Genomic DNA, 62,126 nt, shown 5'->3' on the forward strand with positions numbered 1-62,126 from the left:
CTGCCTCCGTTTCCCCTCTGCGATTCATCTTACAAAGTTCCAGCTGACTTGTCCTCCTGGAACTCTTCACTGTGCATATCCCTCGAGGTGTTCAAACAACCAGTGTACCTGCGTTGTTCACACGATATACCCCAAATCCCTTTACGTTGTTTTCCCAAGTCCTTGCCGATCTGACTATGGCACGGAGTTAGGCTGAAAGACCGGAGTTGTCGTCTTGACTCTGAATCCAGGCAAGTCCTTTGCCCCTCCCCCTCTCCCCCCCCCCCCCCCGGCGAGTCTCAGCTTTCTCTGCTCTAATATTCGTGTAACGATCCCTGCACCCAACAAAAGCATCGCGGGCTCAACACTGACGTGCAAACCATTTCACACAAAACACGCGTTAGGGGCTCAGTGATTTCTCTCCAATTATTTCCCTCTGCTCTATTTCCCCACGTCTAACTGTCCTGGTTATTTCAAAAGTACATTATAAGCCCTCTTTCCTCTGCATATTTGCTTACTGTCAATCCCTTATGTTTCTTTCTTTTTTTTTTTTCCTGTTTCAGCTGGACTTTTCCTTTAAAATCCAAATAAATTTCATCGAGCTGTGAACCTTTTGAATCCCTAACTCTGCACATCACGGAAGCACTGGTCTCTTTATGTAACCTTTGGACCCCTAATAAAAACATAAACTCTTTCAGAGCAGGGAGCTCTCTGCTAGCCCAGTGTCCCGCATGGGCAGACACGCCAGAAATACTCAGTGCTTCAGATGACAATGATAACAGGGTAAATTGGAGACTCTCGATGTTGATACGTCGACGCTCTTGATGAGTTCTTAATTAACATATTGGCAATTACATTTGGCAGCCCGTATTCACAGGGCACTTCGCAATGGTTCTCAGTTTTTATCAAGGTGGTCTCAGGAGGTGAGCGATAAAGATCATTCCCTGACTTTCTTCTTCTTCTTTTTTTTTTTTTTTTGTCTAAATCGAGAAAAGCAAAGTGCTTTGGTGAGCTATAGGGGGAATATGTAGCATAGAAATGACAGGGCACAAGAAATTATTTTTCTTGCCCCCTGCCCCGTGCCAATGACAATGCTTCTCTAGCAATTTTGGTTTCTAGGATGGCAAACAGTGATTTATCTGGTTTCCCCTACAACGTATAAACAGCTTTATGCCAATAAATTCAATAGCTTAGATAAAAGTGAAAAAAAAAACTTGAAAAAAGCAAACTAGCTAACTCAAGAACAAAAAAGGTAATGCGAATGGCTTTTTACCTGTGAGGGAAATCGAATTAGTACGATCTTCCTCGAAAGAGGCCCAGACGATTTCATGGTTTAGTTCTACCAAACATTTATTGAAGAAATAATGTCAATTTTACGTGAACTGTTATAGAAATTAGAAGAGACAGAATGTCGAGAGGCCAATATCACCCCAAAACCAAAATCAGAAAAATATACTAAGAAAAATACGCATCATCAATATCCTTCATAACATAGAAAAGTCCTTAAGAACTTTTTGGCAACTGAAATTTAAAAACATACTTTAAAAGGTAATACAGCATGAAAAACGGAATTTAGTTCAGGAGTGCACGGGCTTTATTTACTTTAATATTTAAAAAATAATCAATGTAACTTACTGTGTTAAGAGGCAAAAAAGAAAAGTCAAATAAAAGATCATCTCGATAGTTGCAGAAAACACTTGTGATAAAATTCAATACCCATACATGATTTAAAAAAAAAAGTCTCAGGAGCGCCCGGGTGGCTCAGTCAGTTAAGCGTCCAACTTCAGCTCAGGTCATGATCTCATGGCTTATGAGTTCGAGCCCCGCATCAAACTGTACTGACAGCTCAGAGCCTGGAGCCTGTTTCGGATTCTGTGTCTCCCTCTCTCTCTCTCTGCGCCTCCCCTGCTCACTCTCTGTCTCCATTAAAACCACATTGAGTTTCCACTGTGAATCCACTGGAATGGCTAAAATAAAAGCAACTAACAATTCCAAGTGTTGCCAAAGGTGTGGAACAATTGGAACGCTCATTGTGCAAGATCCAGCCGCTTTGGGAAAGGTCTTCACAGTTCCTTGTAAAGTTAACACCCAAATAATCTACTCCTTCCGTATCTATAGATTCCCCCCGGGAGAGATGAACACTACGTCCTCTACGCACATGTTCGCTGCGGCTTTATTCACGATCGGAAGAAAGTCGAAACAACCCAAATGCCTGGTGGCTGAAATCCAAATTGTATGTCTATACGGTGGAACACCACTCAACAATGCAAAGGAATAAAGGGTTGACGCATCCGACGGCACAGGAGAATCACAAAAGCATTACGTTAGTCACAGAAGCCTACGTAGCATAAGATTCTGTTGATGTGAAATGCTAAAAAAGGCAAAACAGAGAGGCAGACGGAGATAATACAAAGAGATCTGAGAGGGGAAGGGGGTGGGGGATGGGGGAAATGGGTGGTGGGGAGTAAGGAGGCACCTGTCGTGAGGAGCACCGGGGGTCGGATGGAAGTATTGAATCACTCTATTCTACAGCTGAAACTAATAGAACACCGTACGTTCACCAACTGGAATTCAAATAGAAACTTAAAATAAGAGAGAGAGATCTGGGCGCTCTCCTTTCTGTGGCTAGGCTAGGTCAGATTTCAGCCCAGCTCCCTCAGGTCCTTCCCTGCAGGAGCTCCCATGTTCCCTCTCTCCTGCCGCCAGGTTAATCCTGTCCAGATCCTGAGTCAGTACTGACCCCCGCTGCCTCGGCTCCGTCAGGAGGCAAGTGGCTCTGAAGTTGGTTTGGGGCAGGACAAGTGTTTAATTCTCATTCAACCCGTGAGACTCAGCTTGAGCGTCAGGCCTGGATCAGCGTCCCCGGGGACGGCCGCCGCCCTTCCTTCCTGAGTGTTGTCCCTATTATTGTACATACTCCTCTAGTCGGCAGGGTCCCTGTCACAAGGCAGTCCGCCCCACTGGAGACACGAACTCCAGGAGATAGGGAAGCAGCTCTGTCACCTGTCTACCTCTGGCACTTGCACAGTCCCTGGATCTCGGTGCAAGTCTCCCTGTTTCCACTCTTGTCTTCCTACGACATCCCCTTCACGCAGCAGCCATGAAAAACATAATCCCTCTTTCTCTTGAATCGACTAAATTTCCAGAGGGAGGGGTTGGTGTCCTACTTTCTTGCAGCGGCTACCAGGGTATTTGTTTTTCTTTTAGCTGGTGGTTCTCAACCTCTTCTTATTTTTTGTCTGCGCCGTTACGAACTCACACGCTTTTGGAAACAGACCCAATATGAGCCAATCAATGGCAGTTGTTGTTTTGCTTCTCAAATTGCCCACTGAGATCTTTAGGACGCGGTCCCAGTTTGGGCATTTTTGTTCGTTTGTTTTTGATAGATTCTCTGTTTACTGGCACAAGAAGGTTTATTATCATCTCATTCCCAGCCTCAGACTTGGGATCAGCCTTTTCTTGACAAAGCCCTGGTTTGTCAAGTTGATGTTGAGTGGTGTAGAGGTCCGTCTGGGTTATACACACACACAGACACACACACACCCCACATCTTCTTTATCCATTCATCAGTCGATGGACGTTTGGGCTCCGTAGTTTGACTGTTGTTGATAACATATACACTGAAATGTATATGTTTCAGTGTATAATGTTACTTAGAGACCACAATCCGGGCATTATAGATACTCCTTGCCACTGGTTGTCATTGCTTCTAGCACAAGTTTGCGGAATATGCCTTTATCTGACCTGTTCTCTATGGCTACATTTCAGAGTAATCAAAAAGCCCTAGTCGATGAGGATTTTTTTGTTGTTGTTAGAGAATAATTAGTGGCATTAAATGTAGATGGATTAATAAATTTTGAACATCACCATTTACAACCACTAATGAAATAATAACTCAGGCAATGCTAAAGGCATTAGGAGAAGGGACGATAGAGATCTTCGCAACGGAAGGCTCAGGCTTCCCCATGTGAACCCGTTGATCAATTTTAGCATGTCTCAAAATGAGACAACCAGACATTATGTACCGCATGATGTAATGTAATAAGAAATGCACAGCACCACTTACGAACTATTCTTGCCAAGAGATGTTAAACCTGAATTTAATCAAAATTTAAGTCTAACCTTTGGTTTGCAGGGCAGCAGGAGAACCAACAGACAAATCCAGAATTTGGCACAATTTATAGGACAACTAAGCCCGCGTAGTCAACAAGTCGAGGACTGAAAAAAAGGTGGGGGGCAGCGACAGATCTGTTGCAAATGAAAAGGGACTTGAAGGCATTGCAATTGAATGCAGTGATTGGACCTCATTTAGGTCCCGATTCGAATAAATTGACTGTAAAAGTCTTCTTTGGGATAATTGTGAAAATCAGATGTTATTAATGAATTTTTGTTAATTTTGTTAAAGATGCAAATAGAATTGTGGTTATAGAAGATGTCCCGTTTGAAAGACATACGTATGGAATTATTTAGGGTTAAGATGACGATATGAATTTGCTTTAAAATAATGCAGAGAAGAACTACTAGTTATTTACCCAAAGGATATAAAAGCAGCATTATCAACAACAGTCAAACTATGGAGCCCAAACATCCATCGACTGATGAATGGACAAAGAAGATGTGGGGGGGGGGGGTGTGTCTGTGCGTGTGTGTTTATACACCCAGACGGACCTCTACACCACTCAACACCTCTCCAGCAAACCTCGGTTTTTTCTCTGTAGTTAAGAGTCTTTTGTGGTTTGTTAGCACAAGAGACTCTTGACGAGAGACAACAAACTGAGGGTTGATGGAGGGAGGGAGGTAGGGGATGGGCTAGATGGGTGATGGGTATTAAGGAGGGTACTTGTTGGGATGAACACTGGGTGTTGTAGGTAAGTGATGAAGCACTTGGTTCTATTCCTGAAACCAATATTGCACTGCATGTTGGCTAGCTAAAATTTAAATTAAAAAAATAACGCAGAGAAGAAAGAAAAAAGAAAGAAAGAAAAGACAAAGGAAAGGAAAGGAAAGGAAAGGAAAGGAAAGGAAAGGAAAGGAAAGGAAAAGAAAGGAAAGGAAAGAAGGAGGGAAGGAGGGAGGGAGGAAGGAAGAAAGAAAATAGGAAGGCAGAAGGAAATAAGGAAAGGAAGAATGGAGGGAGGCAGGAAAAAACACTGATTAACTATTGAATCTAGAGATGGGTTCTCAGAAGGGATAACCGCACTGTTCTCTCTACTTCTGTATAAATTTAACATTTTTCATTTATAAGTTTTAAACACAGATTATTTTAGACCATCCCCCTTTTATTTTCCCAATTTGACTGTTAGGTGAGTGTCTCTACTGGAAGGGGTGGGGCCAGATAGGACCCAGATAAAAAAGGGACACGGATTCGGGACAGGGATTCGGACACGGATAAAAAAGAAAAAGGCAATCATCTGTGATCACATTGCCCAGTAATAACCAGCACTGCTGTCTAGGACAGTCCTCTCCTAGCTTCCCCCACCTTCGCACTGATGATGGTCATTGTTTTATATTCTCAGTGTCAAACCAGTCCCGATGGCTTGTCTTGCTGTTGTAAGTGGCATTACTTTCATTACCAGAGAGGCAGAGCATTCTTTCATGGGTTCATTGGCCCTTTGTATTTCTTTTGTGAATTCCTTGTTTCTAGGGTCTTCTCCTGTGCATCGCCAATGTATTTTTCTGCAGGAGCGACATAGCTGCATAGAAATTTACACACACACACCATGTGCTTTACCATTAGCAAGAAAAGGCAAAGGGGCCCTGGGGTCTGGCAGCTCTGAGGATCTCTGTGTCCTGGGTCCCTGGAGAGACCAGCCAAGCGTCCCCGATGCTCAGGGCAACCATGTTGCACAACTCCAGAGAACATCATTCGCCTAAAGACAATGTGCTACTCTATTCTGAAAGTGTAAACAGAATCGGTTGGAGAGTCGTGGTTTTTCTTGGCTGCAGACCTCCATAAGAGACAAAATATAAAACACGTCTGGCAAGTAGGAGAAATTTAAAATACGGGTTATACTTTGATGAAAAATATTTTTAAAAAAAAACGTGACAAACCGTCTGAGAGATTTCGTTTTTAGCTGATTTTCCTCCTATCCGGGGAACATTCCGTTTCAGAAAGGCAGTAAGGACACAAAGACGTTGTAACAAGATAACACCTTCAGCAAGGGAAGGCAGCAGGCTTTTCGGCTGGAAGTTTTATTGTTGAGGTGTCTCCTCTGCGACCTGATATTTGTTCTCTGGTCTCTGTTCTGTGATCGCTTTCTGCCCCGGTCTCCAGGATTCCATTCTTAAAACCATCCAGTTCACCTGCCCCCTCCCCCCACTTTTTTTTTTTTCTCTTGGATCTGTCTGAGCCAGGTCTGAGTCAGACTGCTAGAAGTCAAGATTCTAGGAAGGAAAATGCTTTCAGGCAACTGTGAGGTATGTGTGTGAGTTGTGGGAGTTGGGCGGAAGGCAAGTTTAGAGAAATCCGTGGATGAAGGGAAAGACACTGGATTGAAGGTCAGCGGCCAGGTGCTTGGAAGAAACTGGCACCGAAAACCAGAGCTGGGAAGAGAGAGGACCATTCAGAGAGAGCCAGAAGATACTTAATCTGTGTCATATCCTTTATTGACAAAAATGGGAAGTAGGAGATATCATTATGAGCTACATCCCCTGACAGATACCATGCTGGAAGAGAACTTAAAAATCAATAAGAGAATTTATTGATTTCGTCTGAACTGCTCTCCCTCACTTTCCTCATCCTGCCTGGAGAACTCCTATTGACCCGCAAGGAGCCCAGCTCAGACATCACCTCCTCCTTCAGTTCCTGTTTGTGTCATTTCTGTATCTTGTCCTCGCTTTGAGGCCCGTGCAAATGCCGCTCTGTCATTTTCCTCCCTTGTCGTCTACAGTCTTCTGATTTCCTGGCGGGATAATGACCTCACAGTCACTGATACCGCCGAAGTCCTGCGTGTCCCCGGGTATGCTTCCTGCCCACGAGGAAAACCCATCTAACCTGCACAGCCCCTCTTCCCGACCACGACCTCTGAGCCTTTACGCCCTCTCGCTTTAATACCCATTCTGCCACTTCCGTGAGCCCTCTAGTCCCCGCTCAGACCCTGCCCCGAAACTCTCATCACTCCTTGGCCAAGAGTCTAGACTTCTTTGCCAGTTAGCGAACCCGCTGCACCTGCCCAGAAAAATCATGACCCTGGAGTAGTCCACTCTCTCATTTTCTCACTGCCACACCTGGAGTTGCCGAGTACTAGCGACAACAACAACAACAAAAAAGTCCACACCCCTGTGTAGATTAGCTACACAGATTCTTGGGGCCCCTGGGTGGTTCGGTCGGTTGGGCGTCCGACTTCGGCTCGGGTCATGATCTCACAGCCGGCGGGTTTGAGCCCCGCGTCCGTCGGGCTCTGCGCTGGCGGCTCGGAGCCTGGAGCCCGCTTCGGATTCTGTGTCTCCCTCTCTCTCTGCCCCTCCCCCACTCACACTCTGTCTCCCTGTCTCTTAAAACTAAATAAATATTTTTAAAAAAATTTTTAGAAACCCATTCTTTTACATCTTTGCTCAGTTCGAGCCACGAGGCCATCCTTCTCTGTGCCCTGAGCCAGCACTAGCCTATTACCCTACGGTAGCTTTTTCAAACCCTACCATTCTTTTAGAAGCCCCCTGTCCACCGCCTTCTCCAGCCTTCTTGGAGGGCCACTCTGTCCTTACTTCACGGAGGGCTCCTGTCCGCCCCCTGCTTCGCCCCTCAGGCCTCCGCAGACGCGTGCCTCCTTGGCTAATTTCCCACCGACATCAGTGGGGAAGAGCATCCCCCCATCGAATGCCTGCTCCTGCTCCTGTATCCTCTGCCCCTGCCCTGTTCTTCCATCCACTTATTCAGTCTCTTCAGCTCTCATGTATTTTCTTTGCTGTTTATAAACACTCTCAGGCCACTATGCTCTTTAAAAACACATGACCATATACACAAATACGGAACCTTTATGTTACGCACCTGGAACGAATACAGCATTGTGTCAATGATATCTCAGTAAAAAATACAAACAAAATCCTACTTTCTTAGATTAGTCTACCTTCAGTAACTCCACGTCCTCGCCTCTCGTGCTGCCCCGAATCCACTAGACCTTCTCCTTTGCCCTCATAAATCGACGTAAGCCGATCTATCCAAGGTCTTCAATGTCTTCCTCGTCCAATGTTTCCTCTTCGCGGCATCTTATGCCATCATCCCACCTGGTGCCTCTCGTATCCTTGGCTTCTTATCTCATTTCCTCATACCACTCTGGTTACTCTTTTTTTTCCTTTTAATTTTTTCAAATGTTTATTTATTCTTGAGGGGGAGAGAGACACAGGCTGTGAGCGGAGTAGGGGCAGAGAGAGAGAGGAGACACAGCATCCGAAGCAGGCTCCGGGCTCCGAGCTGTCAGCACAGAGCCCGACGCGGGGCTCGCACCCATGAACCGCGAGATCATGACCCGAGCCGAAGTCGGACGCCCAAGCGACTGAGCCACCCAGGCACCTTGGTTACTCCTTCTCGATCCCCATTACAGGCTTCTCCTAACTTGCCCTTGGACACGGTCCTTCCCTGAAGTCCCACGCATAATCTCTGTTAGCACAGTGCCCATTGCCCTTCTCTCCTTTGCACCCATGGCTTCTGGCCCTTTCTACATATTCATGACCTCCAAATCCAGATCTTCAGCTCAGGGTCCCCCCCAACCTCTGGAGCTCCCCACCCACCTCTCTACTGCACACCTTCCCATCAATGCCTCACGTACGCTCTCAGTCCAATACATTCCCTCTTTGTCATCATTCCTCTGTCACAGCTCAGTGAATGACATCACCATCTCTTCGTCTGCCCGAGTTAGAAATCTGGACCTCATTTTGGATTCCTCCCTCTCCCTTGTCTTACAAATTCAGCACTCAGGCTCCACCTGTTTAACATATCCTTCTTTCCGATCTCACTCCCACTGCCATGCCTAAATTACTGGCAGAGACTCCTAAATAGTCTCCCTGCATACATAATCTTGCCTTCTCCACTATGCCCCCCATCTATTTCTGATGCCATCATTCTGGATTATAAAGTGCCTGTCCTCAAAATCCTTCAATACAGACATTAGAACCATTCGATTTAATTATTGAAGGATAATGACATAAGAAAGAAGCGGGTCAGCATGGCTAGACTTTGACGTTGGAAGAATAAAATAAAAATAAACACATAAATGAAATCCAAACTCCTTCGCCCGTACGCTGGACCTTTTTTGAGCCTTCTGGTAGTCTTTCCAACCACATCTTTGGCCACGTAGCCCTCACATCTATGCTCCAGGCTTACTGAAGTACTTGTAGTTCCAGGAAGATCCCACATGCTATCTTCTCCCTGTGCTAATGCTCAGGGGACCTTCCCCCAGCTGATACGCCTGTGATCTCTTCTTCAGTCTTCAAGTCTCACTCTGTTCACCACCTTCCAAAAACAGATTTGTTTTCCCAAGGCTGTGTGATCCCACAGGATCTACACCCATTCTTGTAATACCACCCCTTGTCCCGTGTAATATTCTTCTGTTCATTAGCCTGTCTCGCCAACGAGGGGTTGCTTCAGCAAACGTATTGGGCTTTGTATCTTCTATCTCATTCATCTTTGAATTCCCAGCGCCCAGCGTAGGACCTGGTTCCAAAAGACTGTGCCAAGTGTTGCAAAGAAAGAACAAATTAATTATTCATAATATTCTTACTTCTGTTCTTGTTATGTAGTTCTTTATTACAAACCATCCAAAAATTCCATGGCTTAAAGCAACACTTTACTATTATCTCTCATGGCTCTGTACATTGACTAGGCTCAACTGGATGGTTCTTGCTCGAGGTCTCCCTTGTATATTTTATCAGATGGTAGACGAGGCTGGAGTCATCAGGAGGCTCCAGTGGACTCAACAGCCAAGATTGCCAAATCACATGGCCAACTGTGGGTTGGAACTTTAGCGGAAGCGGTCTCCTAGAGCCGTGTGTGTGGCCTTTTAGTGTGGCTTAGCCTTCTCACGGCATGGCCGATGGGTTCCAAGAGCATCTCAAGAAGAATGTTCCATGAGACTCAAGTGCAAGCTGCAAGACTTTCTATGACCTCGGACGTGCTGTGTTTTCATTTCTACCTCATTCTGTTGGCCAAACAAGAACTTAAGGCCAGCCCAAATTCAAGGGGAGGGAAATCTGACTTTATCTCATGACATGGAAATGGCAGATAGGTGCAGAGGAGGAAGGGACTTACGATGGTCATCTTTAGAAACAACCTACCATTGCTTAGAATTACAAACAACTTCCAATAACACACTAAAATGTGTTCCCAAGACCTTTAGTTTTCTTCAACTTGGCCATTTTACTCTTGAGAAACATGTCCCCTTATGGAATAAATCGAATTATGCGAAGAGACAACTTTCAAGGGAGTACCTAGCACTCCGCCAGTTCTACGAAGTTTCAACCTGAAGGCTAAAATAAGATTAAGAAATGATCTGTATGCTTCCATTATTATTTCATTCTTAAATGGCCAACTCTTCAAGTCTTGATTTTTCTCCCTCGTTGCTTTGACTTTGTAATTCTGTCATTTTGATCTATAAGAAGATTAACTTCAGAAAACAAGTTTCTTTTGGTATGTTAATTTCTATAGAAATTAAAGACTATTAAAAAAAGACTCCTTCATCTTTTTTTTTTAACTTAAAGTTACCCTCACCATTGTTAAGAGGTGAATGAGTATCTCTTGACTACGTCTCAACAAAATAACAGAGTGTTTTAACAGTGACCGAATTAGGTATTCAATATTTTTTTGTTGTTATTTAGGAGTGAGTTTTTCAGGAGCCATTGAAGATGGCCCTTGGTATGCAACATGGTTATTTATTTACTTTTAGAGTCACGGCTTAAGATGGGAAGTAAAGAATCCATTATTTATCTTAAGAGACTGTAAGAGCACCCGGATGAAGGGTGGGGATAGGCTGAACTGTGTTGCCATTAGAGAGGGGAAACTATAACATTTAAACTGGTGCAGTCGCTCTGGAAAACAGTGGGGAGTTTCCTCAGAAAATTAAGAATAGATCTACCCTATGACCCAGCAACAGCACTGCTAGGAATTTACCCAAGGGATACGGGAGTGCTGATGCATAGGGGCACTTGTACCCCAATGTTTATAGCAGCACTTTCAACAATAGCCAAATTATGGAAAGAGCCTAAATGTCCATTAACTGATAAATGGATAAAGAAGATGTGGTTTACGTATGCAATGGAAAACTACTTGGCAATGAGAAAGAATGAAATATGGCCATTTGTAGCAACGTGGATGGAACTGGAGGGTATTATGCTAAGTGAAATAAGTCAGGCAGAGGAAGACAGATACCATATGTTTTCACTCATATGTGGATCCTGAGAAACTTAACAGAAGACTGGGGGGGAGGGGAAGGGGGGAAAAAAGTTACAGAGAGGGAGGGAGGCAAACCATAAGAGACTCTTAAATACTGAGAACGAACTGAGGGTTGATGGGGGGTGGGGGAGAGGGGAAAGTGGGTGATGGGCATTGAGGAGGGCACCTGTTGGGATGAGCACTGAGTGTTTTATGGAAACCAATTGGACAATAAATCATATGCAATATAAAAAAATAAAGAAAGTGACATAATTCAATATCAGTGAATCTTTATAGTGCTCCCTTCCCTGTTCAGGGACTGGGTTGGGGCTGGGGGAGAACGAGAAAATGTCAGCCTCTACTGTTCTTTGGTACCACTGAAGCGTGAGGCGTGAGTAGGTGGCCCGGGTTGAGCAGACACAATGCAGAGTCCATGGCTAGGAGATCGTGGAGCAGAGAGCTACAGGAGATGGAGGGCTTTGCCTGATTACAGGAAAAGAAAGCCCCCTCACCGCTGTCAAGCACCCCCCCAACCTGGCCACTGCCTATTCATCCTTCACACTTCATTTCATCCTTCACCGTCTACAATTCTGTCAAGCTTCTCTGTTCTGCGTTAAAGTGGAAAGACCAAACCAGTGAGGAAATCGGGTGTATACAGAGGTGGAGGCAAGCAATGGACAGTGTGAAATCCCTCCAGTCATCTCAAACGTTCAATAAAGTCCCCCACGCAAACAACTGTCTTGTAGGTGCGAAGTTTCGGGCGGCTGAAGTTAGGGTCCACACTTCAGGCAATGTGATGCAGGAACGTGACATATGGAACAGCAAGATGCAGCCAGAGGTGAAAAGGGAGAATGTCAGTATTGTCCTAACCCCCCTCCTACTCCTTCTACCTCCCGTCCTCCATAAAAAATTATTTTGAGGGGCGCCTGGGTGGCTTGGTCAGTCAAGCATCCGACTTCGGCTCAGGTCATGATCTCGTGGTCCGTGAGTTCGAGCCCTGCGTCAGGCTCTGTACTGATGGCTCAGAGCCTGGAGCCTGTTTCGGATTCTGTGTCTCCCTCTCTCTCTGCCCCTCCCCCGTTCATGCTCTGTCTCTCTCTGTCTCAAAAATCAATAAACGTTAAAAAAAACTAAAAAAAATTATTTTGAAAGGCCCAGAAGGGAATCAAGGCTACCATTACTTCTAGGTTAGGATTTGAATCGCTCTTACTTGACTCTTGATGGACAGGGTAACTCAGCGGACATGCGGCCCACAGAGTTATTTCTTGAGATCTAACTCTCTTAGGCTCTGCATTCCTTGAAGGCAGAGATTTGGAGATAACCTGTCTCAGATTCCCCAGCTCTTGCTTGCTAAAATATATATGCATGCTCAATGTTGTTGCAGTTGAAGGGAGGGAGGGAGGAAGCAATAGAGGATTATTCCCTTAACTACGTGTTTTGATTCCCAAGAGCAATTCTCAAGCTCTAAAAATACTACTTTAGGATCTTATGTGACAAGAATGGGTATGAGAAAAGTGCTCCGTAAGGTACTGATGACTGATGTCAGAAGTTCTCCTCAGCTAGGCAGATTTGCACAGACATAGATTATTCCTGAAATTAACTGGTCTCGAGTTAGAAAATGTTGGCTATGACAAAAAATAAGAACGTTAATGTTAACGAAGTCCTCGAACTAAAGCCCGAAGAGGCCTTGTCATAACTTACTTGGGTGTTGATAGCCTTTACCGTGACAAATCATCCTTGTGACATTAGAGAGATTCAGAAAATAGTATCTTACGTGCAGACTATTTTACGGCTGGGATGCACAAGTGACCTTGGGAGAGGTTGAAATTGTGCTAGGACCTACCTGCAGAGCAGCTCACAGAGCTACAGTGGACCTTTGTCATTGCCTGTGGGTGAATGATATGACCCCAGTGGAGTGCCCTATACCCAATGGGAAGTATTCATTGCAAAACACTTCTAGACGTGAAAATTGCATCAAACAGCTCACTCGGTAGTATGGCCCGTACTCTGAGATCATTGAGCTCAAGGAGGAGAGTATGGATTCGTTGCGACGAATCGATGGAGGCAGCTGATGTCAAAAGAAATCCAAGACAAACTGCCACCACACCTTCAATGGCATTATGTTGTATGGAGACCTTCACATTAGCCAACTAGGCTAAGGCAAGCACATGCCTATGACGATACCAAGGTCACCCTTGCCAGAGTCGTCCCTGCGCAATGACTATTCTTTTTTTTTTTTTTTAATTTTTTTTTTCAACGTTTTTTATTTATTTTTGGGACAGAGAGAGACAGAGCATGAACGGGGGAGGGGCAGAGAGAGAGGGAGACACAGAATCCGAAACAGGCTCCAGGCTCCGAGCCATCGGCCCAGAGCCCGACGCGGGGCTCGAACTCACGGACCGCGAGATCGTGACCTGGCTGAAGTCGGACGCTTAACCGACTGCGCCACCCAGGCGCCCCCGCAATGACTATTCTTAAAAAGCAGGTTGATAACCAATTGGTTATTACCTTCTTTGTCAGTGACCAAATTTCACTCGACGAAAGAAAAACTGGGTGGCCCTGACATTTTTCATCTGGTTCCCTCGTCACAACTCCGCGTGTCTTTAGCGCCTACAAACCCTGGACCTGATCCAGACGGCCTCCGTCTCTCCGCTGCCTGTGGTAACCTGGATTGTTCTTCTTTCTCCAGCTGCAGTATGTCCCCCTCTCTCCTTCTGTCCCCCTAGCCACCAACGCCTCTTCGTTTACTTGGGTCCGACTCAGTCTTCAAAGAAGGTCCAGTCTTCCCGTCACCTCTCTCCGGAATGCCCTCTATCCTTCTACAGCATCTTCACCGTGGCTTGATTATTCCCTCCTCTGCCTGCGAGCACCATAACTATTCATGCCGCTTACTGGTTACTTGGTAGGAGGTCCCTCAGCTTGAAGCCAGGTGACGACCCCTGCTTTGTGATTCCCAGCTCAACTCTAAGGCTATGGGGCTGGAATCAGACTCAGGGCAGGGGCCTCGGTTCCAGTCTAGCATCGCGCCCTATGCCTGTCTGCAACTGGAGAATTCCTCTGGCCAGTGTACCCTCCTCTTCCCCTTTCAGGGAAGATTGTCTCAGTTGGCAGGGTCTTGAAATTGCTGACAAGCCAAACGCCTGTTTTCCTCCACCACAGGTCCCGACAAAGAGCCTCAGGGAATCCCAGAGGCCGGAAGGTGGAGGAGAGAACACAGACTCTAGAGTCAGCCAGCACTGTGAGGCTCTTCACGCTTCGCTGCAGGGTCAGACGGATTCAATGGGATAACGCAAAGAGCCTTCCACACACAATAGGGCAAGAAATACCAGAAACTAACGGGGATCATCAGCAGGGCACCAACCTTCTGGAACTGAAAAATAAATAACGGTGGTTAAGATAAATGTTTTTTTTTTTTAAATAAATGTACAATGAATAGTAATAAAAAATGGAAAAGTCTAGCTTAGAGGCTTGTTTATTCTCTCTGGACACTAGCCTTTTGCTTATTCCCCCGGAAATTGAGAATGGGTAAATGTTTCACCATGGACACAGCTGCATATGCTGAATATAGATTTTCCAATGCTTGATTTTCCATTAGAGTTTACTTTTCTGAGCATAATGCCTGAGGGGGCAGCCTGACTAATACATTATATCATTTGTGAGTTCGCTTTTTAAAGCTGAGGGGTTTTTTTATTTATTTTTTTTAACATTTATTTATTTATTTTTGAGAGACAGAGAGAGACAGAGCATGAGCAGGGGAGGCGGAGGGGGAGAGAGAGAGAGAGGGAGACACAGAATCCAAAGCAGGCTTCAGGCCCTGAGCTGTTCATTAGCACAGAGCCCGACGCGGGGCTCGAACTCACGAACCTCGAGGCCATGACCTGAGCCGAAGTCAGACGCTCAACCGACTGAGCCACCCACGCGCCCCTTAAAGGTGAGTTTAAAAGATGGGAAGTGAGATTTAGGAGCCAAAAGAATGAAGAGACTTAAATAGCAAGAAAACTGTAACCCTGTGGCCCCAGATTACTCTCATGCATTAAATGGACAATTTTTCAAATTCCTAATTTATGTTCATCTTTGCCCTGCACTGACAAAAAAAAAAATTATTTCCATAGGAAAACTAACTGGTTCCTTATTTGCATAACAATGCCATAGGCTTCAGTGACTGCACTGTCAACTTCTTGGAAGCAAAAGAAGATACGAAGTTTTCAAACATGGAGAAATGTAAATAATAGTGACTTTTGAGTATCTGCTTTGCACCAGGTCCGCTACTAAGTGATTTTGAATGTATGTATTTGAATTGAACATATTTCTAAGCCATTACCATTGCATGGTGAGTATCATTAACCCATTTCACAGATGAGACACGTAGGGTCTGGTTGACTCACCCAAGACCACAGGGATGCTAAGGGTTGGTGTCGTGAATCGAACAGCCACTCCCCAGCCCTGCTGGCTACACGATGCTGCCGCGGTCCTTACAAGACTCAACGGAAATATATCTAGATTCAGAGTCAAAAGATTCAGAGTCACCCTCTTAGTGATCAGTCTGCTTATTCCCATTTTATCCAGTTTGAAGCAATCATAACGTGAGGGGCTAAGACTAGGTTTGGGAAGAGGAGAGGAAGTGAAGTGCTCATTCTGAGCGTTGGAGCCTGAGTCCCCATATCTTCCTCTACAAATGGGGATGTTAATACCCATTCTTCTCTACCTTGAAATACTCAAAGCTGTCCGTTTCGATAGAAAGGTGTGTTATAAACCATTCACTGCGATACAAATTTAAAGCAAAGAGAAGAAATGATAGTGTTTCATCACAGGAAGTGTGGTTAATAAGCCACGGTCCCTTGCTTGAGTGGCTTTTTACTTCCTGCCTTGCCCTCAGCACCTGGGGGATTTGGTTTCAGAAATAATGAGTTAGCATTCTATTAATTACGTCTGATCTAATGGCCATGAACCCAAGCGTTTGCTCACCTCTAGCAAGAAAACCGTAGTCCTTTCCTAAGAACATGAGATCCTTTCTAAATAAATTACGAAAGCCTTTTCAACACGCTGCTTGTGCTTTTGACATAGTTGCTTCGATTCAGGATTATCTTAAAGCCCTGCTGGCCAGCTACCTGCTTTGTGTACTGTCCCAGTAATTTACCCTCTGATTTCATGTTTCTTTCAAAAGCGTCAAAGCACTAGGCAAATATTACTCATCAAACGAAAGGGTTTGATGATGTCCTGCTAAATTTAGCCTTTTTTTTTCTTTTGTGGCTCAGTCACATCTGTTCTCAGGGATCTGACCTACATGAGCTGTGGGGACTCTGGGCAGAAGGGACACAGTAGAGCTCCCAGGGGGGCGAGTCGAGGGCTCCGGAGCTCTGTTTCTGGCCGCCTACACCATTCAGTATTTCCTTTGCCCCTGCTCCTTCCATTACCATCACTTCCTCAGAGTTGTCCTGGACCAGGCATCTGTCTGCACCTGCCGGGAGCTGTAATGCTTAAGGACCCTAAGTGCAGGGCCCAGGAGTCTGCATTAGCTAAGTGTGCTGGGGTCTAACTAAATACAGTTTCTTTAGGTTCAACCTGAGGAACCTGTGGTCAGCGTTGGCCTCAGCCTCCCCCCCACGCCCACACTTTCCTCCCACCCACGGTCCGTGACTCTGTGCTGGCTGATGTGGGACCATGAGTTAAAAGTAGCTACCCGTAAAGTACTCTCACTGTCACCGTCCCAACCGTGGATGGCTACCCTCTCTTTCCTCCCTCCCCCCACGGGGCCCCCTACTTCACAAACCCACAAATCCCAATCCCAGGAGCTTGTTCCTCCAGAAACAGCTGGCCAGGTGGAGGGAGAAAGGAGGTAGCAGAGAGGATCCAGCATGGTCTCCTTTCTGATGGTTTCAAACCCAATGGGGTAAAAAAAAAAAAAAAAAAAAAAACCAACAGTTGGAGACTGACCAGCTTTTTATCACTCCGCATGCCCCGTGAATGATCTCTGCCGATACTTCCTGCTTCCAATTAATGAAGTGAGAATCGGAGGGCCCAGGAGCTAAAGTGACGATTGTGTGGCTCCAATGGCAGAGTCACTTTCACAAGAACCAGAAGTAGACGGGCCCCACAGCACTGATCAATGTGCTAATATTTAAATCTGTTAAAAATAAACATTTGCCAGCCCTCGGGTGAAATACACCTTGCCTAATCTTTTTCTCTTTCCTGTTTGTCAATATTTCATTAACACTAACTTTTTTTTAATTTTTTTTTTTTTTCTTAATTTTTGAGACAGAGAGAAACAGAACATGAGCAGGGGAGGGGGCAGAGAGAGAGGGAGACCCAGAATCCGAAGCAGGCTTCTTCAGGCTCTGAGCTGTCAGCACCGAGCCCGACGCAGGGCTCAAACCCACGAACCACACGATCATGACCTGAGCCGAAGTTGGATACTTAACCGAGTGAGCCACCCAGGCTAAAGGTGACTTTTGAGTGGGGACAAGTTTTGTTGATTAATGCGTCTAGGTAACTACCCTGCCTTTAGCAGAGCCTGATGGAATAAGTGCATATGACAACAGACAACCGTGTCCCCTATCCCACACCCTTTTAAAACAAGCAATATCGGGGCGCCTGGGGGGGCTCAGTCGGTCGAGGGGCCGACTGCGGCTCAGGTCACGATCTCGCGGTCCGTGAGTTCGAGCCCCGCGTCGGGCTGTGTGCTGACAGCTCGGAGCCTGGAGCCTGTTTCGGATTCTGTGTCTCCCTCTCGCTGACCCTCCCCTGTTCATGCTCTGTCTCTCCCTGTCTCAAAAATAAATAAAATATTAAAAAATAAAAATAAATAAATAAGATAAAACAAGCAATATCGATAACAAATAGAGGGGCACCTGGGTGGCCCAGTCGGTTAAGCTTCTGAATCCTGATCTTGTCTCAGGTCATGATCTCACAGTTCATGGGTTCAAACCCCACGTCAGGATCTGGGCTGACGGTGCAGACCCTGCCTGGGATTCTCTCCCCCTCTCCCTGCCCCTCTCCCACTTGTGTGCATGCTTTCATATGAGTGCTCTCTTGCTCTCTCTCTCAAACTCAATAAATAAACTTTTTTTTTTTTTAAGGGCAGTTGAAAGCACAGGCTTCCAATGGAAGACTAAGAGGTTCCAAAGGGACTCTGTCATTTCCCATCTGTAGAACTTGGGACAGGTTATTTAACATCTCTCTTTCTTCATCTGTAAACGTGAGTATTAGTGGTCTCTCAGGCCTGTTTTGAGGATATGATTTTACACACACACACACACACACACACACACACTACCGCATGTAAATAACATATCTATATAACATACAATGGATCCATATATATTATATATGTTATATCCATGACCATGTGTATACCAAAACGCCTAAGATATTTAGTTGTGTCTGCCTCTCCTTATTCAGTCATTCATTCAAAATTATTCTCCACCCAGAGCCCGCTCTATGCTGGCCTCTGTGCAAGTCCCGTAGGATCTGGAAGTTACCCAGATAGACAAGTCCCCCCCCCCTCGGAAACGCTCTAATTTGAGACAAGAGAACGGGAGCGCTAACAACAATGAAGGGGCGCCTGGGTGGCTCAGTCAGTTAAGTGTCCGACTCTTGATTTCAGCTCAGGTCCTGATCTCAGGGCTCATGGGGTCAGGGTCTACGCTGACGGTGCAGAGCCTGCTTGGGATTTTAACCCTCTCTCTCCGCCCCTTCCCTGCTCTAGAAATAAATAAATAAAAATGTAAAACACACACACACACACACACACACACACACAATGACAAATGGTTGCTTGCTACCCAGGGCTGTATCCTCAGCTCACACATGGAAAGTAACTCCCACCAATTAGCTATCTCAGTGCTAGGACTCCAACTCCCTTCATTTAGCCAGAGCTATTCCCAAAGGCAAATCTTCCTCCTGCCCGTGGGAATGGACAATTTAATTGGGAAAGCCTAGCTGTTTTCTCTCATTGAAGAAGGGCTTAGGGATCCCAGGCCCTTGCATGCTATAAAAGGATCGCATGCCATCGCATAAAAATGTCCATAAGAGATTAAAATATTAAAACTCAAAGCAGCGTTAGAAAGAAGAGTAGTGGCATAGCCTCATTTACTTTTTCATTCTGCAATGGTTATTGGACACGTAAAATGAGCCAGGCACTTAGAGCGAAAGGAACGCAATGGGGAAGTGTGGAATGGTGAAATGGTCCTACTCTCCAGACTCACCAGGCCGGTGAAGGAGACAGACCAACAGACAGATGGCTAAATTATAGGTGCTGTGATAGGCGCAATCACTATAGGGTAGGCTATAGTCCTATGAAACCATAGGGGGATGGAAGAAAGAGAAAGAGACTGTGCAAGACCCAGAGATAACACGTACAAAGGCCCTGAGGTGGGGGCACGCAAAGAACATTCCCAAGACGGAAAGGAAAATGATGGCGTATACCTAAAACAGAAACTAAAACCTGGGATATGGCAAGAAATCAGTCTGGATACGTAGGTGGGAGGTTTAATATGCTTCAGGCCTCATTCTTCTCATTCCAAGACAGGCAAGTTCTCATGGTAGATGTAAAATCCTTACTGACTTGAGGGACACTGAACTTCACCCCCAACCCCAAACGGGTGCCCTGAGGCCCCTCACCCCACTGCAGCTGTGAAGAGGGGCAGCTGCTTTTCATTAACGAATCTGAAGGAATAACGCAGTCTGAGTCAGTGTTTTCTCTGACAGGCTTTCTTTGCAGATCGATTTTTTTCTTCCCCCAACAAGGCACGTAAATTCCTCGTCAAGAAATGGATCCCAAGTTCTTTTTATTTTTTTTAAATAGTTTACATTTATTTATTTTGGAGAGACAGGGAGAGACAGACCGTGAGCAGGGGAAGGGCAGAGAGAGAGGGAGGCACAGAATCCAAAGCAGGCTCCGGGCTCTGAGCCGTCAGCTCAGAGCCCGACGCGGGGCTCGAACCCACGAGCTGTGAGATCATGACCTGAGCTGAAGTCGGACGCTTAACCGACCGAGCCATCCAGGCACCACCCCCCGCCCCGCCACCGTTTTTAAAAAATATTTTACATTTATTTATTTTTGAGAGACAAGGAGTGGATTCCAACTTCTTGAGGAGAAAGACTCCTTCCCTGAAAAAAGGCCAAGATATCCAAAGAGGGGAATTGGTCTCTCCTTGGCGTTTGAATAGTTTATGTCACTTGTGGCCAACAAGAACAGGGGGTACAATAGTAGGAATACCATCAGTCAGATTCCAGGACAGGCCCCCTGCCAGCAGGTGACTGATAATATGGATCTGGACAATGGAAAGCTGGGTCCGCGTTAGACTTCAACATTCACTCCTAGAATTGTTCTCAAGGGATTGTGTAACATTTTTGTCCTTTAACACTTCAGCCACCTAAAATCATTTTCATCACCACTGTCATCAAAATAATCATACTTACTTGTGAAAGCCTTTTGTGGGTTGGGAAATGTTTTATATGCATAATCGTACTCAAGCCCTCCCGAGAACCCAGCGAACTAAGATTTTCTTATTCCTTTTTTGCAATGGGAAAGCTTTGGTGCAAAGCACGTGACTCACCGTGAGCCTCCGGTTGGTCAATGATCCATCATACGCCAAGGAGTCTTTGGATTTGTTCTGTTGCCAGACAAAACTCTGAAGGCCGTATTGGGCGTGGGGGTTCTTGCCGACAAGGCTCAAATAAGGCCGAGAATGCAACAATGCTGGCTCTTCTTTTCCACTTGGTCCTCGTATATTAAATGTGTTATTTAACCAATAATCTCAGCAGAAAGTCAAGCTTTATACAGAACGTAATATTTCATCAGCCCAAACGTAGCACCAGAAGATCATTTTATAAATTGTTTCATCTTCCACATCCTCATTTTCCCTTCCAAAGATGGAAACTAACGCATGAAAACTAAAAACACCGTGCTGAGTGCTTTTGCATGAATTATCTTGTTTTGTCCTATTAAAAACAAGACAGCAGGCCCCAAATGGAATTGCTTATGCTAAGCCCCACGTCATCAGAGACTTGACTTAATACGGTTCCAGCTCTTCCAGAAATGAAATCTTAAACTAGTCGAGGATCGCCTGATCAGCACTAGTCAGATAATGTGCCTCATAGACTCCTACTATCCCCTAAAGGAAGACAATTTAGCAATAACCAACCAATCTGGCTTCTTCCTGCTCCCTTCTGCCTGAAAAGTCATTCACTTCAGAGCTTCTTTCTATCTGCTCGATTGGATACCGTGCAATTCAAATCATTTTTTGCTCAAATAAACTCAACGTTTTTAATACATCTCAGTTTACCTTTTAAAAGTTCTTAAGACAGGAGCGCCTGGATGGCTCCGTCGGTTAAGCGTCCGACTTCGGCTCAGGTCATGATCTCACAGTCCGTGAGTTCAAGCCCCGCATCGGGCTCTGTGCTGACAGCTCAGAGCCTGGAGCCTGCTTCGGATTCTGTGTCTCCCTCTCTCTCTGCCCCTCCCCTGCTCATGCTCTGTCTCTCTCTGTCTCAAAACTAAATAAAAACATTTTAAAAAATTTTAAAGTTCTTAAAAGAGCCTTATGAGGCAGGTACTGACTACTGATCCCAATTTCTAGGTACTGAAAAAGTTGAGACTTGCCCATGTTTTCCTAGCCGTGAAGAGGTGTAGCCAGAATTCAACCAAGGCACGTCAGTGGCCAAACAGTGCCTGTGTTCAAGTCCAAAGTCCCCTCCCACACACACTGCCCCAAGTGGCAGGGTTCCATGAAAACTAAGGGCAGCCGGGGTAATCAATGCAACCTCAAGGTTATGTGTGCAATTTCCAACTCAAGGTTGTGGGCATAGAACATCGTGCACTTTACATTTTAACAGGGATGACAATTTCATTATAGGCCACAGAGATTTAGAGTAGCAATGAAATTGCTCCTGAAGAAATGCCCTCTTCATATTCAAAGAGATGCCCACCATTGGGTAGATGAGTTGAGCTACTTTACCCGTGACAAAGACGGAATGGCCAAGTATTCTCCGAGAGCCTTTCAACTGGCCAGACTGGTGATCAAGGCCTTATATTTGCAAGATTTGGGAGTGCAGAAAAAAAGAACGCTAAGTGGCCCATACAGGGATCAAATACACAAATCTGTGATTGTTAATAAGGACCATTAATTAGCTAAGCAAGCTTGCCAAAATTACACTGACATCAAGTTTATGTGCACAAGAGAAAACAGTTGCCCAGCAACTCTTACAATGGAAAAGAAAGGGCTGTTCATTTGCACATTCTATTGTATTGTTTGCCAAATAGCATATCGAATTGCCCCTGTATTCAAAGCTGGTCTCCCCTTAGTGCTGGCGGCACAGGGGTGAGCCCTGGAGGGAGCCTGCCTTGACTCTCCTGCTCTTGGCCCCTCTCTGGGCCCCTCTCGGGGCACCGGGGCGGCTGCCAGCAGCACTTTGGATCCTACGGGACTCTGAAAAGGAGAGAGAAAGGACAAGAGTTTTGACATGATCTTAAAGAAACGATCGCCCCGGTGGATAGAGTTTCATTTCAATTAAATATTGGCCCCAATTGTAGATGATCTTCCTGTGCTCTTTCAAAAACTAGAAGTTAAAAATAAAACCTTAAAAAGAATCCTACCGTCATTTACAAAATAGGTATTTCCACTTGACTATTGTTTTCCTCCACCAAAGGGTGCAAAGCAATTACTCAGAGGGATAATTACGGCCACCGGAAGGACTAAGGACCTGAGCCACCTCCAAATTCGCTTTCCATGCAATCTGCTCATAATTACCAAACTCAGATAATGAGCATGACAGGCCCAATGTCACGTTGGAGATACATGCCAATAACATCAACAACATAATAAGGTAAAACCTGATTTGTATTCATGTAATTGTGTTTTAAAGATACTACGAGCCATTCGCCAGCTTGTTTAGAGAGAAGCAGAACAGAACAACTCCTTTGTTAGGTCCAACTTGAATGTCCCATCATTATAAGCAACGCAAGGCACTTATTTGTGTAAATGGGAGACATAAGAAATGTACTGCAATTGTTATGAGATACGGCTAAATGTTCTGGGAAGACCAAACGATAGAATGTACGAGACAAACCTACCAGGATGCCAGAATGGCTTCACCGAGCTATCGCAGAAAACTACAACATCTCGTAGAAGGGTAGCAACACTTCCGAGAAGGGCTTCAGCCCACGAATATGACCATGAAACTGTGTCTCAGTCCGATACTCTAGTTATGCTTTGTTTTAGGCGCTTGAAAAAAAACCACGAATCTCTGTACAACAATTGGCATTTTGTCTTACTGGAGAGCTTCCTCCCTAAAGTAACACTGTGTGAAATCTTTTTGTCCAAATGATCATCCTTATTTCATTGGGGCCTGCGGCCTCCAGAGGCAGCAACGTAACAGTATTTACTGAGAGGAAAAGGGAGGGGAAAAAACACCTGCGTGCCTTTTTCTTCCCATCTTTATGATTCCTGAAAGGGTCTGCAAGAGGGTAATCAGAGAATAAAAACACACATCGATTGATACGTTCTTTCCTCTGTCCCCAAATCTCACTGGGACTTAATCACAAGCTATTATTGGACGCTAATAATGTATAATGGCATTTCCATTTCACAAATGTGACTTCTTACATGAAGAAGTCTGGCTTGGCCAAGCCTGTGGATACGAATGACATTCAGTCAAAACGGTTATGAAAAAATAGTGACAGAACGCCCTATAAAATACGAAACCAACACGGAGAAGCTCTAAAGGAGCTAAAATAAATCCCTGGTTCCGGACAGAGCCGACACAAGAGGTTCTCTCTGGTCTTCTTGGCCTCTCCCCAAACTGCTGTGGCCTTGCAGACCCCGCTGAAGGCACGGTGACAAAAGGAATATCTGAAGGGCTCTCACACGTTGGGAGAGTTAGTTTGCTAACTCTGTCGACGGTGGGGACGGGGGTGCCTTTCGGCATGAGCCAAGGGCCGGAGGCACGGAGAACCCGAAGGCGGCTAGGGCTGAGGAACGAAGTGGGACATCTACAGTTGGGAAGCGCTGGAGGATGTCTGCCGGGCCGGGAACCGAACCCCCGGGGGAGCTGAGTACGCTTTTTCAAATGTCTGTGCTCTGGACAGCATTTCTCCCCAAGCACGGGCAGCGTGCATTCAGCCACAACATCCCATGGGCCAGGGAACACGAGAATGTGCACGGGCAGAGGGGGGCGGAGAGCCAGCAATTACAACGTCGCGAAAGTGACATTTATCCTCGGCCGCAAAGAGAATCCGTGGCGTGTGTTCTCCGCCTGGGACTAGTTGATTTGGGCTGTAAGTCTTCGTTGGGACTGACATGAATACTGTACCCTCTAATTTTCTAAAAATTGCAAGGTAAGTGTTGAAGAAAGACAGATGAAAACAGGGATTTGGTCCTTTTTGGGGTTTTTTGTTTTTTTTTTTTCTGAGCTCAACCTGCAGGGCGAGAAAATAAAAACTTCCTGCACGTCTCCACGCTCACGCAAAACCCTGGGCTCGTGCGTGACCGGGGGCCGTGCTAACTGTGTTCTTCCCTGTGGGACGCAGCACTGTGTGGTCACCTGTGGGTCACGTCACATGAGGTGTTACGTTTCGGACTCGGTTCTTGGAGATCCAGGCCAAAAGCGGTTCACGGTTCCAAGCAGGATCTCCAGTTACTGGGAATGAGCAAACCTTGTTGGGGTGGGGGGTGGGGGGTGGGGGGTGGGAGGGGGCGTTGGGGGCAGAGGAAGGAGATGTGGCGGGTGCCAGTCTGCCATCCAGCTCCAAGGTCATGGGATATTATCCCATTTCTTCCTTTTCCTTTTCCCCCTTCAACTCTTCCCGCTCCGGCTTCTCTTCTATGATCTCAAGCCCCGGCCCCATCTCATGGTTAAAGGAGCAGCTACAAAATAAGGACGAATTCCCATGGAATCCGTTTGGGGAGAAAATTTATAGTCTATCAGTTCTAGTGACATTTTTCTCAAGGACTCAAAAAGATCTGACACGTGCTCTCTCTTCTCAAGGCTCATATGTGTCAGCGAGCCTCGCAGTTCTATGTCTAGCACCTGCTACTGGGCTCTAAGCACTTTTTCGGTGAAATGTCTTCATTGAGCCATCTCTACAGCCCTAAACTACTAGGTGACCGTTTTCTGGATGAGAAACCCGAGGCAGGGAAAAGCAAGAGGTATTCCCAAGTCTCAAAGCTAGTAAGTGGGAGAGCCAAGATTTAAGTCTCAGCAGCCTGTCATTAGAGCCCCCCCCCCACCCCGCCGAAATGCGTCCATGAAACCCCAGATGTAGAAAATAAACCAAATTTTACCAAGGCCCTTTCATACTAAGTTTTTACATCTTAATTCCAGTATAGTGAACACACATTATATCAGGTTCAGGTGTACAATATAACGATTCAACAGTTCCATATACTACTCAGTTCTCATCAAGATAAGGGTGCCCTGAACCCCTTCACTCGTTCACCCATCTCCCCACCCCCTCCCCCTCTGGCAACTCTCTCTGTTCTCCATCCTTAAGAGCCTGGGTTTGGGTTTGTCTCTCCCTTTTTTTTTTTTTTTTTTTGCCTTTTTTCATTTTGTTTGTTTGTTTGTTGCTTAGATTCCACCTATGAGTGAAATCGCATGGTATTTGACCTTCTCTGACTGGTTACTTTGCTTAGCATTGTACTCTCTAGCTCCATCAATGTGGTTGAAGGTGGCAAGATTTCATTCCCTTCTACGGCCGAATAATATTCCATATATAATACATATTATATATTTTATATAATTATTATACATAATAATTATATAATATAATATATAAATATAATTCCATATATAATATTATATATTATATTCTCTATATAATAATAAAATATATTTTATAAATATTTTATAAATTTTATAAATTTTATAAATATAAATTTTATATAAATATTTATATAATATTTATATATAAATGTATATAATTTATATAATATTTATATAAATTTATAAATGATTTATATAAATTTATGTAATATTTATATATAAATATATTTATATAAAAATTTATATAAATGTAAATTTTATAAATTTTATAAATATAAAAATATAATAATATAATATAATACAATAATATTATATAATAATATAATTATATTAATTATATATAATATATAATATATAATATAATAATATATAATATATATTATATAATTATATATTATATAACTATAATTATTATAATATAATATATAATAATTATAATAATAATATTATAATATATAATTTTTCTTTATTCTTTATCCCTTCATCTACTGAGGGACACTTGGGCTGCTTTACCAAAGCCTTTTGAAGGCAAATTATTTAAATCCGTGAGAGGTAAAAACACCGCTCTTACACACCGGTTCTCCAGCCCACGGTGTCTGAACTACTGGACCATTGTCCACTTGGACCTTGACTTCCCATCCACTGTGGTTCCCGAATCACCAGACGCCTCACCGCGACCCTGCCAAGCGCAACGTGCCCTGCTGACACGCGTGTCCTGATGTACAGTCACAGCACCGACTATTCTTCTGTCCCGCTTCCCTTAGCAAACGGGATGAATACCCTGCTACCGCAGAATGCCCACGAGGTCGTAAGAAATTCAGTGAGGGAAGATACTAGAGTAAATGCTGCAGGATTCTATCATCCGGCACTGTTTCCAGACCGCTCAGCGTGTCACGTTGCCCTGCAGAGTTGGGAATGCAGAAACAAAGGCCTCCAGTGTCGTTTCCATTTGTAAGGAGACTGAATTAACGTTGCCAGGGAAACAAAACCTAAGTTTCCTATTAAATTTACTTTCAGCTTCTGCGTCACACCTCCGCTAGCTTGGCTGAAATCCGATAAAGGAAGAAAACTACAGCTCTTTTATTAATACCTCTGCAAGCACGTGTTTCCCAGGTAAAGATAATCCACGGGAGAAAAGATTTGTTTTTTTTGTTTTTTTGTTTTTTTTTTCAACGTTTTTAATTTATTTTTGGGACAGAGAGAGACAGAGCATGAACGGGGGAGGGGCAGAGAGAGAGGGAGACACAGAATCGGAAACAGGCTCCAGGCTCCGAGCTGTCAGCACAGAGCCCGACGCGGGGCTCGAACTCACGGACCGCGAGATCGTGACCTGGCTGAAGTTGGCCGCTTAACCGACTGCGCCACCCAGGCGCCCCATGATTTGGACAAATCTCACCATAAAAGTGATTTGACTCTACTCAGTAGTATAGGGTGGAAAAAACCATGTAGAATCACATACCAATTGCATTTCTCTCTGTAACCACAGGAGCACCCAACCCAGGAATGGCTCGTCTCTATTCCTGTGGCCAGTCGCAGCCTAACGTCCGTGAAGATGGGTGTAAGCCAGCAACACGAGAGAGGGGGAAGACGGGAGCCAATGCGGGGAAGGAGGAGGCTAGCTGGTGAGGTAGAGAGTGGGAAAGTGGGGACAAAGAAAACAAGTCAGGGAGTCAACCCAGTCATTAGGGATGAAGCATGCTTTGAAGAGGGGGTTGACCAGTTGACTGACGTTGTAAAATAAATAAAGGAAAAAAGTTCACTGGCTGCATCGAACCGAAACAGGTGTCAAGAGATGATTGGAAGGAAGAACGTAGATGCCACGTGGATGAGGTTGTATCTACCCAAGTATGGGCTCCTTCTCCCTTTGCTAAGTCTGCTGCCGTCTTAAGAGCAAAACCTAAGCAAGCTCTCTGCTGATTGCTGAGATGTTAATGTATACACCCTTCCAGTGGCTTGTCAAATTCACCCTCAATCCCGAGTAGTACATATTTCCCAAATCTCAGCTCTGTTTGAGTAGTACTCTCAATCCCAGTACTCAGCTCTGTTGAGTAGTACCCTCAATCCCAAGGCTTAATTCACCCTCAATCCCGAGTAGTACATATTTCCCAAATCTCAGCTCAGACGTCATTTTCCAGGGACATCTACCCCCATTCTGCAGACTAGATTCAATCCATATTCTACACTCCCAATGCTTGGCTGTCATCTCCTCTAAATAACTCACAGTTAGAGATGACATAGGTCAATGATTCTTTTTTTTTTTTTTCCTTTCTGTTTTTCCTTTGCTAAATTGTAAACTTCTTGAGCGGAGGAAGTGGATTTGTTACCGCTAAGCACTGTGTCTCACGTTCCTGTGCAGGGTCCAGCATTTAGTGGGTGCCCACCTTACGTTGTTCGGTGAATGAATAAATGTATCCTGAACAGATACGTCCAGAAGGTAAAGAAACTACTCCCTGAGGAATAAAGAGAGCAACCCTGCAAGGCCATCAGGGACCCACAGACGCTCAAGTCAACTTCTGGCGGAACTCCCTTCCCAGAGGACACCCTTCCACCCGACCCAGCGCAGAAGGTGGGTCAGACAAAATCTGTGTCTGGGATGAGTTTTTTCTCATAGCCTTATCTGGCATACGATGTCAGTGCCCGGCTTTTCTTGTATGGCCATGGGAGGCTTTCAAAATGAGATCCTGAATAACTTCTTAGGGATTTTGGCGTACTACCTTCAGCCAAGGATCACTTGTATTTCCCGTGACCGGAAAGATTTGGGCCTCATGAGTAAACAGCCTCTTGGGGTCCGTCATGGGAATCATCTCAATAGCCCTTGGAGATTCCCCAGCGGCTTGCAACTAACGACTGACCCTGCCAACATGGGGAGTTAGGATCCCCTTGCAGATTCTATAAATCTCCTTCCTGTTGAAAACAAGTAGCCAGAGGCACAAGAGAATAGTGACTACACACGTTCTCTTTCTGCAACTGCAGGAGAATTCTGAACTACATCTAGCGCCCGTGAGGAAGCAGAAGACCATGTACTCAAGACTCATTACGTAAGCTCTTTGAGGCACACTGCTTTTAATCAAAAACTGTTGTATTCATTCGTGCTATTTCATTCATAATACCAGAGTAGGTAAGGGGGAAAGTGTCAAGAAATATCAGAGGATACCAGAGAATGGCCAAGGGTAAATTTATAAGACCGTACTTAAGCTGTGCCTTCATCAGGATCAAGGAGAAGGGCACCAAGGAAGGACTGGTTCCGACAGATTCCGAGGTGTTGGGTCTTTTTTTTTTTTTTTTTTTTTTTTTAACGTTTATTTTTGAGTCAGAGAGAGACACAGCATGAACGGGGGAGGGGCAGAGAGAGAGGGAGACACAGAATCGGAAGCGGGCTCCAGGCTCTGAGCCATCAGCCCAGAGCCCGACGCGGGGCTCGAACTCGCGGACCGCGAGATCGTGACCTGAGCTGAAGTCGGATACCCAACCGACTGAGCCACCCAGGCGCCCCTGTTGGGTCTTTTTAAAGTAGAGAATTTCCTTAGAAGAAGCAGAATGAAGGCTGAGTCAGAGGAACTCAGACCTGAATACTGGTTTGGCCGCTGAACTGTATCATCTTGGGCAAATTAGCCACAGTTGGGAGTCTCAGTGTCCTTATTTTAGAAACGGAGATAATAATTTGCTTTCCGTTGTCATTTCGGAGTTGGAGCTAATATTCAGAGAGATGCCACATTGGTGCCTGGCCCATAGTAAGTTCTGTCGTTCATGCCCTTCTTTCCGTTGGCTGACCTCTCCCAATCACCCCCCACCCCTCCGCCGCTTCTCCATTTTTTCTTATATCTGTTATTGTCCTGGACCGAGCCTGTATCCTGTATTCATGCTACTGTTTTTCATGCAGCATGCTGAACCCCGTGGTATCCTCGTCCTGGCTTTCACTATGACAGTAAGGACTTGGATTGCATATTACTTGCATTTTTGTGGTCTCATAGAATGAGAGAGAGAGCCAGAGGGGGAGAGAGAGAGAAAGAGAGAGAGAGAGCAGACGAGGACAACCAGAGACCAAGACAGAAACAGAAACCATATCTCATTATGTGCATTTGTCAGAGGCTGTGCCTGGTGCCCCTGAGGCTTGGGGACAGACCCATGCAATGACCAGGAATAAACATTGCTGGAACGGCACTCAGAAATGTGCTGTCCGCTGGGGCCCTCTTCATGTGTATTCTTACTCCTCTTTCACTCCCTGGTCTGTTGCCCCAGATTCAGTCCTCTCTGTTTATGACCCAGCCTTTGGGCCTGCCCTAAACCTGCCTTCCTTCATGACCAGCTTGGTGAACTTTGGTCCCTGGCTTCCATGCTTGTCCCCATCCTCGATCTAGTCCACAGTGGCTGCCCTGTGTCCTCCGGCTCCATCCGACCCCAGGAGAGCCTCTGCAGTCTCCTCTCTATTGGGCCCATTTTGGCTCCCGGTTTCTTCCCCTTCCACCCCGCCTCAAAAGATTTCCTAAATCCAAGACTGTCCCCATGGAGTTCTTGGCCTCTTTGCTTTCTGGCTCCAGTTCTGTCTCCTGACTTGCTCGTTTTCCCTTCCCATCTTCTAGAACGAGGAAGGCCAGGAAAATCTCTTGGTAGTGATGTTTGCACATCCCAGGGCTAACCCCATCCCATCACCAGCCTGACTAAATGGTGGCCTTGAACTAGACACCGTGTGGGCCATCCAGATATTAAGAACTGGGATCTTGCCATCAAGAAGTTTACACACGATTTTTTTTTCAATCTTTTAAAATTTCGTTTATTTATTTTTTCCGATTTTTAAAATTTAATTTAATTTTTTAAGCATAATTTATTATCAAGTTGGCTAACATACAGTGTATACGGTGTGCCCTTGGTTTTGGGAGGAGAGTCCCATGATTCATCACTTACATACAACACCCAGTGCTCATCCCAGCTCATGCCCTCCTCAATGCCCATCATTCACTTTCCTCTCTCCCCACTGCATCAACCCTCAGTTTGTTTTCTGTATTTAAGAGTCTCATGGTTTGTCTCCCTCTCTGTTTGAAACTATTTTTTCCCCTTCCCTCCCCACCATGGTCTTCTGTTAAGTTTCTAAAGTTCCACATATGAGTGAAAACATACGATATCTGTCTTTCTCTGTATGGCTTATTTCACTTAGCATAATACCCTCCAGTTCCATCCACGTTGTTGCAAATGGCAGGATTTCATTCTTTCTCATCGCCAAGTAATATTTCATTATATGTATAAACCACAGCTTCTTTATCCATTCACATCAGTTGATGGACATTTGGGCTCTTTCCATAATTTGACCATTGTTGAAAGTGCTGCCATAAACATCGGGGTGCATGTGCCCCTCTGAATCAGCACTCCTGTATCCTTTAGATAAATTCCTAGTAGTGCTATTGCTGGGTTGTAGGGTAGACAGAGATCTCATAAAAAAGGAGAATTACAAGCCAATATCCCTGGTGAACATGGATGCAGAAATTCTCAATAAGATACTAGCAAATCAAATTCAACAGTATATTCACATGATCAAGTGGGATTCATTCTATTTTTAATTTTTTCAGGAACCTCCACACTGTTTTCCAGAGCGGCTGCACCAGTTTGCATTCCCACCAACAGTGCAAGAGGGTCCCCCTTTCTCCACATCCTCGCCAGCATCTGTTGTTTCTTGAGATGTTAATTTTAGCCACTCTGACAGGTGTGAGGTGGTATCTCATTGTGGTTTTGATTTGTATTTCCCTGATGAGGAGTGATGTTGGACATCTTTTCATGTGTCTGGGAATGAAAACACCTGAAGTATTCAAGAGCAAAATAATTCTAAGTGGATTTCTTTATGATCTCCCACTTGACATAAAGTTATGTCAATTTAATGAGTAAAATATGATTTGCTAAAATATGGTACCTGGGGGAAATAGAATCTGCTAAGGTAAGAATGACCAGTCACTGATTCCATAGAGAGCAACTTACTGGATACCGACTACATGATGCCCAGTGTAAGGTACACCTCCAAGAACATCCTAAAAATCTCATCAGCCATCGATAAATTGATAGTTCTTTATTGTCTCTAAGGATATCAACTAATGGAATGTTCTAATGCATCGAATTTCAAATAAAACACACAACCACACACATACACACACCGTGCTCACGCATCTCTTTTCAATCATTGTGCTTTTTTACAGTTAAATACTTTAAATGTTACAACTATTAGAAGCAAATCAAGTTGCTAACATTGGATGATGCCATTCGTTATCCAAACAAATGCAAACGAACAAGGGCTATTGGTTAACGAAAGAAAGCCTTATTATTCAAATAACTGAACTGGTGAATTAAGGAAACACGTCAATCGAGCATGTTAGCGATCTACAGGAAAAGAGTGTTCAGAGAGTATCTGGCCTCTGGTGAGAAGCATTTCAAAGGGGAGTATTTAATCAGGACTGCAATAGTCCCAACTTGAATGGTTCAGAATTCTTCCTTCGGTGTCTTAACTAAAGGCCATCATGATGGATAAGCTTCAGGGATATTTATTCCAGAGTTGAGCTTGATACAATGGAAGCAGTGATCATGAGATTGATGAAATCTATTCCCATTCTCTGATCCAGAGAGTGTGTTTTCTGCTATCCTACCAGAGACCCCAAAGCCAACTGGAATAGTCACAGTGAGACAGAATATGAGATGTTCCCTGAGGCTTCTCCCTTCTCAGCCCCATCAGTCTAGACCCACAGAGGCCTGGGATACTTCTCATTTAACTATGGAACAAACGTGGAAGGAAGATCTATCACATGTCGGGCACTATTTTAGGCACATGGCCTGCATCGTTAGACACAACAGACAAGGTCCATAGACTCATGGAAACGAATGAGGGAGACAGAAAAGCAGGAACTGAACAAATAAAAACTTCAAAAGGATCTGTGCTTTGAAAAAGATTAAACTGGGTAGCAGGATCGCAAGAGAGCAAGGATTACATCATCTGGGCATGTTGTTTTGAGCCTGTTCTCTGCACTCCTGTTCATAGAGTAACATTCTTCTCTGAATTGTTTTTCTCTTTCTGTACTAAGTGCGAGATGGGCCTGGGATCACCTCCCTTTCAGAAGAGAATCATATTCCTTGAGAAGGTCTAGGGGGGATGGTGTTAAGGCAGTTACCCTTTCTCCTGAATTTTCTTTCTGTCTTTCTTCTCTGCAACAAAGTGGTGACATATCCAGGGTCCAGGAACTGGGTCCAGGACTGTCTTTAACACATCCTTTTGGAAAAGGACAAAGAGATTCTAACGTACCTCTCTAGAGTAAGAGAGGTATTTTGCCATTTTTCGCTGACTTTCTGTGTACCTCCCACGTGCGTCTTATGAAAACTACAGGCTCCTAATGGAGACCTTGAGAGTTCAGGATGGCCAAGGTCTTTCTCTTTCGGTGGTGAAGATATAATTAGTATTACCACTGTTTTTGTTAAAGGATTACCAGTAGCGGAAGGAAACAAGTTTCAGATGTCACCTCTGTACAGACCCTTCCAAAGCCTCGAGAAAGGCGCTGGCCATGTGTTTACATGGTCACATATTATTGTAAGATTTACAAAAGATGGTGTATTTTTGTATCATTTTCTCACATTTCGTTTCAGGCTCCAAAACCCACGTCTGCCACCGAGGATGACTAGACATAGAGAGAGCTTACCCAACTACAAAGCCAAGTAGCCTCCAAGTGCCCAGTAGCTCTGTGTTATATTAAAAATGGTTTAATTTTTCCTTTATTAAACTTAAAGATAAACTTTCTTCAAAGGGATGGTATGGGTACAACTAACCGTTCTGACTATTGAATTGTCACTTAGATAATAATGCCCAGTTACAATGGTCCTCACCTCCCCAAATCAACAGAAATGGAAACTCATCCACTCACCTTTGTCTCCCAAAGTAAGTGAATAAACCACTGCGTTGAACTGAACTCTTAAAATACTTGCCCTTCAACACAGATGTAAGTAAAGGTGTGGTGAGCTTGTGTCTGATACGAAAATGTTTGAACGATATTTGTTAGTAATGAGTTCAGCCCATTTGCTTCCCAAGTTGTCTTTTCTTTCAGGGATAAGGGCCGCCTCAATAACGAGGTGAAGAAGCGAACCACAAATCGTGAGACATTAGGACTTCCCATCTCATGGACTTCACTCTACAGCACACACCTTATAAATAAAATGTGGCCTATGTGCCATTAATGGGCTAGGAACCACAGAAGCTCAGACTAGCCACTCGGGACTTCAGGATTTCAGAAGTCGTCCTAGAATTATATGGAAGACAAAGGATTTTACTGTGTCCTTAAGGCAGTGATAAATAGAGTCTTTTGTTCAAATTCGTTCATAAGACAATGACAATTTACCTCTAGATAATCCCCCCAAAGTGGTCCTCAGAGGCTCCGTAGTTAACTTCTGCAGGATGAATTGAGTGACTGCAACAATGTCAATCTAGACGTGAGTAAGGAACTTCTCTCTGGGTAGTGTAACTCTAGGGTCGACTAAAATATCACCAATCTCAGCATATCTGAAACTCCTCAGAGATTCAGACTCCTCACCTTCATCTTCAGATTTTTTTTATTTCCCTCATGAAAAAAGATTTCATCAACCACACATTAAATTGTTGTATATAATTGTCCTTCATGGGGTCAATTCAACAGCATTATATATATATATATATATAGCAATGAAGTTAGATGAGAGAGAGATCAAAAGACTGAGTCTCGGGAGATGAGAAGAACTTTTATCTTCAAGGTAGTATATTTTATTGGATATCTGATAAGAAATTTATTAGCCATCTCTGCACATATCTCAATAGAACTTTATTTTAGGGAGAGGAGGAAAAGATAACTTGGTTTTTTAGTGTGATATTAGGATATTTCAAGATACATACTTATCTGGTAAAGAACCATGAATATGCATCATATTTATGCATCCATAATAGAAAATATATGTCATTATTGATCTATTTTGCCTCTCTCCAAAAATCGTACTTTGTCACCTAAAAGTCAGACTTGAGTAGGTCTGACTCCCCTTTTAGATCATAAGGATCTCATCTGGGAACAGAGACCATGTTTTTTTTCTTGTGGTAATCTCAGCATCTAACACACAGGCTGGCACAAAACTTGCATGGAATAAATGAGGTCTGAAAAACAAAAAAGGGCTAATTAAGTTAATCACCAATCATATTTTAGCAGTCTAAAGGGACAAAAAGAAATAGAATATTTTCAAGGCTCACAGGAGTACCTTTATGAAGAGGACAATGTTTTGTCAGATAAATTATGTAACTTCAAATTATGGAAAGCAAACACATGGCAAGATCATAAAGAAGCATTTCGGATATTTATGAAAACAGGCTTTGAGGAATACGTAAATTCCTAAAACAAAACTTCCCTGTTTTAGGAAGAAATCTGGGAAGGTGACAATGGATGATGATGTCCAGATAGAAGGACAGTCCAACTTCTAGACATTTGGACCGTACAGTCACAATTCCTATTGGTTGAAAAGAGCAGATATTTCCTCTTTCAACATTCACCTGTTTTGCACAACTATCTTCTAATTTGCCTTTCCTTTTTAGTCATATTTCTTACACCTAAAGCAGAAGTTACAAACTGTTCGTCCCGGGGTGGGTTTAGACTTCCTCCAAATCCTAGTTGGTCTGTAAAAAGCTAGATTTTTTTTTTCATATTAAAAAACCCAGATGTCCAGAGTTGTCTTCTCTGGAGAAAAAAAGTGTAGAAATAGGAGCATTAGACCCACGTGTTCAGTCTTAGCAAGAGTCCGGAGGTGGGGAGAAGCTGTACTCTTCAAATAGAGTACTCCAGGCTCTGTGGGCAATCACATCCCTACCCGATCGACATCACTTATTTATGTCACCACATGGCCCTCCTGTCATCTGAGTATATAACCTCCAAATAGATGAACACTCTTCACTTAAAGTGAAATTTTTAATTGCAAGTCTCTATTTAGTCCGATTGCCTATTCCCAACCACGTGTTTAATAACCACAGTATTCTGGTATACAAAGGATCTACATGCTGTCTTAACTGAGAAAACATTCTAATGCATGTTTACTTACTGCAAGGGTCCCAAATGTAGCCTGAAGACTTAGGTAAGACGTTGATCTAAGTTTTTGTTGCACTGAACTTCTATTCTTCCTCCCTCAATCCTTTGTTGAAGGAAGTATTTCTGAAGTTAACACGAGTTAGGATACAGGAATTTGACTGAGCATGTTCAATTCAGAAAAGGTAGGACAGCAATGAGACATGCCCCAGAGATCGCATAGGTGGAGGCAGGCTAACGGAAAATTTCGATAATCATATACAGACAGTAGCACAAGGGAGTAAAAGTTCCATTCCCCTTACCTGGTCGAATCCCTATCAGACCCACAGGTCTGCTTAAGGCAAAGGAGAGTGAAATGGGTAGTCTAGAATAGAAATCATAAATAAATACCCCTGATTTCCTCTTGTCCATGAAAATCGCTGACACATAAACAATATAGGCTTGTGTAAGTCTTGCCAGCCATAAGGATTTTATTGGGATTGTCTCTCAGAAGTTGTTGTTACAAAAATAATAGGGCTCTGTATTAATTAAAAATGATATTTCAGTAGTGATTATAGCTTTTCAAACTTTATGTACTGCTCCAAAGAATTTGTATGACTCCTAGGGAAGAAAAGGATGAGAATTGGTCCTTCAGGTCAATGCATGGAACTTCGCAGTTTAGATCAAGTTAGATCTCCGTGGAATATCCAAAGTTAGAGCCCTTGTAGTAAACTACATTCAAATCAGTGAGTCCACTGTGTGGCACCCCATGGGCAAGAGTCTCCTGAGTGCTCTTAAAACCATCACTACACACGTTTTCCATATTTAAGGACAATTGCTTCTGGAAAGAGATCTCCAAGATCATGTAGTCATCTTAAGAAAACATACAGGCGCTCACAAGGCAAATTTTCATTTTAAGGAACAAAACACGGCTGTGCTACTTGATATCTAATTTGGAACCTTATTATGTTAACAATTACGTGAGCGGAGTCTTTTCCAGGAATGTTTCCATTTGGTAATCCTAACCATTTCGTTCTGAATGACCTTTGGGCAAAGATAGGTATCGCAAGCTCATGAAGAGAGGCAATTCTGAGTAGTATGGGCAGGAATGAGTCATAGGCATCATTCATAAAGTAATTATGCACCTGCTGGTAAGGGTATTTCATCTCCAGTAAATATTGACATGCCCCTTCCACTCCATTGCAAGAGGAGGATTTATTGGAGTGTGTGTTGTACCAGACTTTTCACAAAAGTCTTCGTCTGGGGATAGTTTGTTTTCTAGAGTCAAACAAATACAAGTCACTGGGATTTATAGTCAAACCTGAGCTTCAGGTGGACAATAGAATTAAGTACAGTCTTGGATACGAGGGATAAGAAGAAATCAGAAAACGAAAAGCCATGGCTTCGAGCACAAGAACCAGGAAGGAAAATTTACCAATTTACCAGCTAGAACCCAGGGTGAAGGGAAGCATCTAGTCTCACAACAGAGGCCAGACGCAGAGTGATGGCAGGCTCGAAATCAATCACTTATAAGTACAATTGTTTGCAGGGAGGGTTGGGGAGGGGAGAGTGCCACTGAAAACACCCAGATTTTGTTCTCTAAAGGTCCAGTTGTTTGTTGACCCCTGTGAGTTGTCCTCGTTGTCTCATCTGCCGTGACCCCCACACCTCATTTCCTGTGACCCCCCCACACACCCATAGTCAATGCTCCCGTAAGAAATCTTACTTAGTTAATTCTCTTTTTATCCTGCTGAAGTACTTCCGTTGTTCAGGATGACTTTTGCATTCACATAGTCAAGGCCTCCAAATCAATTACTTGGCCTCACCATCACTAGGGCCTCTCCCTCTACCCGCTTAAACTACCTCCTCCCAAAGCCACACCTTGGACTCCCTATGCCATTCCTGATATCGTCAGTTCAGGCTGTCCAAATGCAGTCTCTGTCCTGTATCCCTCGTTCAATTACTCCCACTTCACCTGCTCAGGATCCTCACATGCCCTCCAGCCCTTTTTCCCTTTCAAAGACTCCTCTCGTCTACACATCGTCCCTCATTCAACCTGGAACCCACGTCCAACACTTGGGTCACTGTCTTGCCACAACTTTTGCTGCCTTAACCCTCTGTCTCTTCAATGTTCTCATAGGGTAAAAGCTTAACACTGAATTAACCCATATCCATTGTTAGTTAGCCTTGGGTAGCCTCCTTCCAGTCTCCCTCCTCACCTGCATCCCTCCTCATTATTGCCAGATGACCGTGCCTTTCACCTAGCGGAGAATACGAAAGCCATGAAGGGGAGACGACCTCAATTCTTTGCCCCGCCCCCTACGAGCTTACCTGCAGCCATCAGTGCCCGTTCTTGCGACCTCACTGCTTCTCCGAGGCAGAAGCTGTCTATTTCTTGTCGTCTGAGTACTTCCTCACCCATGCTCTGGGTCTCGTAGCTTCCAGCTCCCATTTATTTATTTAAAAATTTTTTAATGTTTATTGATGTTTTTTAGAGAGAGAGAGAGAGAGAAAGAGAGAGACAGACAGAGTGTGAGCAGAGAGAGAGAGACAGAGGGAGGCACAGAATCCAATGCGGGGCTTGAACTCACCAACCATGAGGTCATAACCTGAGCCAAACTCGGGCACTTAACCGACTGAGCCACCCAGGCGCCCCCTTCCAGCTCCCATTTAATTCTATTTTTCTCATAATTAAAAAAAAATTTAATTTAATAATTTTAAAAAGGAAGTAATTTCTTTAATTATATATACAGTGTCTCTCTTTAGAGTATGCAAAATCACCATGGCCCTTTTGAAAAATATGTCCTTTCTTTTGGCCAGTTTCTCCAAAGCACCCTTGAACAGCAGCGCTTCTTAAACACCTGAACCAATGCAGCTATTATTCCTGTTCTACTGATTAGGGAACTGGGTCTCAGACAGAGTCACGCAAATTTCTTAGCATTCCAAGTGACTGGCAAATTTGGGGTTGAAAACCAGGTCTGCCCATGCTGCTGTTTGTCTGTTTCCTTTTTGCTACTTTGCCTTGCTTGATTACCCTCCCCCAGCCAACAATGCATCTTTTTCCTGTTCCTATCTCCTTCTATCTGGAAAAGTCAAAGCACGGCTGGTAACAGTGGGAAGGAAGAAGCACTCACCGAGGCAAGGAACTTTTGTTCAAGTACTCGAAACAGAAGGAATTAGTAATACTCAAACGAATCTCATCCTGTCTTCTCCAGAAGGGATCTAAGGTGAGTGAATTGTGCCCTGAAGTGGAAATGTAACATGATGCCCTTGTCACATGCTTTCAGAGACGGGGCCGCGGGGAGCGGGACCGCATCGTGGCCCGGCACCTCGCGGATTAGCTTCGGATCTTAACCAGCAAATGGAAGTCACGGATCCCAAGACAAATACCAGCCGCATACAGAGCTACACTACACTACGAATCAGGTGTTCCGGTGAGGGCGCACACGCTCGATGACTGGGTATCGGGGATCTGTTACAGAGTAAACCCTGTACTACGAAGGGAGATCATTACGGTTCCTTCTCAAAGTCGTGAAGTTTTTCAACAAACCATGATATCAAAGAGAGAACTGAAAATCCACGTGAGCATACCGCTCTGTGTACAGTTCATACAGTGGTGTTTCAAAGATACGTTAATCCGATCATCTGCTTTGGCAAATCTTGTAAAAAGAAGGTGTAAATCTGACAAAAGAAGATGTGAAAGGGCACATAAAGTGATGAGCTGAAAAGATATTATAAGTAATTCAACACAGACTGCAACAACACAGAGAACAAAATACACTGCCGCAAGGTTTTTAAGTATCTAGGCACTTGTTAAAATACAGATTACCAGGCTCAAAAGAGCGAAGGGCAGCAAGCTTTTCTGTAAAAAAGTCATAGAGTAAATAATTTAGGCTTTGTGGCGATATTTCGTCTCTGCAAGAGATATGCACATCTGTTTTTGTGGCAAAGATGCGGCCACACAAATTACGTAAAAGAATCGGCCTGGCTGTGTTCCGATAAATTAATTTCTAACAACAGCGAGCATTCAACGAAAGCTAAAACTAGTGGCCAAAACTTTGACAAGAAACAGGGTATTTACCTAATCTCAAAGTAGACTCCCCCCAAATCCACGTTAAGTACTTAAAACATATTTGTTAACTTCACGGTGGAGAAGCCTGGAAGGAACGACGTTAGCCAAGTGGTAAAACCAGCATCGCCGGGAATAATGTGCCACCTGAATGATGCGCTGACACGAACACGGTGTCATTTCTGAGACGCTGCGGCCAAAGATGCAAAATCTGAATCTAATCACGAGATAAAACCCAAAACACGAGGTCTTCTCCGGAGTAAAGGGTTTGGACGCAGCAGACGTACAAGTTCATGAAAGAGAAGGAAAAGCCTGAGGAACTGGCCCAGGTCAAGCGACTAAAGAGATAGGGCAAGGAAATCCAATGCACGATCGTTGACTGGATCCGAGACCTTGAAAGGAACACTATAGGGGCTATCAGCAAAATCTGTATGGATTGCACGGTAGCATTGAACACTTTCCTGATTTTCATGGTTGTATGGTGATTATGGAGGAGAGGGTTCTTGTCTTTAGGAAGTACATACTGAAGCATTAAGGTAGAATAGGACAACAGAGCTTTCGTTGACTCTCGAACCGCTGAAAAAAATAAAAAAAAACACGTATAACTACAGGGAATTAGAGGATGATAAATCAATGCGGTGAAACATTAATAATTGAAGGATCTGGGGAAAGAGTATATGGGGAAATGGTTCTTCACATCATTTTTGCCACTTTTCTATAAGCTCAAAATTATTACAAATAAAAAGTTAAAGGAACGGCAGGGGGAAAAAATGCCCAAACCTCTGGGAGTACGTGGAAAGGACTTGAAAGCAATGAGAGACCGGTGTGACCAACTCATGCAGGGGGCAGAGTGTCAACTCCTCAGAAATTTCCAGCTGACTTTGAACAGAAGCATCTTATCTTCCAACGTTTTCGATGAAGGAGAAAACCAAAACAAAACTGAGCGTAGCCAAATAGAAAATGCGAATGAAACCATGGTATACTTCAACATCCCCCAAATAATTCCATCAATGCTAAAGAATCTACACGGATCAAATTTATAAGCATGGGTTATAAAACAATCGTGTGCCACTGTGGTGATGTGTGCCTTACCAATGGTTAAGAGACGCCACCAGATTTAAATTTAAACCAAAATGTCGTGACTAACTCTTGGTTGCCATAGGGCAAATCTAGATTATGCTGGTCCCTGGATTTAGGTAACTTGGAGATTCCTCTCTGGGAAAAACAAGATAAACTTACAAGTAAAATTAGGTACAACAGTAGATAGTTCTTACAAAAGAGAAGATAAATCATAACAAATTACAAATTTAGAAAAAAAATGGGCGAGTACAATAATCCAATAAATAATGTAATATTTTTATTAATTAGATGCCCGACATGATTTCTCAAACATTTTCCTAGATTTTGTGGCTACTTATTCTTTGATCATGTTTTTATATCACAAAATTCTGGAATATCGTAGTCTACACGGAAAAAGGAAGGAGATCGTGCTAGTGAGGGGTCCAGAATCATAAGCTTCATTAGCTACAAATAAATCCACCTCTGCCTGACAATCTTTCTCAGGGATGTTGCAGTGCGTGCGGAGAACATCAAAAAGATGATGTCTCAGCTGACAAAGGCCTAGGTAAAAATTAGAAGTCCAGAAGCTCTACGTAACCCACTAAGTAGGCTGACCCCTGAAGCGTTTTATGGATTATATAATGTGAACGGTTAAATAATAAGCTTTGGTAATGATGGCACCTGGTGTTTATTTATGTATAAGAATGACATGGGATTAAAAGCCTATTGCTAAAGAAAAGCCTGGAAATGCTCTTTCAAAAAGCATAAACGAAAGTTCTAAGGGGCGCCCAGGTGGCTCAGTTGGTTGAGTGTCAGACTTGGGCTCAGGTCATGACGTCACGGTTGCCTGAGTTCGAGCCCCACATTGCATTCTTTGCTGTCAGCACAGAGTCCGCTTCAGATCCTCTGTCCCCTCGCCCTCCGCCCCTCCCCTGTTTGCACTGTCTCTCTCAAAAATAAATAGACATTAAAAAAATATTTTAAAATTCTAAGTGATTAGACAGCATGGTGCCATGGTTTACTTGACCACCCCTTGAGTGTGTGTGTGTGTGTGTGTGTGTGTGTGTGATACATAAAATATTTGTGTATCTTATAATCAAGGGCCTCTTGGGTTCACCAACAGAGTGGGTATTTATTTTGCTTTCTCGCCTGTTATGAGGAAGTCTATCTGGCTCACAGGCCAAAGAAGGTAGGACAACTAAAACAAAACATTTACAACAAATGAAAACTTACGGTGATTTAAAACCCACTAGGTTGTGGGCAGGGTTGGGTCCAAGTGGATCAGTTACGGGAAGTCCCAGTAGGATCCCGGTGGCAAAATGGAACAGAAGGAAGCGGGAGATGATGGAGCCAGAGAATGCTCTTGAACTAATGTCCTCGTAAAGCTATAAAGTGCAGAAACCAATTCCAGAGCAGGGCAGGGAGGCCAAGAGTGAAAGCAGGTGGAACTTGGCGGGCCACCAAGAGCCGGTCCCTTGGTGAAAGTCCACGCGGCTCCTGCCTTGCTGTCCTGTCTCCTGATGGGGTTCCAGGAACACGGCCGGTAATCATCTACCACATCAGGAGCAGTGGAAGGAGTCACACCCGTTTCATCAGGAAAGCCAAAACCAAGGCGTGAAAAGCAGCTTCACATGACGGGACAAACAGCCATGCAGGAAAGGGAGCAAATTTATGCCACACGGTTCACGCAGCAAAATGAGAACCGACATGGGGCAGTTACAAGGAGACGGATTCTGAGCACGGGAAGCGTGGACGCTACTAGAAGCATTTGCCTGTGTTCATCTGGAACGGTGCCTGGGTCATTCCAAATTGTCGGTAATATTGGATCTGGCAGAGGGGAGCTGGACTGAAGCCTGCCACCATACAAGAGGTGAATTAAGTGCTCTTTTCCTACTTTCGGCGAGTCTCGGATTATTTTAGGTATCAGTTCAGTTTTCCTTGATGTCGGATCCCCTACCTTATTTTTGGCTAGTTTCATCTCGATGGTGGCGAGGCTGAACCTCCAGCCACGGCAAACGGAGGGCTTGTAAGGTACCACGATGCTTGAAGTGAGACACCAGATATATGGAGCGATAAATCCCGCTGGACCACGAAAGTATGGAATAAAAACTGAAATCTATTTCGCTTATTTGTTTATTTATTTTTTTTGATCTTCCTTCAGATTTTCCACCTCACCGAAAAGTGGCATTTGCTCTTTTTTTTTTTTTTTTTTCCAGTTTGCAAGAACTTAGAGAATTCAGCAGTCCCAGCTCAGTCCCCCATTAGGAGGGCTCCCTCAGCCTCGGCCACATGACACACGACCTTCTGTTTATTCCACTGCAGTTAATTCAGAGTCACAAAGTGCAGGAGTTGGTGATGTGTGCAGTGGGGGAGCCACACCAAGTGTATGCCCAAAGAATAAAAACCACGTCAGTGGTCGTAATTACGCTGCTTAGGGAAATGCGTAGACAGGCAGGTGTCCTGGATAACAGGATGTACTTCTCCGCTAGGAAACTCTGTTTCTGACGAAGACGTGAAAACATTTTGCTCTGAGGTTTCTCAAGGAACCTCAAGAAATAGAATGTAGAACCGGATCCCCTGAAAAGGACTAAGCGTAGTAACAATTACCGGGCAACAGCCAGGTGGCATCATCCCTACCAGACATTTTGACATGCTTACCGAATTGAATCCTCCCAAAGCCAAGTTCACTAGAGAGTAAGCAGCAGAATTACAGGCTGAACTCAGTTCCTTGTGATTCCAGATCCATTGCCTTCCAACTCTATGAAGCTGCTCGACACATTAAGCGATACTTGTGCGCGGACAAATTCGCCTTTAGCAACGCATGCTGAATTTTCTTCCCCGAGCCTAATGGCCCATCAGATGTCTGATGTGGCTGTTGCGTGAGGTTACGCAGCCGCACTGGCTAGCGGAAGTTCAAGAGTAAGCCCTTAATGCAACTGGCAGCAATTGACTGATGGTGCCAGAGCTGCGAGTGTTACGAACTTCTCAAAAAGAAAGCTGGGAGCAACTGACATTCTCAGTCTGGAAATGGTGGAGACGGCAGGTCGACTCTAGTGCGACTTTATTGCACACTGGCACGTGGGCCTTGCCCACGTGATCTGCAGGCTGAAGCCTGCGCGTGTACACATGTATACATGTCTTACGTGTTGAAAGAGCCAATCGAGGAAGTGCAATCCCATCAGAGAAGCTGGGACGGACATTGAAGACAGAGCTAAGGGAACCTAGGACTGCTCCAGAAGTCCTAGGCGTGGGTCAATGGACCTTCTGATGGTGGAGGATTTGGATATTAAACTGTCAAAGGGAAATGGACATTATGAATGAAGAAAAGAGATTCCAGAGATGCATACGAGCCATCTTCAACGTCAGAGAGACTCACTGTTCCAGCTTCTGGAAATAAAACAAGGCCAAGTGATTAGATGCTATCAAGATCTCTCTTTTAGCCCATAGAAGAAACAACTTTCTACAAATCAGACTCAACTGAAGATGGAATGAGTTTTGTGGGGAGGTAGGGAGATCTTTGTTAATGGAGAGGTCATTCCACTCAGTAAAACACACACACACACACACACACACACGCTTGCTTGCACTTAACCAGCCAGATGGCCATTGCCATGGGTCCTATGAAGATATCACAGAATTCTTGTGTCCTATGATGCTCCCTTAGTGCCTCCCATCTTTCTCCATAGGAAAGATCTAAAGTATTTGTTCCATGTTCTCAAAGTTCTCTTTCCTGACTTTTCTCTCCTTAGAAGATGCCTCTTTAATGTTGATGGTCGCTTCCCCAATTTGAGTCAAATCATGCTTTTTTACAATTATCCTATTTGGGAGTGTCATTGCTCCCATATTTATAACCCTGTTGCCCTCTACCCTTTACCACCTTGTCAATGGCTCACCTTCCAACCCATGAGATTTGTTGGTTTCTTTAACAGCAGAGGGAGAGTAAAGTACAGAGATCAAAAGAGAGGTCAAGATGAAATACCCATCCCTACCAATTACATACTGTTCTGTTTGAATTGGTGTCTCCCCCATCCCTTGATTTACACAGTCTCAGCTTCCAGGGAACACTGCCTTTGCTTTTTCGGGTCCATCATATGTTCTCTGCATTGGCATTCTTAGGCTGGCTCATCTGGCCTCCATTGTCGTTCCTGGCAGTTGGTTTTGGTTGCATTACCACTTTTGTATTCAAGGAACCATGGAATTTCAGAGCTGGAAGAGATCCCAGATATAATTTCACCAATTTTTTCATTTTCTAGATGGAAAACTAGAGCTCCTAGAGGTGAAATGATTTGCTCAAGGTCATAGAATTAGCAGAACTGGAACCAGTTATTCAGTGGTATCAGCTTGACTTCCCCGTCACAGGGAGGTTGTCCATTTTCAGGTAATGACCACTGATGACAACTGACCTACCCTGACACCTTCCATCTGACCATTACTGGAGCCCCAAGCAGCCAGGCCATGGCTAGTTAATCTCTCAAAATGTGGTAGGGAAAAAAAAAACACTATACAGGCTTCTCTTCACAAAGACAATCACTCCTTTTGACTTAGAAATCTTTGTATGGAGACATCAGTTCAATAAGAAAGCTAGTCAGTTGTGCTTTTGGCAATATACGTGTGTGTGTGTGTGTGTGTGTGAGAGAGAGAGAGAGAGAGAGAGAGAGAGCATGTGAAAGAAAGGAGGGAGAGATTTAAACAAAAGATCCGTGTGAACCCAAAATCAAGTGACATAAAGCAATACAAATGCTAAAAAGAAGGCATTTTTCTTGTCCTGTGCCACCACCTGAGTTAAAGATTCGGGGGTTTTACCTATTTAAAAAGAAGTATAGATTTGAACAAAACCTATTTATTTTCTAAATCTGAAACAGAATGAAGCCGGGATGTCAAAAATCCCAAACCAAATCTGTGCCATACATTTGTATCTTTCATTTTATTTGAGTTCTTAATCCGTATTAAATTATTGCAGATGGCACAGATATTGTCATCCTATAAACATCAACTTGTCTAGAGACCAACAGGCCCACAGCCCATCTGGTAGAAGAAAAGAAACTAATATTTACTGAGCACCAATTAAGTGTTAAACTCTGCTATTCGTGACCTCGTGTCAATGCCCATGACAATCCTGAGAGCTAAGTATTATTATTCCCTTTGTTTTTAATAAGTGAGGGAACTGAGGTCATATACCTTATCCATGGTAGAGCCAGAATTTAGGTGCATATCTGGTTAATCTGTTTCTTTACACCACACCACCTGTTTTCAAAGAGACTCTGGAAGACCAACCATAACCACATTCACGGGGACATTCACGGGGTAGGAGTGTTTCCCCCATGAGAAAGTGGGACGCAAGAGGGAAAGGGCTCTGTGGAAAGGAGGAGAATGTTCCAGTGACTCAGTAGCCTAAGCAGAGGAAGCATCTCCCATGGTACAGAGGAAAGGGGCCAGGTAGTCTGCTCCAGGCAAGCAGAGGCTGAGCCAGGGTCTACTTGTCAATCCTCACCTTGAACCTTCCTTAGGAACTGGCCAGGGGCAACGCAGGCCAGGGATAGTTTGAGAGAAGGGACAGCAGTTTCCTTCAAAGCCCTGGATCTGCTGCATCAGTGCAGGGGGCACAGCCAGGGCTCCCCAAACTTATAAACTAGAAGCATTATCTATGGCCACCCAAATCTCATACTACTCCAGTCCAAATGTCCCTGTGCACCTGGTGTGCCAGCAGAGATAGGTCTCAGGAACTGTTATTTTTTTTTTTTTAATTCAAGTCGTTTTCTAGGGACTATAACCTGTAAAGTTGTAGAAACAATGATAGCCAGCCTTCTTCCCTCCACCAAATCTACCCAGATTCATAATTCCAGAGTTAGAAGGGATGTTTACATTTTTTTCTTATTTTTTCCTCCCTTTATATATCCTTATCCCTCCTTTTCCTCAATTTTAAATTATTTTTGAAGTATTTACTGTGTGGCATGTGATGAATAAACTCAAAGAAAGACAGGGAACCCACCAGAGAGGAGCCATGGAGATAGGACATAATTATATAAGTAAATAACTAGTATTTGTATGAGACTCCTACTATCTACACATTAGGTCTTTTTTTTTTTTTTTGCCTGTTTTCAATATTTGTCACTTTCTCTCAAACCCTATTTGTATATTCATCTCTTTTTTATTTATTTTTTTTTTTTGCCTTCTCTTAGTCTATAAAAATATAAATCAGAATAGTGGTTGCCTTTGGTGAGTAGTGGGGTATTGAGTGGAAAAGGAATTTTCTGGAATGGTAGGAATATTCTATATCTTGATCTTGGCAATGCTGCATGGTATAGCCCTTTGTCCAAATTCGTTGAACTATATACTTGAGAGTTGGGTGTCTTATAATATATATAATATACCTCAGTGCATGTGTGTGTGTAACCACCCATGGTCTGAGCTGCTTTTCACCTTGATAACAACCCATTCTAGAAAGGCTGTAAGGTGTGCTTGGGCACAGATAAGTAGTGACATTAGGATGACCAGCTCATCCTGGTGTGCCCAGAACTTTTCCAGTTTTCACACGGAGAGTCTTGTGCCCCAAGAATCCCCTCAGTCCCGGGCAAACCAAAATGGTTAGTCACCCCAGGTAACATCCTTGAGGCTCCTGATGCCCTTGGAATTGGGGCTACCCTTTAATTGGGGCTTAGTTCTTTCATTACCCACAGTATCTTGAAATGATTATTGATCTTTTTGTATGATTATGAAAGTAACACAAACTCACAGTAGAAAATTCATAAAGAAGAAGAATCACCAAAAATAGCTCCCATTATGCTGTATAAATAGCTCTGCACTATGTTTTTTCACATAGTAATATATGATGAAAATTGCTCTTATCGCTAAAAAAAAAAAGCCTTTAAAATGTGGTCTTCAGTGACTGTGTGAATAAATGTACCATAATTTTCACCATTCCTCTAGTTGAATTTGGTTTCATTCCCCCAACCCCAGCTTATCCCTACCTTAAATATAATGGTTGACATTCTTGTATATAAATCTTCTCTGTAATATGTTGGGCATTGTCTTTTGACCTCCACCTTGGACCTGCCTTCCCCTCTTAGGGTGACCAGCTGTCTTGGTTTGCCTGGTTCTGAGAAGTTTCCTAAGATGCAGGACATTCAGTGCCCAAATTAGGAGAGTCCCAGGAACACCATGACAGTTGGTCACTTATCTTTGAGGTCACGGGCATCTTTGTGGCGTCAGCATTAAGGCATATCAATGGCTTCTAGTTCTGAGCTTCACATCGGGGACCACACATTATCTAGAGCAGTGGCCCTCCCACTGCCCACAGAAAGAGTGCACCTGTCAGCTCCGGGCAGACTTGAGAAGGGGTGCTAGTGTGAACGGGGAGAGTAGAGGAGGGCCAAGCAGGCAGAATTCTAGGACTGCAACTTTTGCTTCCATGTCAGCAGCTCGACTTGTAGTCATTTTACTCACACATTATCTCTAACCCTCCCAAGGGCCTTGCAAAATGGGTATTCTCAGTCTTAATCTAAACAATAAATAAGCTCAGAAAGGTCGAGTGACCACATAAGCCCACAAGTAAAGCTCCTAGAATTCAAGAGTAGGTTTCCTGAGCGCCAAAGCCAGAGGATTTTCCAGTATCTGGTGCTGCCTTGATAGAGCACCCCATCACTCCCCCCACTATATTCTGTGTTAGGAGATGGGGTGCGCCAGTGTTTCAGGGCCACTGTGGTTCTCTAGCTTAAGATCTGAGCACTCCGTCTCTTCGGGGCAGAGTTTCAAATGACGAAGCACAAGCTCTTCAGGAGTCTGGAGCCATTGTAAAATGGCACCCCAAAGCTTGGGGCACCGTCCAGCTGGAAGGCAGAGGCAATTCAAGGATGCATCAGAGGGAAACTGAGCCAAATTATTCTCCTTAAGTTTGGTCTGATGGGATAACTCGATCTTATGGGTCACTCAACCCATAGGTTGAGTGGTTAACCTCAGGGTGGTTAAAAAGGAATATCACGCAATGTGGTGTGGGGATAGGAAAAATCTGAAACAGAGTGGAGGCCGGCCTTATGAAAAGTGACTACAGGAAAGGCAGTAGGAGGTCCAGGCACAGGGCCCCAAAGGGGCACAGTAACACTATTTGTTGAATTCCAGAAACTAACCACATCCAACTACTCCAGGTTGCAGGCACGGTAGAGTCACGGCAAGAGGTCAGGCCACAACGGTGGCACCGTACTGTGTAGAAGATCTGTCCGTGCCCAGGGCCAGCCTCAAGCTGGAGCTATGGGGGAGCCACGAAACCACAGAGGGAACTGGTGTGAACTAGATCCACGACTCAAGAAATCGGGCTGGTTTTCAAAGACAAGGAAGAGAACATCCACGAAAGCCCAGGTTTGTGGGTAAGGCTAATGCAGCAGGCCATGTGCCATGGCTGTGTAAGGGACCACATATGTGTCCCGACTCACCACACAGAGCCAGGGGCTGGGTGTCAGGGCAGCAGATTTGTGAAGGTAACAGCGGTGCCCAGAAATTTTGGCTGGGCCACCTGAATGTGGGCCTTAGAGCAAGACTTCATTTACTAGACAGTGCACGAGGAGAGAGGAAGCCAAGGAAGAGGGGCTGGGGTTCAGGACTCGATACTGTGAGGTTGGCTCAGATGCCACAGGGGGGAATGTGCCATGAGATGAGCCTGTGCGTGGCCGTCACCAAGGAGGCAGCTCCAGTGCTGGACAGAGGCAGCCATCTTTGTCCAGGTAGGACCCGCGCCTCAGGCTAACCCACTTCTCCGCGAATGTTGCTTCCATTACAGAAGAGAAAGATGCCGAAAGCCAAAACTTCCAACAAAAGTTCCTAAAGGAAAATAAAGTAAAAGGTTGTCTTCACCAACCCCCCAGTCCCACTCCACGTATGTAATCGACAAAATCAATTGAGTGTGTATTTTTCTATGTATTTTTTCACACATTTTAGCAAAAATATGATAACTCTATATTCATCATGTTCTGCGATTTGATTTTCTCTTTTAATGTGCCAGGCACGTCTTTTTTTGTATCAGTACATTGAAAACTAGTTCCTCAATGTTACTTGATGCACTGATTTTCATAGTATAGATATAAAAATTTACGTAACCATGTCCCCAATTAAGAACCATTCTGATTTTTAAAGTTTTCAAAACTCATACCAACCCCAGCATGACTTTCAAGTTAATAACTCAAGTTAACCCCAGCATTATTTCTAGTCATCATTGTGCATCAGTTTGGCATGGCCACTCTAAGGCAGACAGCAAAATATCTGTTTCCCCACCTACGTGGGTTTAAAAATGAGGATGGATTAATTAACAAAGAATGTAGTCCAAACAGAGAGGAAAGGGTGAGGCTGGAAGGAAGGAGGAAGAGACAAAGAGTACAGGTGCTCTGAGTATTGTCACAGACATATTTATTACACTTGGAAGTGGTTTATTACAATGGAAAACGCATGGATCTGAGGCGAGTCAGGAGACTTAGGGCTTGGGTTTCTTGCTATCCCAAACCAACGTCTCTGTTAACACAAATCTCATTTCAATAGCTGTTGAAATGTGGTGAACTGTGGCGATTCTCTGGGCTGGAATACCTATGTTTACCTATGAAGGTAAACTAAAATTTAGCTCTGTGTGTGTGTGTGTGTGTGTGTGCGCGTGTACGTGCACATGTATACAGGTATGAGCATGTAGGGACCTGCCCGTGTCTATGGAAAAGAAAGAGAGAAGAATGAGACCATAAAAGCATTAAAGAGAAAGACATTAACAAGCAAAAAATTACTGCAAAGTACATATTTCATAACCTAAACTCGAGATCCTGGTTCTTATGTAATCGGTATATCCGATGCTCAGAGAAAATGGGTCTGTAGATAGCTATGTTCATGTTGTAATTCAAGTTACTAAATATTATCCATCTTTCTTAAGTGTTGGCTGGACTGTTGACAGGCGGGTAACCTAACCCTTATATGTGAATATTGTCAGACTTAGGGATCTTCTCTCCCATTTTATGGGAACTGAGAGGCTTTAAAAATTAGCAATGAGGAATCTACTTTTAACACTGTGTTTAAAGCTTTCCAATAGAAGGATAAGGTTAATGAAGACAGTCTAAGTGAAAAGGAGATTATCACTTGATCCTTCAGAGTATATGTTTGGAATGAAGTTTCACTGATGCAAAAAGGTTGAGATGTCAGGAAGAAAACACATTTCTTTCCAATCCATTGTCTACAAAACCATTGTTCTTAAGCACTGCTACTCTATTCCCCCTTTGACTGTCATACTGAAGGATTGTGTTTCTATCCGGTTATTTTTTTCGGTGTAATAATATATGAGATATAATGGAGTGAGGAACTTGGAGCCAGTGATGATACTGGTGAGAAACTTGCAAGGAGTTTACTGTTTACTGGGTTTCCAGAACAGGCTGCACAGTTCGCTGAAGTGCCAGCCTTAGCGTAAATGTATTCCAGAACCTTCAGTCTAGCTGCTTGGCCGCCCTGTTTCCCTCATGGCCCCACTCAACCCCACACACATTTGCCTCCTTTCTTTTTTTGTTGTTAACTTTTTAAAATGTTTATTTATTTTTGAGGGAGTGAGAGAGACAGAGTATGAGCAGGGGAGGGGTGGGGAGAGAGGGAGACACAGAATCCAAAGCAGGCTCCAGGCTCTGAGCTGTCAGCACAGGGCCTGATGCGGGGCTTGAACTCATGAACTGCGAGATCATGACCTGAGCCGAAGTCAGACGCTTAACCCACTGAGGCACCCAGGTGCCCCACCTTTACATCCTTTCTTTCCTTGCTTTTCTTCTTCCCCTTAGTCATTCTCTCCTTCCTTCCTCCATCACTTCCTTCACCCATTCATTCATTCTGTTGACCCAGTGAATTTTGAAGGGAGTACCTGCTGTATCCCAGATCCTTGGGTGACACTGGGGGTTCCAAGGTGGATGAGCGTGATCCCCACTTTCCAGGCTTTCCCATTCTCATCTTCCACCTCTGCTTTACCCCCTTTTGTTTGTCTGGGCTTTTGACCCCCTTCTTTCCACCTTGTTGTCTAAATTCAGTGGACTCCTAAACGGGAACCCTCTTGCACTGTTGGTGGGAATGCAAACTGGTGCAGCCGCTCTGGAAAACGGTGTGGAGGTTCCTCAAAAAATTAAAAATAGATCTACCTTATGACCCAGCAATAGCACTGCTAGGAATTTACCCAAGGGATACGGGAGTGCTGATGCATAGGGGCTCTTACACCCCAGTGTTTATAGCAGCACTTTCAACAATAGCCAAATTATGGAAAGAGCCTAAATGTCCCTTAACTGATAAATGGGTAAAGAAGATGTGGTTTACGTATGCAATGGAAAACTACTTGGCAATGAGAAAGAATGAAATATGGCCTTTGGTAGCAACATGGATGGAACTGGAGAGTGTTATGCTAAGTGAAATAAGTCAGGCAGAGAAAAACAGATAACCATATGTTTTCACTCTTATGTGGATGCTGAGAAACTTAACAGAAGACCCTGGGGGAGGGAGGGAGCCAAACCATAAGAGACTCTTAGAAACTGAGAATAAACTGAGGGTTGATGGGGGTGAGAGGGAGGAGAAAGTGGGTGATGGGCATTGAGGAGGGCACCTGTTGGGATGAGCACTGGGTGTTGTCTGGAAACCAATTGGACAATAAATTTCGTATTAAAAAAATACAAAATAAATAAATTCAGTGGACTCCTGTTCTCATCTTCAAACCCTTCAAACTGGTTCTCAAATGACCCGTAAAAGTGTGTAACAGAAACTGGTACCAACGTTTTGCCACAGGTATCGGTTTCCTGTTGTCGCCGGAACAAATTACCACAAACTTAATGGCTTAAAACAATACAAATGTATTATCTCACAGTTGTGCATTTTGGAAGTTTGATTTCTGTCTCATTGGCCTAAAATCAAGGTATCAGAAGGGATTTCCTTTAGGGATTCGCTCTAGGGGAGAATCCACGTCCTTTCCTTGTCCAGCTTCTAGAGGCTTCTCACCTCCTTCATCCCACGACCCTTTCCTTCGAATTGAAAGCCAACAATGGCGCATCTACTCCTCACATAAGATCGCTCCTCTGACCTTTCTGTCCTCCTCTTCCTCCGTTTAATGGTCCCAGTGATTATATTGAGCATACCCAGATAATCCAGGATAATCTCTTTTTTAAGGTGAGGGATTTGGCAGCTTTCATTCTATCTGTACCCTCAACTACCCGAAGCCATGTAACCTAATATATTCACAGGTTCTGGGATTAAGATATGAGCATTTGCGGGGTGAGGACATTATTCTGCCCATCACCCCTCACCCTAGGAGCGTTTTCAGTATAACAGGTACCAAAGTTTCAAGCTACCAGGACAAAATTCCCCCAATTTCTGGTCTTGGCCAAAGGCAAAGGGAAGATGTTGGGGGCATTAAAGCTTCATCTGAAAGGGACATAAAGTTTTGGGGTCAGACAGGTCGAAGAGGAAATCCCAGATTCTGCGACTTACGAGCTTTGTAGCCTTGGGAAGCCCACCTTCATGTCTTCATTCTTAATTTGAGAATATCGGTGGCAGTGTTTTCACACGGCTGTATTGAGATCATCTAATCTGAGAAAAAAAAGGCTGGGCTTATAGGGGCCTGAGGGATGTTTCCTCTCTCTAAATCACTAGACCCCACATCCCTTAGGTCGTAGACCACCTTGGTTGAGAGCCACTCTCATTAATACCTACTCAACCAGCCACCCAACATGCCTTCACAGCACTACAGGGACCCTCGGGTGGAAATCGGCCCCACGCCTTCTTCAAGGAGAAGAAGCAAGTCTGTGTGTGAGCACACGAAAAGTTACACAGTAACAGAAGACCGTTGGTCATCAACACGGAAGTCCTAAAACCCACTGGGACTGGTTCTGCCATAGAGGGTTAAGGGAAAGGATTATGAGCAGGGCTTGGAAAAAGAAGGGCTAGATCTGGGCAGACTGTGAGGACGGGGCGTTTGTTCTGGGGAAACCCTTTGGAGCGTGCCCCCAGTGCCCTTCGAAGGTCTTATTTTCTCGCAGCTCAAGACTTGGCAATGAGACACAAGCACACCACCCGCAAACACTGCCGTCTCCCACCTCCTCCCGTCCGACAGCCAACCTCCTTGCCAGGCCCCTCTCTCCTCCTTCCCGTATCTCAGCACGACACAAACCAGCCTTCCTTTCTCCTGAAGATGGTTTAGAAGCAGTGCCCCATAATTACAGCAATCTTAGCTCCTTTGAATTCACCAAAATTACCCCTTTTCTTTCTATCAGCGCCGTGGCTACGCGACAGGCATTATTGGGAAGCTTTGTGTACTGGCGCAATGTTGTCTTTTTAAAGTGACATCTGTTCACATAGACTAATGTTCCTATCTGACTGACTCACTTGGCAGGAACATGTCCACAGGCCAACGTGAATGGGTGCGGGCTGCAGGAAGAGGGAAGCATTTGGAAAGGATATTTTTTGGGTTTTTTAGACTAAGGGTATGACTATTTCACTTCCTACAGAAGGGAAGTGAATGTCACTTGTAACAGTAGTGAGGCCTAAATGTCTCCTGATGTCTGAAATGTACCGTGATTTAAGATGGAGATAATGGTCGGGCTTCTCAAACACATTTTCATGGCCCTGGGGATTCTCAGCCACCTTTCTTTGTTTCCCGATGGTTCCTCAGGTCGTCTCTCCTCCAACTCGGCTCTCCTTCAGTGAGCATCTTGGAGGCTGCTCTGAGATTCCATGGGTGCACCTTTCTGCGTTCAAAGTCTGTGATCTCATGGGTCCGGTGGCCTTCCCGTCCTTGGAGTTCGTCTTCAAATGGTACCGAGGAGTCAGAAGAGCACACGTTTCTCTATCAGCCTCCATTTACCCATTACTCAGGCCGTTCATGGAGAACCTCCTATGGCCACAAGGTTGGGTAAGTCAGAGCTCTGTCTTCAAAAAGCTCACAGTCTCGTAGGGCCTTGACTGCGCACGGGAAGCTCCAGGATGGGCTAAGAGGGGGCTTAGGTAAGGCTTTTCTGAAGCAGTGACTCCTGAGTAGGATGCAAAATGTTCATCTTTGCTTACAAACTTCCAACGTGTCTCGGTGGCTGTTTCATAATCTCCCAACTCTCCTGCCTGGATTTCTAGGCCCTCCCTCATCTGATCCCCCTGGACAGACACATCCCATCTCCCTTCCTACCACCATGAATCACCTGCTCCCGTTGGGTTAGCGTAGCCCCTTGTTTCCCCTATACCCCCCCACTTATTCTTGACTCTGGGTCTTTGCTCATGTTTTCTGCCTAAAATAAATCCTCCACTAATAACATCCCACCAGCTCTCAGACCTTTGGCACGTCAGGGACTAGCCCGTTGCCTAACCATGAAATTTCCTCCCCCGCACAAGATATTCTAGAGCTCCTCCCATAGTACTTAAGCTATAAGTACAACTTAGATGATGCATGTGAAAAAATAATAGCTGAAGACTTGGAAAACACAATGCAGGCCTAAGTTATTGCCATTACCTTTAACTGGTAGGAGAACTTTGGATGCCTTCGCTAACAGTGGGTGTATTTCTGTAGGCAAGTTGGTTCATCAGCTATGAAATAGGAAAAACCATCACAAGATTGTTATAAAGATTAATGGAATATGTTGACACGCATACAAATGTCTGCCTTGTGGTAGGAATGTTGATAGTCGTAGGGGTGTTGTTTTTTTCTCAGAGAGGATTTGTTCTTTTACAGTCCAGTAGACCGTGATAGGTGTGTGTTTGGGGATGGGAGAAGCAGAAAATTGTCTTATAAAGGAAAGGTTGATCATGACTGATAAAATTAAACATCCTTCAGAGCTCTGCAACTTTCATCTCAAAAATTGGAGAAGAATTATAATATTGTAAAGGGTTGATGACTCCTCATTTCCTGTGTCACCACTTCTTGGCAAGAAGACAATGGCTTGGCCTCGACACTCCCTTAGAGACTAAGGGATCATTGTTCTCTGGACAGTATTTATCAGAAATAAAGGCGCTCACTGGCTGAGGGAAGTAGAGATGAAAGAGAGGGGTGGGGTGGCAGCTGCCCTTTCTGGAAGGTAGTGACTTTGTGACCTTTAGAATTAAAAGGTTCTCCAGTATATTGCTTGGATCTCCAGCATATTGCCAGTATATTGATGGCTTGGAGCCATCAACACAGAATAGCGGTTGTAAACTTGAGTGATCTTACCCGCAACCCCCACCCACACACCACCGATGGGCATCTGACAACGTCTGGAGACATTCGGGGTTGTCATCACTTGAGTAGGACTGGGGAGGGGTCCTACGGCAGCTCGTGGGTAGAGGCCAAGAATGCAGCTAAACGTCTTACAGTTCACGACGCAGTACCCCAGTTAAGAATTATCCAGCCCAACGTCAATAGTGTTGAGGCGGAGAAGCCTGCATTAGAAGCAGTTGTAATCATAGCCTTGGGTTCCACTAATCCTCTGCCGAGAAATCTGTGCCCCAAACCACTTCTCCCCTTGTGTCTCCCCTAGACCCAGGATCCAGAAATATCCAGTTGGAGTTAATTAATGGAGATTGGTCAGCCAACCCTGAAGATTCAGCACAAATGTCACTTCCTTTACGAACTTCCCTTTAGATAGAGTGGTACCCCCTCCTATACTGGCCAGCGTTTGACCATTTTACTTACAACTGGGGGGGGGTTTCATACAAGGAATTCATTCTAGGTGATAGAGAGCTGAAAAAATAAACAGGGTGGTGAAGCAACCCAGAGATGAACAATAGCAAGAAGTTACTATCACCCGAGGGCTGGAAAGATGCAGAAAGGAGGCAGCGTTACTAGAGTCCGTGGGCCAGTGGGGGCTGGAGTTGTGGACAGACACAGTCATCGTTGGAGTCACTGCATGAGACAGAAACAGGAGGGAAGCAATACCTCCCTTTCTCCTGCCTACCAGTCTCCCACCAGCGTTTCCCACCGACTGAATCGAGGTGAAAGACGGCTGGCAAAGGAACCCGGGAGAGGCAGCCTGCAAGGGTCAGCCCTTTGACAAAAGAGACGCGGGCAGGAAAAAGAGGAGGAACGGATCTAAGGTCAAGGACACCCACGAGCAACACAGCACCCAGTGTACTTTGGATCTGCATCTTCCGTGGCGCTGATTAGCGTTTCATAGTTACTGTTTGAGTATTATTCCCTTCTCTCCCCTCTCTTCCTATGGGATGGAATGATAGTAGGAACCGGAACGGCCACATTCAATCACAAGATGAATGATGCGGCTTGGGGATGTCAAAGCAGCAGGACAGGATCCGAAATGGCTATGGAAGTACAGCTGCTCACCTTGACTTCTCCATGAGAGAGAAATGAACTTGCACTGTGATGAATCCATGCCTAGTATTACTTTGGAACTACCTGTTACGGCAGCTGAAGCAAAATTCTAAATAACCCCCTTTCCTATGGGTTTTGATATCTAAAGCAGGTCAGAGACTCTATCTCATTCTTTCTTTTTTTTTTTTTTTAATTTTTTTAAATGTTTATTTTTGGGAGGCAGAGAGGGATCGAGTGTGAGCCGGGGAGGGACAGAGAGAGAGGGAGGCACAGAATCCCAAGCAGGCTCCAGGCTCTGAGCTGTCAGCACAGAGCCAGACGCGGGGCTCGAACCCACGCACCGTGAGACCGTGACCTGAGCTGAAGTCAGGCGCTTATCCGACGGAGCCACCCAGGCGCCCCTCTGTCTCACTCTTTCGTTCTCCATCTGGAAACTGACAAGAACAGAAGGCAATGCCATGGCAACGTGAGGTTTCTCAAATCACCTTGCTTCTGCAGATATTTCATTTTTTTTATTCCCATATCCCAAAAGAAAATTTCAATCAGTAATCAACAGTGTCAGTAGAGAGGGGCGTGCTCAAGTCCACGAAGGTCCCGGGAGTGCCGGGGGCTGACTTCTGGTCCGTGGTCAGTTTATCCTCTGTCCTGTCGACCAGTTCGGCCAAGGACACAGAGAGCCATTCTCTCCATTTGGCAAGGGCAGGGGCCCATTCTGAGAGGTGCCACAGATGGGGGAAAGGGGGAGATCGGGGAGACTTGGAGGGAGACTTTCGATCCCTTTCCAACCCATCACAAATAAGCATACCATAGAAGTTAGGGGAAAAAAAAAAAAAAAACTGTTCTCAGATTCAAGTGCAATTTCCATGCAAGCCTCCTGGCCTGCCACCCTTTTCCAACTAAATTACTATCCCGAGTACTTCCTACACAGAGAGACTGGCACCGCCATTCCCGAAGAGTGTGGGTTAACCGCCCCCTCACCTCCCCCCGCCGACCCAGCCCTGCAGTAATCTATTCCACTTCCATGCAGTGTGCATGAGATTTCACATAGACAGCAGGGCAGAATAAGTGATTCTGCCCGCCTGGAAATAAATGATTGGCTGTCTAAGTAGACACCAAATATAGCTATTGACAGCGCTTCACATAAACCCTCCTTCCTCCTCCTTCCGTTTCCTGTTTCTCCTCCTTCCTCTTTTATTTCTCTTTCTCTGCGCCTCTCCAGCGCCCACCCCTACCCCCCACCCCTTTGAACGATGGGGGGGGGGCTTTCTATGGCTTTTAACTTCACCCCGAGGGGTTTCTTGTTCTTCCTGCCCTAATCTAGCAGAAGTCAAAGATGTAGGCAGTACCCACCTTTTGCAACGGACTCTCTGCTAGGCTTTCTTATAATTAGCCCGGTGGCCTGGGAGGATTGGGTCATCGGGGGCGTCGGGGCCCTTCCAGTACCGCCTCTGGGTCAGGCTGGCAACTGGCTTCCTGGCCTGCTTTATCCATACGCGGGATGCTTGGCTCTTTCTGTCATCAGAGATGGAGTCTGCCCCGGGGACACACCTGCATGTCGTTCGTGGAGGTGAACCATCTGTCCTCACCTGCTGCGGAAACAGTTTGTAAACTGTTTCTTTCGAGGGTGTCCAGGCCTAATCTTTCCCCCTCCAGAAAACAAAACCCGTCGTGGAAAATCTTAGCCCTAACTCGGAATTTTGGAATTCTGAGGTCAGGTTTCTGAAATTCCTCTCTCTCTCTCTCTCTCTTTGCAATACAATCTGCCAAACGTGTTGTCATGTTTCTGGGCCCTGAGCTCTGTCTCAGTTATGCGTTTGGCCTTCTTCCTATTGACACCAGCATCGGTGGTGATGACACAGCTCCAGGACAAGGATGTCCTATTAGGAGCAGATATAATTCTTCCCTGAAAGGGGTGTTTAAAATTGTCCCACACGGAATAAGTAGGGACAAAAGCCAGTTAACCAACCACATAATGAGTGTCCTGGACCAACTGGAGAGGAAAGTCCATGAATGCGTTCTAGAATGGCCTCCTGTGTGGGGCAGGAGATATTTTAGAATATTCTAGAAATTTTAGAAATATTTAGAAACTCACCAATGAATAGTAGGTCCTAAAGCTCCCGTAGAGGGTTAAGGCAGCTAGCATGGACCTCCCAGCCAAGTCACTTTCTTGGGCTTATTTGTTCTTTATTGTTTAAACTAGACCGAAGCGGGGCGCCTGGGTGGCGCAGTCGGTTAAGCGGCCGACTTCAGCCAGGTCACGATCTCGCGGTCCGTGAGTTCGAGCCCCGCGTCGGGCTCTGTGCTGACAGCTCGGAGCCTGGAGCCTGTTTCCAATTCTGTGTCTCCCTCTCTCTGCCCCTCCCCTGTTCATGCTCTGTCTCTCTCTGTCCCAAAAATAAATAAAAAACGTTGAAAAAAAAAAATTAAAAAAAAAAATAAATAAACTAGACCGAAGGGAAGCTACAGAGCTAGGAAACACTTCACACCAGGTACATCTGCTTCTCATGCCTGGCTGAAGAATCCGTCTTAATTTCCTTGGAAGGGTTGGGTACCTGCTGAGAAAGGAAAGAGCGATAAGGACAGGGCACGAAAACTGGGGAATCTGAAAATTTAGTTCAGCTTCAAGTTCCTCGCCTTTGAGGCTGTCCACAATAATTGTCAAAATAATTTGGGCGTTCCTTGAAAGTGGGTTTTTATGCACACACACACACACACACACACACACATCTCTAAATCAATTACTCAATTACACAGTTTAAACTGGAATCATGAATTCTATCTGCTGGGGGTTCGATTATCTATTGCTACACAATAAACCATCCCCAAATGCAGTGGCTCACGACAGCAGCCATCTTGTTTCCTCTCATGGGTCTGTGGCCAACTGGGCTCACTGGGCAGTTCTCATCCATTTGCAGTCATCATAGCAGCAAGGCTGGTATTATCTGGAGGCTTGGCTGGAATTGCTAGGAGAGCTGGGTCTCTCTCCCTCTCCCTTAACTCCAAGTCTCTTCTTTATGTGACCTCTCTGCAGGTGGTCTCCAGCAGGAAAGCCAGGATCCTTTCATGGCACATGGCTTCCAAAAGGGAAGGTTCCAACAGAGAAGAAGCAGAAACTACCAGTCTCCCTAAAGGGTAGGCCTGGAACTGGGGCAGAGCTCTGTGAATTAACACAAGTCCAGGCCAGCCCAGATACAATGTTGGGGGGTGGGGGGCTTCACAAGAGCCTCCTCGGATGCCAGCTATCACAGTTCAGTTCTCCAATGTGCCAAAATCTCCTAAACTTTACAAATATTATAAATCGCACACAGGTACAGGTTCTTGTGACAAGGAATGTTAGTGCTTACGACAGTCTGAGTTCTCCCTGCCTTCCCTGGGCACACAGCAAAAATACATTTTCCAGCCTTCCTGGAAATTAGGTTTAGCCATGTCAATGAGTTTTGTCCAACGGAATGCACGTGGAAATGGCAGGCCCCACGTCTAGGTCTGGCTTGTCCAAATGTCCCACTAGGGTTAGTATCTATTGTTGATTCTTACCTGAATCAGTCCTTACTAGGATGGTTGCCAAATGATGGGCTCCCGACCCCAGCCGTCTCTCCAGCCAGCGCTCAGCATCACTGTAAGCGAGAGCGCTCCCTTCCCGTCATTTATTTGTTTATCTATTTATTATCAATATGAGCTCATGAGTGCCCTTGATTGTTCTGGTGTTCAACTTGTCCCAGATCTGGTCAGTGGGAGCCATTTCAATGTGGATACTGTACCTTTTTCTGTGTGTTTCAATCTCCTTACTCTCTGATGTAACAAAATATTCCAGGCTGATTTTCTGCCTACTCTATCCCAGCCCTGGGACTTGCTGTTTCTTCGGGAAGCACGGATTCCTTTTGTTGGAAAATGGTCATTAGAAACTTGGAGTTCACCTTGAGCTAATTGCCATAGGTGCCGTTGGGGTGGTGTTGCTTCTAGATTGTCACTGCAGACAAAACTAGAAAATATATGATGAATGTTTATACATGTACATAAACAAACATGTCCATCAATGTGTGTGTGTGTGTTTAAATATACATAGTTTAGACGTCGTAATTTTATAAGGAGAACATTAAATATTAAATACAATCTATCCCCACGGGGTTTTTTTCTTGCTTATTCTCATTTCATATACGTCCCTTCTCCACAATGAGATACCTGGATCCCAACAAAATATACCCATTTATTCATTTACTGAATCCAATAACACGTGTAAAGCAGTTTCAGTATTTCCGCGTCCATTCAACTATAAAAGGAAACCTACTCAAAAAAGCTCAAGGTTTGTTTGCTCTTCTCTCCCACCCAAGACTGAGGCTATATAATCAAATACCACGTTCATAAAATAATTAAATCTGTGGTTATGCAATTTATCTGAAATACCTTAAGGTTTGTATGTTTCCGTTTGCTTTTTAGTGTTAAGTTCTTTTCCCTTTCCCATCCTTGTTGCTTTGATTACGTATATTTTATATATTGAAAAAAATACGTGGTACATAGACATGCTTCCAAAAGGCAAAGGCATAGAGAAACGAATTCTCTAAGAATAATTCTGTGTCCCTCTTTCCCACGCCCTTTCCCCTC

General features: G+C 44.5%; 1 long non-coding RNA gene across 2 annotated transcripts; it reads right to left on the reverse strand.

The window, feature by feature from the left end:
* Nucleotides 1-39,010: 39,010 nt before the first annotated feature.
* On the reverse strand, nt 39,011-59,728 carry LOC131495663 (uncharacterized). Of its 2 annotated transcripts, XR_009254055.1 has the most exons (3): nt 59,620-59,728; nt 58,878-59,113; nt 39,011-40,780 (listed from the first exon to the last, which is right to left on the reverse strand). It is a non-coding gene; the product is annotated as an uncharacterized LOC131495663 (long non-coding RNA). The 2 variants fall into 2 exon arrangements; XR_009254054.1 differs by lacking the exon at nt 39,011-40,780 and having other exon boundaries at nt 58,018-59,113.
* Between the last annotated feature and the right edge of the window lie 2,398 nt (nt 59,729-62,126).

Source organism: Neofelis nebulosa, chromosome 15, assembly GCF_028018385.1.
Source record: "Neofelis nebulosa isolate mNeoNeb1 chromosome 15, mNeoNeb1.pri, whole genome shotgun sequence".
In the NCBI taxonomy this organism is placed as follows: domain Eukaryota; kingdom Metazoa; phylum Chordata; class Mammalia; order Carnivora; family Felidae; genus Neofelis; species Neofelis nebulosa.